The sequence below is a fragment of the Tiliqua scincoides genome, chromosome 2 (assembly GCF_035046505.1).
Source record: "Tiliqua scincoides isolate rTilSci1 chromosome 2, rTilSci1.hap2, whole genome shotgun sequence".
NCBI classification, from domain to species: domain Eukaryota; kingdom Metazoa; phylum Chordata; class Lepidosauria; order Squamata; family Scincidae; genus Tiliqua; species Tiliqua scincoides.
In genome coordinates this window covers 45,076,209-45,148,297 of record NC_089822.1, presented here as the reverse complement: position 1 = coordinate 45,148,297, position 72,089 = coordinate 45,076,209, and the positions used below count along the sequence as shown (strand labels likewise).

General features: G+C 44.6%; 1 protein-coding gene and 1 pseudogene across 1 annotated transcript; one reads left to right on the top strand and one right to left on the bottom strand.

The window, feature by feature from the left end:
- The first annotated feature begins 42,336 nt into the window (after positions 1–42,336).
- On the top strand, positions 42,337–63,627 carry NUDT12 (nudix hydrolase 12). Its single transcript, XM_066615723.1, has 6 exons — positions 42,337–42,542; positions 43,291–43,886; positions 44,868–45,035; positions 48,302–48,415; positions 57,100–57,299; positions 60,507–63,627. The coding sequence occupies exons 1-6, from the start codon at positions 42,337–42,339 to the stop codon at positions 60,615–60,617; spliced, it is 1,395 nt and encodes a 464-aa protein (XP_066471820.1). The 3' UTR covers positions 60,618–63,627.
- An 8,083-nt stretch (positions 63,628–71,710) lies between these two features.
- Positions 71,711–71,829, bottom strand: LOC136642753 (5S ribosomal RNA; annotated as a pseudogene).
- Between the last annotated feature and the right edge of the window lie 260 nt (positions 71,830–72,089).

The window sequence follows — 72,089 nt, the reverse complement described above, 5'->3', positions numbered from 1 at the left end:
CAAGAGTCTCCTCCCCATGGGGGGAGTAGAGGAGGGCTGGAACCGGGCAGATGCAGAGGCCTTTTAAGGGCACCACACCCAGCCCTCATTCTCCTTTGCACATGGGCACGGTGTGGACAGTGTCACATGGTGCTTGCACATTGGAAGATAGTAGGATCCTGCTACTGAGTGGTAAAGTGTCTGGGGCCCTGGGGTGATAGTACTTGGATGGCATGCGTTCTTGGGTAAGGCAGGTGATCCACAGCTTTGGATGGGGGCCTCAGCCCCAGCTTTGCATGCAAAGGTCCCAGGTTCGATCCTCGCTGGGAACCCCCCCTTCCTGTCCCTTTGGTGCTGGGCCGTGAGAACCAGGCCCCTCGGGGCAGCCCTCGCTTTTCTGCCCCATCCCCCACCCACCCGCCCGCCTGCCCGCTCCTGCCAACCTGTGCTGAGTTGCTGCCCCTTCATGGTCCCGGGCACCTCATTGCGAGCAGCCTCTTCCAGCCCCGCTGGGAGGGTGGTCGATCCCCTTCATGGCCTCATCTCCACCTGGCCTGCGAGATTGCCTGCGCAGGTGGGGACTGGACCGGCTGCGGGGGCATGGCCCCTGTCATCACTGGCTTCCCAGGCGGGGGTACAGGGGTCTCCCCCACTCCCCCCCATGCTGTAGGGGGAAGAAGCTCTTCTGCTTGGGGATCACTTGGCCCCCGCAGTTAAGGAGAAGATATGGAAAGGTGAGTATGTGGATCTCTTCAGCCTTTTGCACAGGGAGCCAGAGCCAGAGAGCAAGGCGAGCCAGTACACTCAGGAGCAGCAGACTGTGCGTAAGCCCAAGATCAATCTCAATTGGACCAATTAGTTGACAGGGTTCACTATTTACATGGATGTTGTTCTGCAAAAGGATTTTTCCAAGGGCCCAGCCTTAGGAAAGTATCTGGACCTGATCCACCTGGCATTTAGGGGGTACTTGGGTTCTGGTTGTTTGGGGTATGATGAACAGTTCCGCACGTGCATGGGAACTAACCCACACCTTTCCTGGGAGAGGAAGAACTCGGAGCTGTGGATTCAGCTCGTGATTCCGGGCGGTGCTACTGGGGACGAGTGGTCTGACAGTAGACATTTGATTGCCAAAAGCTCCAGCTCTCGCTTTATGGGGCCAGCACAGATGGGGGCGCCGGGCCGGCGGGTTCAATCCCCATGGGTTTGCTACGAGTATGTCTCATCTGGGCATTGTTCCAGAGCGAGTTGTATATTCCAGGACACTTGCGGCCTGTGTGGTGCAAGCCACCCAATCACCTCCTGTCCCAAGGGAGAGGGGGGCAGGAGATGGAGAGGCCAAAGCTCAGGCCAAAGGAAGGGAGAGGGTTCAAGCGACACCGCCGTTTCCAAAGGGGCCAAGTCCGATTAAACTAGCAAAGTTGGCCAGGCTTCTGGGCAGCTACACTGATTACTCTGCAGCAGCATTCCTCTGGGATGAATTTGCTCAGGGTTTTTGAATTCGCTCCCCGCACCCCAAGAACGTGCTTTAGCTCGGAACCTGAGGTCGCTCACGGGCATGGAAGACATTGTCCAAAGGAAAATTGCCAAGGAGGTGGGGTTGGGACGAGTTTTAGGCCCCTTCCCTACTCCTCCCCGGCCCAACCTCAAGGTTTACCCCACTAGGGGTAGTGCCCAAAAAGGACCCTGGGGGAGTAACGCCTCATTCAGCATTGGTCCTACCCTGCTCATGACAGCGGATAAGGCCATCTGGCTCCGATTCCTGAAAGAGTTCAACAGGATTCAGGAGGAACGCTTTCAGGAACTCGCTTTCAGGAGCTCAGCGGCTCAAGGTGGCACAGCCCGCGGTCCGGCTGCCTTCCTCTTAAGAGACAGACCTGGATGAGCCTGCGCTGCCTACGAATGGGACGTGGAAGTCAGGTGCATGCCAGCCTGGGGGCAGATGTGTTCTGGTACCGCCCAGTGGTCCCGCCTCCGCACCACGGGGGGCTTCGCTGCCTCAGATGCTGCAGGTCTCAGCCTCCCCTTCTGTTGTAACTGCTAATAAAGTGGCCCTTTCTCCCATATCTGTTGTCTCAAGTGTTCATTGGATGGTGCGCAAACAAAGGGGAAAGGCTTCTATTTCCCTCGGGCTGGGCTGGTTTTGGCCCCAAACTTGTGCTGGTTGCAGCACAGGCCTGCTGGCCTGCCTGCTTCCAGCACAAGTCAGGATTCCATCCTAAGAAATTAAAGGGATTTTCAAGAGTAATTTAGACTATACACAATTTTCACTTTACATGCAGACTTTACAACCTACCCCAGGGGCGTAGCTACAGGTCCCGGAATCTGGGCTGGTGATGTTGTGATGTCACATGACATCACAATGTCACTTCCAGGTTCTCCTGGAAGAGGAGAATGCTGTGCCTTCACAATCTGGCCACCCATCGCCTTCCTCCTCTTTTGGAGGCTCAATGAAAGCCTCCAGAGGAGGAGAGGGCAGCAGGCAAATCACACTGCCACCGCCTCTTAGTGTTTTGTGAGCTTCCCAATCAGGAAGCTCACTAAGTGTTTCACTAGTGCTGAAACCTGAAGCAGCGGTGGCAGCACAAGGAAGGGTGAGGTGAGGAAAGTGGAAGTAGTGGTGGCAGGGCAATCTGGCCTCCTCCTCCTCCTAATGTTTCAGTGGCTTCCTGATTTGGAAGAGGCAATGGCCACTCCAATGTGGGGCATACTGCCTCCCCCACTTGCTATGCCATTGCCTAACCCCCCCCCCCCATGTAGGATGCAGTTGCACTGTATTGCATTTCAATGTATACATAACTGCTGTGCAAGCTGGCCCATGCATAAGGTGGCAGTTTGATTGTGAACATATGAAGCTACCTTAGGGTGAGACCAGTGGTCCATGAAGCTCAGTATGGCTTACATATGAACTGGTAGTTACTATCCAGGGGTCTTTTCCAACCTAGGTGGAATGCCAAGGATTTTCTTCATGCAAAGCATGAACTGAGCATGACTATTGAGATGCAGGCCCTACTTGAATGAATTGGTTCTCAATACATTTTATTTGGTTATTTTGTTTCCTTCTGCATACCCATTTGGAGGTAACCTCCTTCTTTCCTTGGTTCTCTTTGGGTGCTGTCCTCTTTTCTGCTACACTGACTAGATCTAGATCTGCTTAGCTTCAGTTTCAGTGCTGATGTAACAGGCCCTCAGGACATATCCTGGGTACATGTGCAGAAATGCCACACTGCACTCAAGTGAATGGGGAGGAGACAGGGGACTGTGGTGTGCATATTGAAGCTCCAGGTCCAGAAGGAACTGCCTTACAGGAGAGTCTATACTACACTCTCTACATGCAGTGATGAATGGCGCAGGTTGAATTAAGGACTTTAAAAAAAAAACCATTTAGCTCTTAGAGTAGCTGCTCAGTTTAACCTTGAAAACTTGTTTGCATTTTTTTCATGCCTTTGTTTGCTTTCAGGAATTTACCTCCAGTTTAACTTTAATCCTTTTCTATCTCCTACTTCATCTTTGCAATCTGTAAAACGGGGCATCAATTGGTCGGTATTCTTTCCTCTCTCCAAGCCTCCTGTTTATAAACCACAGATAAAATATTTGGGCTGAAACCAAAGTTGAGTTAAAATTATCGTTATCCATTGGTGGTGTGCGGTGGTGTGTTTAAAACAGAAACCAAACACGTTCAAGGAGGACTTGTTGCATATTAAGTAGGTACTTCACACAGGATCCTCCAAAACACATTGTACTGTTTTGCCAGCCTCAAGGTGACAGTTGTTTATGTCAAGAAATGACATTCATTTCCACTTGAGTTTTTTAAAATGGATTGGAAGTGTAATATCAACAGTTTCTCTTAAAGAACCATAGAGAAAAATTGCCAGGGAGGGGTTCTGGCACAGTGGTGGAGGACATGCTTTGCATGCAGAAGGTCTCTGGCATCTCCAGGTAGGGCTGAGGAAAACTCTTTCCTAAGACCCTGAAGAAGTACAGCCAATCAGGCTGAACTAAATGGACCAATGATCATAAGGACATAAGAAGAGCCCTGCTGGATCAGGCCAAAGGCCCATCAAATCCCATCTAGCTTCCTGTATCTCACAGTGGCCCACCAGATGCCTCAGAGAGCACACAAAAAAACAAGATACTTGCATCTTGCTGCCACTCACCTGTATCTGGCATTCTATTTACCTCACACACCCCAGTGAAGACACCAGACTGCACTTGGGTTTAACTTGGGCCACTGTATTAAACAGAAGTGACCAATTTTTAACACATGAAACCTACTGAACTGGGTTCTAATCAAGGATGGATGTATGAACCAGTGTTAAACTGGTTCGCCTACCCCCTCCTTTGTCAGTTTGGGGTAGGCAAACCAGTTTAACACTGGTTCATACATCCATCCTTGGTTAGAACCCAGTCACTCACAAAATAGAACACAGAATGTTGTTGTGTACACATGTATGACTTACACATTCAACCAGGGATGGGAACTTGAGTCAAGTGAATCAAGTCTAAGTCGCAAAAACACATCTTTTTCCCTGACTTGTGTGGACTCAAGTTATGTGTCAATGACTTTGGAGCTACTGACTTGGGAACCTCAGAGAGCACACAAGACAACAAGATACTTGCATCCTGTTGCCCCTCCCTTGCACCTGGCATTCTGAGGTAGCCTGAAAGGCAGCTTAAGGCATCTTCATAACTATTTTCAGAATGGCCAGCCAATATAGACCCAAAGTTATGGCACCAGTTGCATAGCTAGAGAGGGGCAAAACAGTACATATTGCAGGCGCCACAATGCACCATGTGAGTGGCCCCTCCCACTCGCCATTGGAGCCATTCCAGGCAACTACGGCAATGCGCAGTTGACGCCATTTAGTTCAGCAACTGCCTGCATGTTGCTATCTCTGCCGAGAATGGCTCTGATGGTGAGTGGGAGAGGCTGCTTACATGGAGCGTTGTGTCGCCTGCAGTACTTACCATTTTGTCCTCCCCCCCTCCAGCTACGCTACTGTATGGCACGAGTCAAGTTTTTTCAAACATTTGTTACAGGCGTCATTATTAGCATGTACGTCTTAACCCAATAAAATTAAGAACCAGCTGCACATTTAAAACGCATGCTTTCCTAAAGCATTGACTCAGAGCAGGATGAGCAAATCACTGCCACTGAAAATTACACCATGTGTACAGCAGCCAAAGCCATCTTAATGAAAATCCCAACTTTCCTACATTGCAAGTATCGTCGTCAGTACTGTAGTTCACCATATGGCTTTCTCAGAAATACTGTCTTAGTGAGCTTATAAAACATTTTATATTGTCATTGAAAATATTAAGCTGCTTTAGTGCCTCTGTGTGCTATTCCTGTGGTAAGCTGTTTAAGCTTGGCAATAATACTCCATAGCATTTATCGTACAGAGGTGATCTTATAAATAGAAGTTATTTTGTGTTGAGGGGGAAAAAAAACTACAATTCCAAAGAACAAACTTGGACACGTTTTGAAGAGATTGTAAAGGAGTATATAATGGTGCAATCCTAGGCATGTATACTTAGATGTTACATTGAGTTCAATGGAACATTAGAACATAAGAACAGTCCCACAGGCCCATCTAGTCCATCTTCCTGTATCTCACAGTGGCCTACCAAATGACTCAGGGAGTACACAAGACAACAAGAGACCTACATCCTGGTGCCCTCCCTTGCATTTGGCATTCCTAGATAAGTGGGTGTAAAATGGTAGCCTTAAATGGGCAATGAAGATGGATCAATTCTCCCCCCCCCCAACTAGTAAGAGACCAGTCCTGAGCTGCCTGGGACGTATGGCTGAAGCAGTGCCGAAAATGGTTGCTGCTGCATTCTGCACGCCAAAGGCAGCCGCGGGCAGCACCTTGGGAGAAGGGGACTTTTGTTCCCTTCCCCCGGGTAAGCGCAGTAGCCCTGCAATGGGGCTACTCGATTCACCGCCGACCAAAAGTTTGGCGGTGAGGAAAAAGCCTTTGTGTCAGGCGCCAAACCTTAAGCAGAGGTTTAGGATCTGGTGGAGTGTCACTCCACCAGTCCCACCTCCCTCCCTCCCTCCCTGCTACCTCCCAGCACGCCTCCCCCCTCCTCTTCATGCCTCTTGCCTCCCCGTCACACCTCTCCCCAGCCCTCTCTCCACCTTCTACCCGCCTCCCCCTCCATGGAATGCCTCCTCCCCGCCTCCCCTCACGCCCCCGCTTACCTGTCTGCTGCTCAGCGGTCCGTGCAACTGCTGAGTGACGGAGGCCGGGCACTCGCCCAGCGCTAGCATGGGCGCTCACCCAGCGTTAAAGAGTTAGTGCGGAAAGCCGGCACACTGAGCTCAGGACTGGGCTCTAAGTCATTTCCTGGCATCATTATGATGTGTGTGTGTCTCAATTTTCCTCTTTATTAGCTGATCATGTAGTAGTAGTAGTAGGCACCCTTCAGTCTCGAAAGACTATGGTATCGCGCTCTGAATGGGGGTTCTGGAACAGCGTCTAGTGTGGCTGAAAAAGCCAATTTGGGAGTGAGAATCCCTTCCACACTGGGAGCAAGTGCAGTCTGTCCCTGGTCTGTCTCCCTGGCTATGGGCCTTCCTTCTTTGCCTCTTTGCCTCAGTCTGTTGGCCAAGTGTCTCATCAAACTGGGAAAGGCCATGCTGCACAGCCTGCCTCCAAGCGGGCCGCTCAGAGGCCAGGGTTTCCCACCTGTTGAGGTCCACTCCTAAGGCCTTCAGATCCCTCTTGCAGATGTCCTTGTATCACAGCTGTGGTCTACCTGTAAGGCACTTTCCTTGCACGAGTTCTCCATAGAGGAGATCCTTTGGGATCACAAAGAGAGTCTGGTCCAACAAGAAGCTGACAGAACATACTAAGATCCAGGTCTACAGAGCTTGTGTCCTGAGTGCACTTCTGTACTGCAGCAAGTCATGGACTCTTCGCTCACAACAGGAGAGGAAACTGAACGCTTTCCACATGCGCTGCCTCCGACGCATCCTCGGCATCACCTTGGCAGGACAAAGTTCCAAACAACACAGTCCTGGAACAAGCTGGAATCCCTAGCATGTATGCACTGCTGAAACAGAGACGTCTGCGTTGGCTTGGTCATGTCGTGAGAATGGATGATGATGATGATGATGCTTATGTAGTGGTGTTGGTTATATCCAAATTCTAATGATGTCAGAACCTGGAACTATGAACCAATCCTATCTGGGCCTTGCACTGACAGAACTTGTGCTCCATCACCGCAAGGCCTGGGCCGCTGGTGCAGCAACCACAGTGACAGCACACAGGCTGGGGCTGCCAGTGCAATTGACAGTTGGCCTCAGATGCATGTCAGCTACCTCCAGAGCCCCTGCAGGAGCAGAAAGGTCAACCAAGGGGGCATTCCAAAGTATTCAGTGAAGGACTGGGGCCAGAATTTGGACCGACCAGAGCATGTCACGGGCTGACTTGGTGGATATCAGCAGCAACCGTGGTACTGATACCCAATGCCTCCAGCCTGGGTTCAACACACCTCCTTGGACACTCTCAGATTTACGCCAGTCAAAGAGGTGGTGTGGTTCTGAGTAGGCCCACTGAGGACAAGAAAGTGGTGTAATAGTTAAGAAGAGATTTTTACTTACCTCTCCATTGCTGCCTGGTCCCTGGCCAGCCCATTGCATGTAGTGGAGGCTGCACCAGGATAGATTGGGCTGTTAGTTAACTAGATATTACAGAGTCCCACAATCTCTGTAATGTGTAGTTCTGGCCTGATTGACACATGCATGTTTCACAAATCTGTGCAATTTCTTAATTAGCATAGGCATCAGATTAGCATTTGGAAGCAGTTTCATACCAAGTGAGAAAGGTCTTCCCAGCCCTAGGAGGAGATGCCAGAGATTGAACCTGTGACTTTTTGTGCACAAATGAGGCACACAAACAATGAGCTACAGTTCCATCCACAACACTTATTGACTTATAGCAAAATATGTGAAATGCCTCCACTGAGAAATATTGTGTAATGTCAGCTGAAATGACAGTACTGCAAGTGATGTTTGACACATGCAAATAACCACTTAATGTTGCAGTCACTGAGCGATGAAAATGTGTGGGTGACAAACTCACCCACACTTCAAAATAAATGTGCCTAGGATCAAGATATTGAGTTGCAACTTTCAGTTTAGAATGGATATGAGTGTGGGGGTATGTGGGTGGGTAGGTGAGTCAATAGCAAACACTGGAAAAACAGGGAATGAGAAAAGTTTGTTTTGCTTTGTATCTCCCTCTCTCTAGCATTAGATTAGGGTTATTGAATAGGTCTATCGAATTGATCAGGAGAAGGATGGAGAAAATAAGTAGCCAATGGAATTAACAGGTGGCCTTCTGACAATCAGAATGTCAGACAATCTAACGTGAATGGCCTTCAGAATTGGATAAATTCATGGAAGAAAGGTCCACCAGTGACTAGTCACTGTGATTGTTAGAAATGCATCTTCCACATTCAGGGGAGACATACTTCTGATAATACAGGCCAGCACACATTTTGCTTCCTTAAACGTTACACTAATTCCTGGGTACATTTGGGGTGCTGATTCCAAAAATGGTATCCGTTTTGCCCTATCACAACTAGTTTTGGAGACATAACATAACCTCTTTAGTAAATGGTTCATGTAGCTTCCTCATGAGGAAGCCTACACCATGCCCACATGCCCTATCATGCCTACATGATAGGGCAAAACGGATGCCATTTTTGGAATCAGCATCCCAAATTCATATCAAACCACCATAAAGTTTGGGAAAAACTTTTCTGACCCTCAATTTTGTAGGCCTGTGGACACACCGTTACTAAGGCGGGGACACACACACATTCCGGAGTGTTTGTAGAGCTCCACGTTCATCAGATCAGATCCATTTTGGAGACCTTTTTTCCCCTTTGCAGTGGACCAAAGCACATTTGCCTATTCACAAGTAAACGTGCACATTGTATTGATATATTTTCCTTGTCAGTTTTGCGACCCACCAAAAATCAGACTACGACCCACTGATGGGTCCCAAACCAGTTTGGGAACCACTGAGCTAGATCATAAGCCCCTCAGGACAGAGGGTGTCTTTTCATTCTATGTGAAGCACTGTATGCATTGATGGCACTGAATATTAATTAGAAAACCTGGAGTGAGTCAGGAAGAGTGAAAGCTGGGGACTGAGTAGGACTTAGTTCAGATCTTATGTTCACTTAGTAAATTCTTTTAATTATCCATAAGAATTTCATCTGACATGTGGCCCAAGTGGCTGGAGAAAACAGAATGAAGGAAACCATGAATTAATATCTCCAGATGTATAACCCTGAGTGACCTAGTAAATCGGTGTATAAGGTGAGTTCTATGACATCATAGTGACTCTACCATTATTTGATATTCATTGCTAGCATGCCTGTCAAAGTCACACGTTGATGGTGCTTTCTGTGTACGGATAGTATGAGTGCATTGCTAAAGTTTGGCAATGGTGCACTGTGAGTGCACCTTCAGAACTGGAAGGTGGTGTCACAGTTGCAAGAGGTGGCTTGTTGGACTGGCTCTTAGTGATGCTGTTTTATCTCTTGTTCCTACTGGTAGTGTTTTGCTTTTCCCTTTCTTCTGGGGGTGCACAGGATTTCACCTTCATTATGGCAGCATAGCAGGACCAAGAACTGGCCCATCTATCACTTAGCATCCATAAGATAAACACTTTAAACAATGAAGCCTCAGGAGAGAGGAAAGAATTGTAACAGCTTTGTATAAGTGCATCCCTGAAATATTATTCTTTGTCCCTTTTACTATTAATGGCTCAACTCTGTCGGTCATTTACGACAGTGGATCTATCAATCCACTGTCATATATTGGCCCTGCAGTGGTGCAGATGTCACACTGCCACTGTGCACTATGGTGCCACTGGCAGAAATAGCTAGTGGCTCCAGGTATGTACCAGATTTGCCCGGATGCTCTGGCAGCCCAGGTAGCAGAGTTGGAGGTTCAAGGATGGTTCAGGGAAGGTTTGGGGCAGGGGAAGGTGCGGGCTGAAGGTGGATCACAGGAGCAACAGTGCACACCAGACCCTATCCCCAATTTTCCACCCAAACCCACCTCTTCCTCTCCTTGTACTTATGCCTGCAAAATAGCTGGCATGAGTACAAAGAGACCAATAGGTTATCAGGCAGCCTACCAGGAGGTAAGTAAAAAAAAAAGTTTTTTATTTACCTCTCACTAGCCACCTGATCACCCCATCACCACCATAGCATGCAGTTGCACTCTCTATTGGCAGCGCTGCATGCTGTGGCGTGGTGGGGGATAGGATTGGGTGGTTAGTTTCTGTGGGCGAGTTCAAAACTAACACAGGGAATGCTCAGATTTCACTCCAAAATAGATAAGAAGGACCCAAGAGAGAAAAGGAGCAAACAGTTCGTTAAAATCAGAGGACAATGTCATAAGTTAGAGCTGCTGAAAAACAGCCAGATAAAAGTTCATTTCTACAGTACATTTCTGTGCCTAGGAAAAGATGGTGAGCTGGCAACCCTGGAGGTCTATGCCATATATTTTTTCATAGAACAAGTATGGCAGGAGGAGAGGAATAACCGCAGCACACATTTCCTCACAGATTCCTAGGCTCTTAAGGGATAAACCATCTCTAGGATTATTCCACCATTGTCATTTTCCAGTATATTCTTTCTTTGGATCTCCAAGTCACTGATTTGAATTTCGCAGCATAGGTTAAGCAAGGAAGAATATGAGACAGAACCATAACTTATCTTATAGGGAGGTATCTTTCACAATTAATATTCCTTTTATTTATTTTAAACCAATGTAAGCATGTATGCTGAAAATGGCAATGGGAATCTTGGTGTGGAGGAACTTTCATCAAGGCAGTAGAATAATGTCTGCATCTCCTTGGTCCTGCAGACAGGACACAGGTATACATGCCCATATTGGAATGAATTAAAATTAGTACTTAATTGGGCTTATGTGTTTCGTCTCTAAGAACAAAGCAATTGCTAGATTCACAAATGAGGTCCACTAATTTGTTTTGATTCTCTTTTGGCTATGTTTCCCTCCTCCCAGCAGCCACAATACATGGGAAGCTCCCTCATGCTAAGTCAGGCCATTCACACATACATCTCAGTATTGTCTGTGCTGATTGGCAGCAGCTCCCTCAGTTGCGAACCTGGCCCCTGTGCCACCCGGGGGCACAGAATTGAAACATGCTGCCCCCTGCAACGTACCCCCAGGCCTTCTGAGGCCTCTGGAATGCCATTAACAGTACCTCTGGTTTATATTAGGTAATGTTAGAAATTCCTGGAGGCTCGGCTAAAGGATTGCTTTCAATAGTCTTCTGGAGATTGATACTAATTCCTGGAGGCTTCAGGCCAATCCTAGAGAGCTGGCAATCCTACCTTTACCATTGAACTACAGCCTCATCCCGAACAGATCAACTGGAAATTAGTGGAAATGGTGAGTAAGAACAATCCCTATACATCAAGTAGGTTTTAAGTCAAGTCTATTTTTAGTTTAAGCCCTATATATCAATTCCTTCTCAAACAAAGCAAAATGGAAAACCCGTGTGGGATTATATAAAACTCCAAGAAGTAATAGGAAAGCCCTTAACATTCAGAGAAAGAGACTCTACAGCTTCTGGCCTACATTTCCTTTATCTATTTTAGCTTATAGTGGAGATTTTTAAGACCAAAAAAAGACTCCCTCCCAGATGCCTCAGGAGTTTGTTGTAAATTGCAATGCAAATTTAATTCCCAAGGTGTCCAGGAAGCAGTCTTTTTAATCTCAAAAGTCTTCCTCCCAGATGTCTTAGAAGTTCCATTTGTATTGACCTCCCAAGGCATCTGGGAAATGAGCATGACAGGACTGGGTGAAATTCATAGCAAAATGAATATGATTATATTGAATTACTAACTAAACAAACGAGGTTTTTAATAACAAAACCAAATTGAATAATGAACAAAAACAACAATAACAACAACAAAAACGTTGCATGATCCGACTGGACAGAACAGAGCTAGTGAGGCAATGAATTATTTGATTAACTGGCATTTAGTCTTTCAATAACAAAGGAATCATTTTTGGTTGGATGTTCAGGGAGGGTAGAGGAAAAAAAATAGACATTGTCATGGCACACTAAAAGAAACCCCCATATTTCTTTACTTACTACTTCAACTTTATATTCCTGTTTTATCTTTCTTAATGGGATCAACTGCAATAAGTCACAAACTGATTGCTTTGGTCACCTGCTGTGACTCAGACTGATACCAGTTTTTTCCCAGACATTCAACTCCTTTAGGAATGTCCTTTGCTACAAAACCAAGCTTCCGAAGCCAGAAAAGTTCTTCAAATTATTTTCCAGAAGGTTGTCGGAGAAAATGCACCTATAAGAGGTATGCATATATCTTCCACTCTAGTCTGAACAACTGCCGGCTGTTTTAACTAAGTGTATAGATTGATAAGCAATGAATGGTGGTAATTGGGGAAAATAATTTATCTTTCAGGACATGTAGCATGTACTGTATTGCTGCTTCCATTTGAGACATGATTTGTCTTGAAAAGCACCTTTTTTTTCCATTTGCAGGATGCTGGTGCAGCTAGAAAGTCAGATGAAAAATTAGCTAACAAATAGTTCCCAAGACATTTGTTCAAAAACTGCTTCATCTTCAATGGACACCTAAGGAGAAACTAGTTAAAGCTTTGACAGATTCCACACACACGGCAAGCATCTTTTGCTGGCAGTGCTTTAAATTGCTGTGAGAAGGCGGATCAGTGAAGCGGAGATCAGGACAAAATTTTTAAAAATCCAGTGCTAGATCCAAGTTGGAGGAGAACATGTGGCAGAGAATTGGAACGTTTAGTAAATAACTGTCCTTTCAGAGAACGAGTCTTCTTAAGAGACGATGCTTGTACGGGTATAGCTATATTTTAAAGAGAGGTTCACCAAAAATGGCAATTTTCTTTTGCTATATTACTGATCACCCAGTAGCACAACAAAAGTTAATGGTTGCAAGATACAGGAAAGCAGAATTATGCCAGTCTAGCACAATCTATAAGCCACCAAACCGAAAGCGTATAGCCCATCAGTTGCTCGGTAGCTTGCTTGGTTTTTGTAGACCTAGGAAAGCCACAGAACCAGGAGACTTGTCAAGTCTGGTGAGCCTTGTGTGAGCCTTCAACTTTATGACCTATTTATTTATTTATTACATTTTTATACACCCTTCTTCCAAAGAGCTCAGGATGGTGTATACAGATGCTCCCCTCCTGTTTTCCTCACAACAACCCTGTGGGGTAGGTGAGGCTGAGAGAATGACTGGTCCAAGGTCACCCAGGAAGCTTCATGGCTGAGGGGGGATTTGAAACTGGATCTTCCAGGTCTGAGCCCACCTCCCAAACCACTGCACCATTTATGACCTATTTATTAGAAAGTATGTGGAGGCCCTAAGGCAGGGGTGTCAAACTTGTTTCATACCAAGGGCTGAATAGGATTCATGGTGCCTGCTGAGAGTAGAAGGTGATGACATTAGGCAGGAAGTGATGTCATTAAACAGGTCATAACCAAAAATAAGCACTTTTTCTCACTTAGGAACTCATTAGCTGCAAATGACAGAAAAGAAAACACACAAATCTTGATTACATTTCAAGACATGGGAGAGCCTAATTTTCATGTGGGCTGCCCTTTCAGCAGTGCCACCTCAGCACTGCTAAGCAGCTGAGAGCCTGAGGGCCTGATAAAAAGCTTCCGTGGGCCGCATCCGGCCTGCGGGCCTTATGTTTGACACCCCTGCCCTAAGACAAAGGGCCCACCTGCCCACTGATGTATGCTACCATTGATTCTCTGGGTTCAGGGATCGGCCTATCCGTGATGCCTTCTGATGGGAGCAGGACTTGCTCTGGCCAACCTCTGACACCACCTGCACACACTGCATAACTCAGTAAAAAGTTGGGATTGATACCTGCATTTCAAGGAAGTGAAATTCAAACTGAAACAGGAGGAAACATCTAAGAATTGTTAAGAGAAGGGGCAGCCCAATCCTCAGCTTCCCAGCACAGCCAAGTGCAGCGCCACCAAAATGACTACCGCTGCATCCAGCGGGGGCCCATGAGGCTGCTGGAGACTCTCTGAAGTGAGGGACAGGATCCAGCGGAGGAAGCTTCTGTCCATCCTGCCCCCCTCTTGGTGCCGGTCCCTTCGACTGTCTGGCACGCGCAACTTACCAGTGGTGGCTTGTTGTCATCCTCCGCCAGCACTGAGGCCCAGTGCCAACTGGCTCTGGCCCAGTGCCAGCACTCCCTAGTCTCCAGGTGCTGTAAATGTGCTTTTCAGCACACCCAGCTTTTGAAACACCCAGCATCAGCAGTAGGAGTGTACCGCCAGCAACAGAGCCCTTAGAATTGGGCTCTTTAACAAGTTTAAAAAATGGTGTGAAGTTTTATGCAGTTTTGTGTGTGTGTGTGTGTGTGTGTGTGTGTGTGTGTGTGTGTGTGTGTGTGTGTGTGTGAACACATGTGATGTGACAGAGAGATTTGAGTGCATGTAAAACGGTAGTTTATAATTGAAAAATCAATAAATGCACCCTACTACTCTCCTTCTAGATGCTCCCTGGTTTGCACACATTCTTATACCATTCATAAACCCATTACATATGTTGCTGTCCTTGATGACCCCATTCTGGCCCTAACAAAGGCTTACAAGACTGGAAGGTGGTTTGTTTCCTTGTTAATATCATGCTCATTCAGTCGATATGCAGTTTGGTTTAAGCGCATCAGATAATGCTGGTGGCATCAGCAGATTCAGTGACATGAGCGAAGGTCAAAAAAAATCCAGCCACTTTTCACCATTAATCATGATGTACTTTAAATAGTTTATCTATTTAAATGATTTATATCTCTCCTTTCCCTCTGAAGGTATTTACATATGCAAGGAAAATTAGCACACAAAGAAATAAATCTCAAGTATAAATTTCATTTATACCATATGTAGTTGTTTTCTAAAACAAAATGGAAGGTGGATGTCTTCATTAAAAATATCAACACCTCTTTTATTTTTTTACCCTGCCACCCTCTAAAACACATTTTTCGTGCCAAGTATTTTCAGAGGTTTCAAACATTTTCTCCCCCTATGCAGACAGAACCTTGGAAAACAGCTATAAGCAGGTTCTGAACTTATATTAATGATTTACCAAAATTCTTTATCATTCCCTACAACAGTGTTTCTCAGCTGGGTACCACCACTGGTACTTGAGGTGGTGTCTGTGGTACTCCCAGACATCTGCTGCCTGGCAGTGAGACAAGCAACGTGATGTAGCAAACATCAATAGGAGGCTTAGATCAGTGGGCAGAGCTCCAAAGCATGCTTTTCACACACTTTAGAAAGCCCTCCTGTCCACTCTGGGCCTCTTACTGGTGTTCGTCACATTGCATCTGGCCTCTCAACCCAGAAGTAACTGGGTTCACCACCAGTTCACCAGAAGCATCACCAGTTACATCCAGTGGTTCTTCCAATAGGTGGATTATGTGAAGCGGTATGGAGGAGGATGAATGTTGAAAAATGCTGCCCTATAATGAATGAGGCTTCATACATGATAATAACTTTTGTGCTGGGTAAACCCAACTGAACAATGCCCAAGACTAACAGCACTCATAATAATGTCCAGGGAGCATATGACATCCAAGACCTTAAAGAGTTTTAAACAAAGGAATTAGGAATTTAAAGGAATTAGCTGATCAAGCCCGGCAACATCCCTATGAAGCTGGAGAGATGTTTTGCAACTAATTCACCCACCAGCGGAATGCATTGTTTCTCTGAGGAGTCTCTGTAACAGCTGCTTGATAACACTCCACAGAACAATATAGCATTTAAGATCCAATCCTGCAGGGAGGAAAGAGCCTTAACTCACCAATTTGTTCAGCATTTCCCAGTCCTGAATGCACTTTAAAGATAAATTAGTGGGCTTGGGAGAAATTTGCACTGGGTTTCTGAAGAAGGCAGAGAATGAGAAGTAGAATGTCCAAAGTACTGCATTGTGGAGATTTTATACGACCATATAAATAAGTGAAATGAAGTTGGTAAAACTACTACATTCCATTTCCCCGTAAGTCTTTCGCAAATGCATTACAGTCCTGTACACAGTCACCCAGGGAATAATCCTTGTTGAATTCAGGAGGACAATACTGACTAATCATGAATTTTATGAGCTATCTGGATTCGTCCTCTGCACACAGACTTGGGAGTAAGTGTGACTGAACTGAGTGAGAAAAAAATATATATTTAAGGTAGGTTTGTTAACATGTTTCTGTAGTTTAGATAATAATAGATGATGGTCACAAATCACTGTATGTTTTCGACATCCCCTTTATAGTTGCCAATTCTTTTGCCAATCCCTGCTCCTTTAACTGTAATATTGAGATTTGCAAATATTAGCAGATCAGAATGAGTAGCTACAGATCAGCTGCTATTAAAAGCACAAAAGCATGTCAACAATGAGGATTTTCCTGGCCTCTTGGCCACTGAAATTCCATCCAACAGGTTTCTGGGCTAATCAATTCATTTACCTATACACAGGCAGTCAACAAAAGGATACATCCCTGACCAATCTTCCTGTGCACTAATTTGTTTGTTGTTTAGAGAACATTTATCTTTTTTTCTATTAAAATGAACAAGGTGGCTTACAGCATAAAACAATTTTAAAAAATACTGAAAAAAATCCACCACTAATTAACAGGAGGCAAAATTAGAGGCAATAGATAAGACCATAATAGATAATAGATAATATAATAGATAATAATAATAGATAATATAATAGATAAGACTCTTCAACCTCTCCAGACTGAGAGCAAAGTCCAAAGTCCAGCTGAAATGTCTGCGTGACTTCCTCTTTGCCGACGATGCAGCTGTCATTACCCACTCTGCCAAAGATCTCCAGCAGCTCATGGATCGTTTTAGCAAGGCCTGCCAAGATTTTGGACTGACAATCAGCCTGAAGAAAACACAGGTCATGGTTCAGGATGTGGACTCACCTCCCTGCATTACAATCTCTGCGCATGAACTGGAGGTTGTCCATGACTTTGTGTACCTTGGCTCAACTATCTCCGACACTCTTTCTCTCGATACCGAGCTAAACAAGTGCATTGGTAAAGCAGCTACCACGTTTTCCAGACTCACAAAGAAAGTCTGGTCCAACAAGAAGCTGACGGAACATACCAAGATCCAGGTCTACAGAACTTGCGTCTTGAGTATACTTCTGGAATGCAGCGAGTCATGGACTCTTCGCTCACAACAGGAGAGGAAACTGATCTCTTTCCACATGCGCTGCCTCCGACGCATTCTTGGCATCACCTGGCAGGACAAAGTTCCAAACAACACAGTCCTGGAACAAGCTGGAATCCCTAGTATGTATGCACTGCTGAAACAGAGACGCCTGCGTTGGCTCGGTCATGTCGTGAGAATGGATGATGGCCGGATCCCAAAGGATCTCCTCTATGGAGAATTCGTGCAAGGAAAACGCCCTACAGGTAGACCACAGCTGCGATACAAGGACATCTGCAAGAGGGATCTGAAGGCCTTAGGAGTGGACCTCAACAGGTGGGAAACCCTGGCCTCTGAGCGGCCCGCTTGGAGGCAGGCTGTGCAGCATGGCCTTTCCCAGTTTGAAGAGACACTTGGCCAACAGTCTGAGGCAAAGAGGCAAAGAAGGAAGGCCCATAGCCACGGAGACAGACCAGGGACAGACTGCACTTGCTCCCAGTGTGGAAGGGATTGTCACTCCCAAATTGGCCTTTTCAGCCACACTAGACACTGTTCCAGAACCACCATTCAGAGCGCGATACCATAGTCTTTCGAGACTGAAGGTTGCCAACATGCAGGGTTCCTGTTATCAAACTATGGCCAAGGCTGGTGCAAGAAAACAGGACTGACGACAGGGGCCTCAGATCTACAGCCAGAAAGGCCACACCTCTGATTGGCATCCTGCAGTGGGGGGACAGCCACAGACACCTCCTCAAGGTAAGGGAATGTTTATTCCCATACCTCAGGGCTGCATTGCAGCTGCAGCAATACTGGAAGCTGGACAGGACTGGGCCTTGCTGATATTCTGAAACTCTAGAGGACCCAGATAAAAACCCAGGTGAAACTTCCCTCTCCAGCTGCTTGAAAATTCAGTGGTAAGAAGTCAAATGGCACATCTCTGTTTCAGTACATTTGTTGGAGCACATTAAAGGATTCTCTCAGCTAGTCTTTAAAGGACATCCACATTGTGACAGAGTCCTAATGTGTTCTAGTGATCTAATATTCTAAGTTATGCACTCCTTTGTTTATTTCACAGCATGCACAAAGAGGCCGATTGGTATACAGTTCCCCTTGCTACTATAAATAAAAGATGGCCCAAAGTGCAAATGTTTGCCTTTGCAACCAACATAAAGCAGTCTTTTTAAAATGGTTGTCTATGTAAATACAGTAGGGTGTTTTTGGTTTTTTTTTCTCAAAAGCAAATCTAAAAGCAGAGTTTGCATACATTTTCATTAATAATTCAGGTAGATACAGCCACCATACTACTTACACTTGATGTCTCCACCTGTCTGTTTTTCCCCCTTAAAAAATGAAAAAAAATTCAACCAAGAAAACCTGTATACTAATGTTACAATGAATATAGCACTTTCCACGTGATGTTCTATCCCAGAAGTGACTGCTCATTTCTGGGGTTGGGCTTTAAAAAGTAATTGAGGATGTGTTCATTGAGTGGATACTGCCTATTAGGAAAACCTAGTTTTTTGATACCATATGAAAAACTGGATGAACTCATCTTCAATCTGACAGCAAAAGGGAACACACATCTAAGCCATGCCAAATGTCTACCAAAACAGGAATATTTGAAAGAACATAGCCAAAGTGAGTGTCATACAAAATACCTTCTGTGGGGAGTTCCATAGGGTAGGAGCCACAACAGAGAAAGCCCTCCCATGCATTATTCTCAACTGACCTCCCATGGAAGACCAAATGCACAGGAGGGCCTCTCCTGATGACCTCAGAAAATGGGCAGATTCATACAGGGAGAGATGGTCCTTCAAGTACTTTTGTCCTGTTAAAGAACCGTATATCTGACCAGGTTTTAGCACACCTAGTGGTTAGCATCTAGCCCACAGTCCTCTGCTTTCCACTTCCCTTCTTTTACTGGGCAAACTGTTGGAGGAAATTAAAAATAGTTTCCTCTTGGGGGGGGGGAAGCAGAGTAGCCCTGGAGCTGCCTCGCCCTGCATGCCTTGTGCTCAAGATGGCCTGGGCATCAGAGCCCTGGCGTGCACCATCTTAACCACCATCGGTGGTCAGAGGACAAGAGGAAGTGCTCAGAGGAGAAGGGAAGGATAAAGGGTTAGGGCCACACCCCACAAGGATCACAGAGAGAACAGGTAGAAAGGTCAGAGTCACTGGGCCATAGCTTGACCCCTTCTGGACAGCATCCTGCCCCCTCTGGACAGCAGACAGAGTTGCACCAACTTCAACACAAACTGGGGGGAAATCGGAGATTGAGTTTATACCAACATCCAAAACTTAGGAATCTGGACCAAAAGAAATCACTTTGGAAAAGTCCCTCTCCCAGTGAACAGTGAGTTCCTAAATCTTTGATTTCCCTTAAAAACCCAACCACAATCACCAGCAATATGACGGTCAGAGCAGCACAGCAATTCTGTTTCTTCCTGAATGAATGTGTGGACCAGTGAGGACAATCAGTAACAATATAAGGAGTTTATTGAAAGGAATTATAAGGCTTTGGAACTATGGGAAAGATTTGTAGGTAATAAGGACAAGGCATGAATCCAACAAACAGAGGAGGGGAGTGTGGAGGTTGGCAAGATGCAGCTGATACATTTCCTATCTCAGTTTACTCAAGCTGCTGTCACTTCTGGTCCTCTTGCTGGCACAATTGCCAAGGGGATGGGCAGAACCCACACTGAGCATCTGATGCTCCAAGACTGCCCTGCAAATGATGGGGGGTTGTTTTGGAGTTTTATAGCCAGCAGGTGAAAGTCCTGTTTTACCTGAGGAACTGGTGATTTGGGGTCACCTGAGGTTTTTGAATTTCCCACTCCTGGACATCAGCTGGGCTTCAGGGTTTGATGGGCTGACTCAGAGTCAAGATGCACTTGGGTACTGGTCAAGGAAAAGGAGAATATGCTCAAGGAAAAGAAAGAAACATGTCTGGTGGGGGAATAATGGCTACTGCCGCAGGATAACTACTACCTCTAAAGATACTGAGGCATTGCAAAGACTCTGGGATGCCTGGTGGATCTAAAACATGTGAAAAAAAATTGAAAGCAAAAAATAGGGGAAAATACATTATTTCATCACATGGGCTTTAAAGGTAATAACTAGCACCTTGAATTATGCCTTGAAACAGGCAGCCAGTGCAGGTTATAGAGCTAAAGTGTGGTCGGTTCTGACCTTTATCAATGATCTGCCACCTTCTTCTTTATCAATGATCTGCTATCCTCTTATTTCCTAGGAATGAGACACTCAGTTCTCCTACAGTTCAGTCCCATTCAGCAGTTTCCTTCCCATTCTCAATACATAATTCTGGAACAGTCGGCCATTTGTAGGTGCTAAAATCCTTCCTAGAGCCCAGCATCTGTCTAAGATAACTCATTGTGGCAAGTGAATGAGGAAAGAGCAATAGTGAAAAACACACCTGAACCAGTGAAAGGAGCCCATTAATGAAAGATGCAGAGGAAAAAGTCTTTTGGAGGAATGTCCTTGCATTTTTCCAAAATTGCTCGGCCTAGACACCTGCACACCATTTTGAGTTATTTGGTGCGATCTAAAACCCTTCAACACAAATCATTACCTTAAAATAAAAATATGTCAGGAAAGGGGGGGGGTGGCCGGCTGTCCTTTAAATACCTTATTTCTTTCTTCACCCCGCCTTGGTGAGAGGAAAGAAATCAACGCAATCACAGCAGAGAGGAATTTCCTTCCATCCTCAGTCATTTTTTATTTAATGTTGAAAGTACACATCCTGCTTTGATCATTCTACAATGTCTGTCCCTCTTTCTTCCTCTTCCCCCCCCCCCCTCCAACCATTCTTGCTTTGTGGTTGGGATAAAATGATAGCTATTATCCATGACTTTCAATGAAATCGTTTTTAAAAACTGTAGGTTGAACTCCTGGCACTTGTTCAAAACATTTCAGAGAACCTGGAACCAATAGAAATGAATGCATTATTAGAGAACATCTGTGTAAATTATTCAGGATCAATCAAACTCAAATAGTTGGAGTTTTGCTTATGGGAGGAGGAAAGAAAGGCTTTACATCCTTAAAGTCAAATGACAGGTCTTTATGAAACACAATTTGGACTTTGTTCGTGAAATGTTTGGCATTTTCCAGGTATGTTGGATGTTGTAAAGAAAACAGGGGGTGTCTCCTTTACCTGTGAGGTAAAGGTTCTCAGGACTGGTTGAAAGAAAATAAAAACTGGGATCAGCTTCTTTCAGAGTTGGCTCCAAATTTTAGGGGCTCTCAGAAAACTATAGCTCCCTCCTACCTGGTATAGCATAGCAGCTGCGAAGCAGGACTTCCCTCGTTCAAATCTTACCTTTGGCATGAACTTACTAAAATGAGTGATGCAGACGAACTTCAGATACTGTATTTAATTTTCCCTTATACTTGAAATACAGGGAGAAAAAACCTGTTGCTTCCTATTTGACACAGAGACCTCAAAATAGAAAATCCCACATTCTTGAGTCGTCATGGAAAAAATTTGAGGTAGCACTATTTTCAGTTTCCATTCTGGCTTACCCCAGTTTCACTGTTTGCTGTCTCTTGCATCACATCTCACAGTCTTAGAAGAAAGTAAAGAAGCACAGTAGGAAATGGTGGACATGACGCAGTGGGCTTGCAATGCTTAATCGCTATCAACATGAATTTCAGAAACTGTTCAAAGAAAGAAAAACACACAATGTTTTGGTCCTTCTGCTGATTTGCAACAATAACTAAATCATTAGTGAGGAATGTGTGCTGTAAAGCAAGATGATCAAACGTACCTTGTTGTATCATGACATTTAGGGATCAGAATTTTCAAAGGATTAGCATTCCTCATCTGTATCATGCTGAATCATTAACATTTGGAACCAGTAACTGAAGAGTGGTTTTCTGCTGTATTCAGTAAAATGCAGAAAGACAAGCACCACATAGCATTAGCAGTACTAAAGCTGTTACTTTGGGTGAAGGGAGCCCTGTGAACCAAACCAATTCCATTAACTAGGGGACCACTGGCATGCAGTTACCTTCTGCTCCTTACTTTTGTTCCCAGAAACTTTAAAGGGAAATCTAATTAGCTGCTTCTCTTCCTACTTCAAGATTCCTGTTAAGTTAGCCCTACAGTTTCGTTGAGCCAAAAAACAAAACAAACCAAAAAAAAACCTGGCCCTTTCTAAGTGGGGTTTTCAAGGCTACATTGTTAGGGCGTCTTTCAGTGTTATGATCTAAGACAGTGATTTTCATCCTTTTCCAACTCACAACACGCTGACGAGGTGTTAAAATTGTCAAGGCACACCATCGTTTTTTGGCAACTGACAAGCTACGCTGCTATGTCGGCAGGGGATCACATCTCCCAATGGCGCTACTAATAAATGACCCTCCCCCAAATTCCTGTGGCACGCATGCAGACCATTCACAGCAAACCAATGTGCCATGGCACAGTGGTTGAAAATTGCTTATTTCTAAGCACTTTGAGATAGGCTGTTCCTTTGTGTGGTAACCCATGGAATCAGTTTCACTTTGCTCAATGCTCCAAAGTGTCAGACTGAGGGATGGGGGCACCCTGAACCTCTTTCTGCCCTCCATACCAGCTCGACTGCAGGTGCACTGCAGTCAGCTCTCAACTCCTTGGCTTTCCCCCTCCCATCTGCCAAATAGAACACATCAAGACATCTTCAGCCTCTAGTGTCCATTTGTGGTGGTTGTCAGATTTGGTCATCAGTGCTCCATCAAAGGGTTGTTTTCTTTTTAGTCTTCTTGGTTCTTACCCGAGAAGCAAGAAGGCAATCCCAGATACTTTAATAGTATTCATGAAGAATAATAAAGCAGTGTAGGCTACTTGGGCCAAGTGACTTCTATTTGTAAATTGCCTCCAGACAAATCTTTCAATGATAACTGCCGTATATGATATCTGGGGCTGGACTTAAACCAGTCTCAGGAAGGAGCCTGCCCTGGGAAGGCCTCAACCAGGCAGGGCATGTGCTATCACCCAGTTAAGCAGATGCTGCCTATGCTGCAAGTATCTGCAGGAGCCTTCCCATCCTTGGGAGAGGAGGCATAGCACTGAGAGAGTGACTAGGAAGGTGACTAGGTGACTAGAAACCAGGAGAGACCAGTCAAGGCCAGGAATGAGAAGGGCTGGCTGAAAGCTGGAAGTGGACTGGCAGAGAGGTTCCTGACCCATGGAAGGTTGGAGAAGGCCTGGAGGGTGCTGTTGCTGTCATCCCCCTAGACTCCCAACCCACTTTGCACTGAGGTCTAGGGGAGAAAGAGTGAGACAAGCTAGGGGGTGTGGCCTGAAAGCCCTATCCAAATAAGAACTGCCCTCCTGGATCAGACCCAGGGCCCATGTAGACCAGCTTCCTGTATCTCACAGTGGCCTACCAGATGCCTCAGGGAGCACACAAGACCACAAGATACTTGCATCTAGCTGGCAGTCCCCTGCATTTGGCACTCTATTTACCCTCACACCCCAGATTGCACTTGGACCACTTTATTAAAAACAAGTGACCAATTTTTAACACATGAAACCTACTGAACACACCTGCCCTTCCTTGCCAGTCTGGGGTAGGCAAAAAAAACTGCCATCCATGGCCAATTCAGATGACCAAAAAAATAGCCCTGGCTCCCAAGATGATCAACCAGCTAATCTAACTTCTAACCACTGATGGAGTTTTCCTCCTGATATCTGTCAAATTCCCTTTTAATGGCATCTAGGCCAGATGCCAGCACCATGTCCTACAATGGATGGATGACCCTATACCAGAGAGGACCCCAGTGGCAAACAGGAACCTAAGAAACTCCCTTTGTGGGGCCACTGACAGACGACAATACAGTATTACATCCTTATTAAAATATATATTCAGCTCTGAGGAAAAACACATTACCAGCAAACCACTTTTGGCACTCCAGGCTAAATATGTTTTATGTTCTTCCCACAGGTCATTTTCAGTTATAGAAATGATTCATGAAAGTATGGTTGTGCTCTTAACTAGTCACGTAGGAAGCTATTTTCCAAATGGTGGATAACTGAGATTCCTCAAGGACTGCAGGGATCATGTCTCAAAAACAAATATATCCAAAACATATACTTCCCTTTTCATTGCCTCTGCTCTACAGGGTTACAAAATATTCACTTAGAACAGCAAGAATGAACGGGGCAACAATTTTTGTATGAAAGAAGATTTAAAAACATTAATCTTAAATGCTGCAATCCTATAGACATTTTCCTGGGAGTAAGCCTCACTGAATGCAGTGTCACTTACTTCTGGGTTGGCATGCCTAGGATTGCGCTGAAAGTTACCTTTGGCATGCTCAGTTGTAGGATCAGAAATTTCTGAAAATATCTATAAGTCCCAGGAAATTTTTGACGTTTTAGACTTTCTCTGACAAGCATCTCTCAGCTCTTTATTTAATAATTTAAGGAGGAAAGTCATTTTACTTTCCATCCCTGGGTAACGGGCGCACTCTAGTGGTCCACTGATGTATTTCCAGCTAGTTAATTCCACTACAGTGATTCCAGCTGCTGAACAATAATCATAAGCTTTTTACCTATATTTCATGCATGGAGCTAGTAAGGAACTTCAACTAAAGACTATACTATTCAATAGAAAAAATCATTAACAATAACCAGGCATTTCAACAGATGAATGAGTAGCTAGCCGTGCAAGCAAAAATGTACAGGTAGGACTGTGCCTTGATAAGGATTCTGTGTGAATGAAGACCATCGCGTTCACACAGTTATTTACTCATTTATATAAAAGATGGGTGCACTGAGTCGCCTGGGATTGTGTGTTAGCACCTTTACTGTGCAGTTTGGAGCTGACATTGGCCTAGAGCAGGGGTGCCCAAACCCCGGCCCTGGGGGCACTTGCGGCCCTCGAGGCCTCTCAATGCGGCCCTCAGGGAGCCCCCAGTCTCCAATGAGCCTCTGGCCCTTCGGAGATTTGTTGGAGCCCGCAGTGGCCCGATGCAAGTGCTCTCAGCGTGAGGGCGACTGTTTGACTTCTTGAGTGAGCTGTGGGATGAGGTCTTCCTCCACCGCTTGCTGTTTCACGTCTCTGATGCTGTAGCAGTAGCAAAGGAAAGGCCAGCCTTGCTTTGTGCAAGGCCTTTTATAGGCCTTGAGCTATTTCAAGACCTTCATTCATTTATATGAGTTCATCTTTAATATATTCATTTATGCAAACTTTTGTGAATTTATTCAAATTTTAAATGTAAATTAATTCTTTTTTTCCCCCTGGCCCCTGACACAGTGTCAGAGAGATGATGTGGCCCTCCTGCCAAAACCTTTGGACACCCCTGGCCTAGAGTAGTCATCGCAGTCAACTTCCTTGCTGCTGTTCCTGTGTGTAGGGGTGTCAGGTAGTGTCACAAGGCAACCAAAAAATGGGAAGATGCATCTGCCATTGGGGTGGAGCCTATCAGCCTATCAGTAAGAGATGCAGCCCTACTATAGCCCTAAAATGACGGGGGGGGGGCTGAAGAAATGGTAACTCTTGGCAATCTCGCAGCCCAATATGTAAGGTCCATGGCCTGCATATCTGTGATATATAAGAAGGCCAGGAGTAATGGAGCCGCTCTTTGTGCAACTTAAGAATAAAGCACAGGTCTGGCTTTCCTGTCAGTTTTCAGCTCAAAGTGCATTTTGTGTTTAAAGCAGGTATGATGGTGCAATATGCCCTACAAAGTGTTGATTTGTTTTGCTCACAAAGCAGAATAATGGGGCATAATAATTCCCTGTAATCGCTTAAACAGACTCTATTTCTGTCACCTAGATTTTTTTTCTTTTATGCAAGCCCAAGATGGAACTCGTTTGTGACACTTTTAAAAGCCAAACAGGCTTGCTTGGAATGGGAATGGGGGAAATGGGGACGTATCAGATGCAGGACATTAAATAAGGAATGCCACTTTGAAAGCAATAATCTGATAAAGGTAGTGTTTTGGGTAGTGCCTCTTGAAATTATAGCTGAGAGACAAAGGAAAAGGCAGCTAAAGGTTGCTAGTTGTCTCCAAAATTGTGACCATAACAGTAAAGGGAACTCTTTTAAGGAGCAGCTGCCCTAGCTGGGACTCCTATTGGCTGCTGCACAATCTAATATTTGGCACTTGCAACCTGTTATTTATTACAATCCCTGCTTTGTGTTTTAATTTAACTCTCATAAATGCCAGGAGTAATTAGTGCTCCTTTGTAGTAGGTCAGTCGGAAATCTTTGCCAGAATCTGGCAAGACTTAAAAGAGTCCCAGACACACAGGAAACTGGTATTATTTTTAATAATAATTGGGATAATTGTCAAAGGCAGGCAGTCCGGTTATTCATACATTCCTGTTTTTGGAGCTCAGTTAACTCGTTTTTGCCCACCTCACAGGTGTACAGTGTTGTGTATATGCAACGTCGGGCAGAAATGGCTTAAAAGAATCAGGGATGTTACGTTTGGCTATTCTACGACTGCACATGTTTCTTCCCTGCCAATTCTTAAACAGTCTGTGCATAAAGGTAAGTGCCTACCCATGCCATCACTGGTTTCTGCTATCATTCAGAGGGGAAGGTGGGCTGGGGCACCTTCCCTATGGGGGAAGGCTACAACATTTGGGCCTCTTCAGCCTAGAAGAGAGGTGCCTGATGAGGGAGATGACTGAGGCTGCAATCCTAACTACACTTTCCTGAGAGTAAGCCCCATTGAACAAAATAGGATTTCTTCTGAGTAGACCTGGTTAGGCTTGTGCCCAGAGACATTCAAAATTATGCAGGGGCTGGATAGAGCGGATAGAGAGAGACGCTCTTTTCCCTTTCACATAACACCAGAACCAGGGGACATCCACTAAATTTGAGTGTTGGGAGAGTTAGGGCAAACAAAAGAAATATTTCTTTACCCAGCGTGTAATTAGTCTGTGGAACTCCTTGCCACAGGAAATAGTGATGGCATCTTGCTTAGATGCCTTTAAGGGGGGACTGGACAAATTTCTGGAGGAAAAGTTCATCATGGGTTACAATTCAGGGTAGGTGTATGCAAGTTAGAGGTAGGCTGCCTCTGATTACCAGATGCAGGGGAGGGCACCAGGACGCAGGTTGTGTCTGTTGTCTAGTGTGTTCCTTGAAGCATTTGGTGGGCCACTGTGAGATACAGGAAGCTGGACTAGATGGGCCTTTGGCCTGATCCAGTGGGGCTCTTATTGTTCTTATGAAATCCTCTTGCTCCATGATGGTGATGAGTGGAGGTGCCACAGAGCACATGTCTATGCTTGTCTACTCAGAAGTAAGTCCCATTTTCTTCAATGGGGCTTACTCTCAGGAAAATGAGCATACTATTGTGGCCGAAAAGGAGTATGGAGGGGCAAGGAAGAGCTGCACTGGGTGACTGGCAGCCACTCTTTGCTCACTGGAATGGGGTGGGGTTCACCTCACCCCAATCCAATCCAGGGTGTAAGAGTTAGACAGTCAGCCAGCCATTCAGCCACTAGCCCAGCCTCAGTGCCACGCAATGTGGAGTCCTCCCATGAGTGAGGTATAGCAGCTAAATTCAGGCCTGCTGCCAGCAGAAGGAAGGTAGATGACAGCAAGGACAAATCTATCTTGATGGAGGGCAAGTCCATCAATGGCAACTAGCCATGATGGTGACATATACTACCTCCAGGTTCAGACCCAGTGTGCCAGCCACATCAAGTCAAATCTTCTCTCTGCAGTTAATTTCTCCCTTAACTTACATTTCTGCCTTTGAAAACTCTATTTCAACTCAGCGGAAAAGCTAGCAAGTATAGATTTAATTATGTGGAAAAGGCGCTTTAACTGCAGTGCACGTTGAGTATTCAAAAACCAAAGAAAAGCAGTCCTGTTTGAAATGTGTACAAATCAATTCATTATATTGATCTGAAGTGACTTGTGCTTTAATTTAAAACCAAGCTTACCATAGACCAAACTTGATAAAGCGTGACTTTTTGAAGCACCTTAACTGAATTTTATGGATGATCTGAGCCTTTTACTGGCATATGGGCTATCTTGACATGGTTCCATAATAGCCACAAAACACTATCCCTCCCCCCCCCCCCCAAAAAAAAAAAAAAAAATCATGGGCATGTCCCAATCAAGGATGATTTCAATGGATACTTGAACTCTCAGCACTGGTAGCTGTAGTAATGTCCAATGCATCCTTTGTGGTAGGCAGGGGGCCCCATGGAGGATTTTGTTCCAGGGTTCCCAGCACCCTGAAGTCAGTGGTTTTTGCCTGGAACTGTTTTGAAAAACAGAATTGTTGCCAGTAACCTACAACTTGCTTTCAACATGTTCAGAATTGGATTTTGCATTGAATGAATTATTATATTTTATTTTTGTGGTCACCATCCTCTTCATTAGTAATACAGAAATACCTGCCTTCTGTGCTTGGATATACAGTAGCATTGAATGTAACAATACCTTGTATAAACCACAATAGACAAAGGGCGCAATCCTAACCCCTTATGTCAGTGCTTTCCAGCACTGGCATAGCGGTGCCAATGGGACATGTGCTGCATCCTGCAGTTGGATGTCACTCACGGAGGCCTCCTCAAAGTAAGGGAATGTTGGTTCCCTTACCTCCGAGCTGCATTGCCCTTATGTCAGTGTTGGAAAGCACTGGCATAAGGGGTTAGGATTGCACCCAAAGAGTCCAACATTCTGCTAAATTTTTTTCTTTTTTAGTTTTTTATCATTTCATTGTTTTTCATTATTTGCTTTTAGCACCCTGTATATTAAGGAGAAAGGCAGGGTATAAATCTTTTAAATAAACACCTAAAATTCTATGACTCAGCATTTTGAGAATACTGCATATGTTTGTTTCATTTATATAGCACACCCTGAATACACCAGTTAGATCTCCTTTTACGACACTGGTGAGGAACACAAGTAACTTATCTTGAGACCTCAAAATAGGGTAAGGTCAAACTTCTAAAACATAACCATGTGTTTCATATCACAGATTATTGGAAGGTCATTGCCCAGAAGGTAAAGAATGAAGGGGAAGTCTTAGAGAAGCAAGATAGTTAAGGCTAGAGAGGAACAGAATGGCAACCATATGTTTGCCATGTCACCCCTTTCGATGATAACATTAACACACACAAATTTGCTCCAGAATTTACTGCTTGAAGATTTACAGATCCAAACCTGATCCTGGTCCTTACCATCAATCCTTCTTATTTGTACTGGCTATTAAGTGCCTAGATTGAAACTGGAATATTTTCATCACATTACAATTTTGTTGGGAGGGTTTCCTGAATGATATACCATTAGCATTTATTTTTAAGTATTATTTTCTATCCACAGGTTCGCAACAAATCAACAGTGTGATTCTAAGCAGGTCTACTCAAAAATAAGTCCCACTGTGTTCAATAGGGCTTACTCCCAGGAAAGTGTGTATAGCATTGCAGCCTATATACATAGTAATATATCCCATTGTAATTCACCCTTAACCCTAAAAACAGTGAGAAATCCAAATGCTAAAATATGACTAATTACAAATTCATCTGTATGTGAACCAGAACGTATCTAAGCCTGCAGTTATTCCAGGTGCAAAAGCTGTAATGAAACACTTTGGGAAAAAGTGCCAAAGATTGTTTAATGTACATAGATGGTAACTACTCCGCTATACAGTCTGATCAACTCTTCAAACAATTTTTTATACCTAAGGCCTAATTCTCAAGGTGTTGCATGACTTTTGCTCAACGTGAAATTACTACATATTTTGCTGGTTCAAGAGCGATCACATTTCGGTGGTTACATTTTGTACAGATACATAACACAATCCTGCTTGCTTTGCTAGCACTGCCACCTGGTGGTCATGATACTGATGTTGTTTCAGGCTGAGTCTCTCATCTGCAAAGTAGCCCCATCTATAAGGAACAGGATCATCATCATCATCAACATTGATTTTGTAAATGATTTCCAACACGAGCCATTTTACACATTCCCTCAGCAGCTGCTAATGTGATCGCCTTGCCCTTGTGCTGTTTTCACAGGTGATTAAACAGAACGATCGTGTTAGAATCACCAGTACTGATGACTTGGTAATTTTCCTGTGTTTGTGTGCTTTTAGAAAAACTAAAATGACGCTGAAGTTTATGAAGTGTAAAGCCACTAGCTTGCAGCCTCCAAGATCTATCCTGTGTCCTGCCATTCCAAAGACGGCCCGTGACTCCCATAATAGCACAACCTGCTGAGATTTGCCAGAATACCAATCTACTTGTGTTAGTTTGTGTTATTCCAGCTGGTGTACTATAGTGGCTAAGAACTGAAAAGGACTTTCCCTATTCAAATCTCACCAATGCCATGACCTTATTAGGTAACTTTAGGTATGCCACTCAGCCTCAGCTCTTTTTATGGAGAAAATTAGACTAAGGCTGCAATCCTAACCACCTTTCCAGCACTGACATAAGTGCAATGCAACTCCAAGGTAAGGGAACAAACATTCCCTGACCTTGAGGAGGCCTCCATGACTGCAACCCAACTACAGGATGCAGCACATGCCCCACTGGCACAGCTATGCCAGTACTGGAAAGTTGGTTAGGATTGCTCCCTTACTTATCTTTCAGGTCATAAGGACAACATTAAGGGAATATGTGTAAACAAAGAGATTTACACATTTAGAAAGCAGTACTATATAAACATTAAGTATTTTCATTAATTATACAGAGAACTGTACCTATCACCCTTTTAGCTGAACTAAAACTGGGGCATTGTGACACCCCAGCCTGAGAAGCCCTGCCTCTGACCCTTAAGGGGCAGGGAAAGGAAGAAGGTAGCAATGCAATCCCCAAGATTGCACCACTGCCAGGTCTGATCTTGGGGAATTAACCCAGCCTCCCGGGAATGCGGGAAGCCCTGTTGAACACTCTGCGGGGCTCCCCAGGCTGCTGTATCTGTAAACAAAAGTAATCGGAAACCACTTCCAGTTGGAAACCCCATCCCGCAAGACTTTGCACGTAATCTCATTGTTGGCTGTGAGCAGTAGAGGCAGGGCCTAACTTAACAAAGGCAAGCCATCCTTGTGTAGCAGACATTGCATAACACAATTTTGGATCAGTAAGGATCTGCAGAACCTTTCTTTGGATTGCAGAGGGTGGGGTGCATGGTGGAGGTTCAGGTCCCAGGAGGGGGCAGAATCAACAGTGGATCCCCAGTCTTTCTTTCTTTCTTTCTTTCTTTCTTTCTTTCTTTCTTTCTTTCTTTCTTTCTTTCTTTCTTTCTTTCTTTGTGTGAAGACTAGCATTCACATTTTGTGTAAACCTAATAGTTCAATATACTGTAATTTGTAGAAATGATGATCAGAAATTTTGTACCACCTAATAAAGTTCTTCTCAGAGACCCTATATTAATCAATAGGGATATAAATATATTAATAGCTATTATTATTAGGAATAGTAGTGAATATAAGAAAGCTTTGTGAATGGGCTGGACAAGAGGTTAAATGCAAATCTGTGTACTTCCCTATCTGTCACACAATATGAATGAACATGGAAACTGGACACAAGAAGTCCTTTTTGAATCAAATTATAGGCAGTTCTCTTTATATGCGAATTTGCTATGTGCAAGAGGCAAAATTGCCACCTACTCTCATTATCTGTTACTCTGTTCTTGCTGTCCATGAATACTGTGCTGATGCACTTGGGACTGCGGGGCTCAGCAGTTATTAGCAAGCAGGTGGGGGTGAGTTAAGCTGCAGGTGGAGGAGAAGGAGAAGGTACAGAGGCCTCTTCATGAGCAGAAGGCAGCATCGACGCTGTGCAGGGCAAACAGGAAGAGACACTTTGATTGATTGATTGATTGATTGATTGATTGATTGATTGATTGATTGATTGATTGATTGATTGATTGATTGATTGATTGATTGATTGATTGGTATTCTGCCTTTCTCCCGAAGGGCACCCAATGTAGCTTTATACAGTTTATGGCCAATGGAAGAGAGGGTTGTGGTAATTGTTTATACTCATTTTGGGTCAATTTTCATCATCAAACAAGCACTGGTATTGGCCCATGGAGAATTGAACACATTTGTGTCCACTTCCAGACTTGCCCCACCATTTTAAGGATTGCAGATGAACCTTCACAACCCTGAAGATGAGAGACTGATTATGAGAGGTCTCTGGAAGGCTACCAGAGGGCTGCTCTGGGGCTGGGGAAAGCCCAAGAAAGGTGCCAAGAGACAAGTGGAAGAGGACAGGTGAAGCAACCTCCTCCACACTGCTAAACCCTTGATGTTGGACAGCAACCTTCAACAAGTTGTGGGATAGCCAGCACTTAGAAACCATCATCGCACTTGTGCACCATTTTGCAGGGAAATAGGCCGGTGCACAGATATACGCTGGCCTTCCACACTGACACGAGTCCTGGGCCAGGTGAGTTTGCATCAGCCGAGCTTGGCCAGCACAGGGGTCTGGGGGGTGGCATGGGGAGGGTGGAGAGGAGGCAGGAGCGAGACCTTTCAGGGCGGGATAAGGGCGGGCAATGGGTGTTCCTGGGGGTGGGCGGGAGGCAGGGCCAGGATCCGGCACTTATGCCAGATCCGGGCTGCTCGGATTTGCACCACCTCTTTTGGTAAGAGGAAAAGTTTTCCCTTGCTTTGGTACAGGCCTCAGACAGCCCAAAACTTGTGCTGGATACAGTGCAGGCCTGTCAGCCAGCCTGTTCCAACACAAATTAGGATTGGGCTGCCCGTTTCCTAACTTGATGTAATGTTGAAAAGTCTTCTTGTTATTGCTCCAGTATCTTCTTTGTCTACACAAGGAAAAACTCAAGCATCAAGTCATCTGCTTAGTTTTGGAAGTGTTTTTGGGGTTCACTTCATAACCATAGGTATATGGAAGGCAGTCATATTCACAGAGCAAACATATCCCCCCTCCCCACTACTGCTACAGGTCAGACAAACCTCAAAATCCCAATTCTTCCTTAAAATCCAAGGCAAATATTAACAACAAAAAATTAACATGCATGACTGTGGATTAAAGTCACAAGTGGCAGCTCTGCCTGTCTTTAATGCGTTTGCTAGTATTGTTTTCGACAATCACAATTGGCTTCACAATTAAAACCTGGGCGAATTCACAAGAGAGGGTGACGTGCATGCAGTGACGGCAGATCAGAAATGCCAGCTATAAGCTTGATGGTGCTTATTAGTCAACTCAGATTTCATGAAGGTTTTTTAATATATTTTCCGAATATTGTGGCAATCAGCATCACATTACTGTCATAATGATACCTTAGAAGACAACTGAAATTCTCCCAGAGGTGTTAAAGATCAGACACATTAGGGATTGCTGACGCAGCACTGTCACCAGCATTTTTTGTGAAAGTAACAAGGTAGGTAGATACTCTTCACATAACATGAAGCTTTCCCTCTTTTGTTATTTCCAATTACCATTTCCCTCTGCAAAGCTTAGCTTGATTTAAAGCAGTGGTTCTCAAACTCCCCAAGATTTTGAGAACCACTCTAAGTTTTTGCAGGGCCCGGGGGGGGGATGGCAGTGACACAATTGCCGTGATTGTGCCACTGCTCGGGACAGAGGGCTTTTTTTATCACGGCCTCCGGGAGGTGCAGGGAGCCCTGTCGACCCCTCTGCAGGGCTCCCCATGCCTTGGAAAAGGCAAAAACAGTCATTACGACCCACTTCCGGTTTGCTCTTAAAGAAGTATGTTTAAAAGGAGGCCTTTGCCATTGACATGAGACTGAATGTCTTATTTGCTACTCGCTTAAGAAAATAAATAAAGTATATAAATAGCAGGGGAAATGCAGAAGCTCATAGGTTAACTGAGTATTGAACAATAGGAATTCATTTAGGCTGACGCCTATCTCAAGTGCCATTTCAGGTTGTCATGTGTACCTTTGGTAATAAATATGTTATCAACTGCGCCATTATCAAGCCCAAGCCAAGTGAGCCATGTCATATATTCTAGAAAGCAGTACAGTATAGAATATGTTTAAAATCTTTGGTAGGTACAATAGAAGCATATGTCTTCAAAGTGTATTTGAGAAGGATATGGGGGGGTGTACCGGGCTTTGCTAATGTCCATGCAGGTGAATGAGAGGTTGCATTTTTCAGATCTTTAGACGTCTCTGGGTGAATAAAGGTTATATTTCGTGATATATTTGGTACAAAGCTTGCCATTTTACACACTACAGCTAGCTGCAGGCCCAGTGGTATGGGATGTGCAGTGTTATGCTTCAAATACAGGTGTGCACTGCTTAACAACCGTTCACACATAGGATGGTGGTCAAATCACAACAGAGGCTGTAAATGAGGTAATCAGGTCTCCCACAGCCTGCAGCAGAGTGTCTGTTTACACAACAAAGGCACCAGATGGGGCTGAATATTTGCTTAATGAGCGAATCATATAACAAAGGGGATCGGAGAATGTATCCCTGTCATTAAGTGGTACACATTTAATTCATAAGAAATGGGAGAACATAGCCACAGATACATGGATTGCTAGTCATTTTGTTCATCTGTCAACAATAAAACATAAACATGTTCATTTGTTCATCTAATTCATAATTGCTAAACAGATTTGTTATCTGTCCTTCCTGGCCAGCAAAGGAGAGACAACAAATCCTTTTGTTTATTTATTCACATTCCTGCAGCTGGGAACTGCTAGCAACTTCTCAGTTACACTGTCTTAGTTTGGTTCAGGCTTCACATGCCAACCTAGGCCTAACATGTACTTATTCATGACACCCATGAATATAAAATCTGCCTAGCCAGCCAAAATCTACAGTACTAGGTTTCCTTGCTGCCCTGGAACTAAACAGTTCTCCATCGCATGTGATAGACAAATACTCCATCACATTTTATATGTAGGCGTGCATACCCACATATAGAGGTTAAAAGAGAAGATGTTTTAGACCTAATTGATAAATTAAAGATCAATAAGTCACCGGGCCCTGATGGCATCCACCTAAGAGTTATTAAGGAATTGAAGAATGAAGTTGCAGATCTCTTGACTAAGATATGCAACTTGTCCCTCAAAACGGCCATGGTGCCAAAAGATTGGAGGATAACAAATGCCTTGCCTATCTTTAAAAAGGGAAAGAGGGCGGACCCGGGAAACTATAGGCCGGTCAGCCTAACATCTATACTGGGTAAGATGGTGGAATGCCTCATCAAAGATAGGATCTCAAAACACATAGATGAACAGGCCTTGCTGAGGGAGAATCAGCATGGCTTCTGTAAGGGTAAGTCTTGCCTCACAAACCTTATAGAATTCTTTGAAAAGGTCAATAGGCATGTGGATGTGGGAGAACCCGTGGACATTATATAACTGGACTTTCAGAAGGCGTTCGACACGGTCCCTCACCAAAGGCTACTGAAAAAACTCCACAGTCAGGGAATTAGAGGACAGGTCCTCTCATGGATTGAGAACTGGTTGAAGGCCAGGAAATAGAGAGTGGGTGTCAATGGGCAATTTTCAAAATGGAGAGAAGTGAAAAGCGGGGTGCCCCAAGGATCTGTCCTGGGACCGGTGCTTTTCAGCCTCTTCATAAATGACCTGGAGACAGGGTTGAGCAGTGAGGTTGCAAAGTTTGTGGACGACACCAAACTTTTCCGAGTGGTGAAGACCAGAAGTGATTGTGAGGAGCTCCAGAAGGATCTCTCCAGACTGGCAGAATGGGCAACAAAATGGCAGATGCGCCTCAATGTCAGTAAGTGTAAAGTCATGCACATTGGGGCAAAAAATCAAAACTTTAGATATAGGCTGATGGGTTCTGAGCTGTCTGTGACAGATCAGGAGTGAGATCTTGGGGTGGTGGTGGACAAGTCGATGAAAGTGTCAACCCAATGTGCGGCGGCAGTGAAGAAGGGCAATTCTATGCTTGGGATCATTAGAAAAGGTATTGAGAACAAAACGACTAATATTATAATGCCGTTGTACTCGTACAAATCTATGGTAAGGCCACACCTGGAGTATTGTGTCCAGTTCTGGCCGCCGCATCTCAAAAAAGACATAGTGGAAATGGAAAGGGTGCAAAAGAGAGCGACTAAGATGATTACTGGGCTGGGGCACCTTCCTTATGAGGAAAGGCTACGGCATTTGGGCCTCTTCAGCCTAGAAAAGAGGCGCCTAAGGGGGGACATGATTGAGACATACAAAATTATGCAGGGGATGGACAGAGTGGATAGGGAGATGCTCTTTACACTCTCACATAATACCAGAACCAGGGGACAGCCACTGAAACTGAGTGTTGGGAGAGTTAGAACAGACAAAAGAAAATATTTCTAACGAGTCCCATCTACCTGGTGGCTGTTTAGTCGCCTAAATGTAGAATGCCTAAAAGCATTAATATGTCCATGTGTAGAATGGACAGATGTCAGGTTCTCTGTATCATGTATGAAATAGCACCTGTTGCTCTGACACAGGCAGACAATAAACTCCAATGAACACTTTTCTGGATTGCAGTGTGTATAGTTCAGATTCAGGGTAGGTTCACACGCCACTTTCTTCTCCCATATTACCCCTCCCCTCCCGTGAATTACCTGCAGTTGGAATAATCCTATTTCATCATTTCTGCTCCCCCACCCCCAAAAAACAGGTGAGCAGCTGGAATTGGTACATGTTTACTTGAAGGTAAGTCCAATTGTTTCTACTGAGGCTTACTCCCAAGTAAGTTACTACTAGACTTTATATTTCCAGAACATGGGTGGTTCAGCCCTTTTTTAATTAGTTTGTCTAAGCAGCCCTGTATGTAAATTGGAACTGTCACACTTTTCAGGGGCCGATCCAAGTTTGCAGGAAAATTCCTGTCTTCATCTTTAAGTTCTTCAAACTGTAGACCAGTGGTTCTCAAACTCTCTGGAAGAGTTTGAGAGCCACTAAGTACTTGCCTGGGTGGGGGGAGGACACGGCACGATCCCCAGGATCACACCGCCCAGGGGGGCTGCAGGGGCTTGGTTGCACTTACCCAAGCCTCCTGCAGCCTCCCCAGGCTGCGGGGAGCCCAGCGCGACCTGCAGCAGGCCTCCCCGCAGCAGTGAAAGTGGATGTGGAGCAGTCGCGCCCCGCCTCCGCTAAAGCAAAGATGGACTTGGAATGGACATTTCTTCCAGTAATCTGTCCACTTTGAAAGGCATCCAGGCCAGACATCATCACTACATCCTATGGCAAGGAGTTCCACAGACTAATTACACGATGGGAAAAGAAATATTTTCTTTTGTCTGTTCTGGCACTCAATTTTAGTGGATGTCCCCTGGTTCTGGTGTTGTGTGAGAGGGAAAAGAGCATCCCCCATCCACTCCCTGCATAATTTTGTGGCTTCTGTTTAGGGCTAGGGTTCCCAACCCATCTGCAGCACTCTCCCAGGTGGTCTGCAGCCTCTCTGGTGAAAAAGAAAAAAAATGCCCTTCCAGGAAGAAAAAAGCCTCTGCAGTGTCAGCAGCCAATCAGAGCAGCTCAGAGCCAATCAGAACATAGACTTTCTCCCGCCTGCCTCCCCCCTCCACCTCCTTGTCTGTGAGTGCCCAGACAAGTGGAAAAGTGAAGCGTAGGTGTCTTGTAAGGTGCACTCGCTTGTGCAGCCTCCTGGCTCAGCTGCATGCAGAGGAGAGGTGCCCTGCCACTGCTGCCTCCAGCCTGCTGCCTCCATTCCTTGACCCTGTGCCTTGAGGTGAGCCCTGGCAGCCTGGTTTTCAGGAGTCAAATCAGGACTGCAGCCAGCCTGGGAAGTTTCTTGGGTGGGGGGGGGCGCTGCCACCGCCACCACCAGAGGAGGAGGAGGGGCCTGAGGAGGGGAGGAATGGGAGTAATAAGGAGGAGAAGGAACAGGCTCCCAAAGGCATCTCTGGCTGGCTGGGGGGGGAGGGGTTCCCTGGGAGTGGGTTTCTCTGGATGTGATTTCCCTGGGAGTACAGACTCCAGCTGGCCAGAGAACACAGAGGAAGGGAGTTGGAGGCAGTGTGGCAGCAGGAGAGGGGAGAAACAGTATGCTCAACCCCCAGCCCTGGTACCCCCCCCCCAGTTGGCAGGATTGGGCCCCCTGGATGTGCTCTTCTAACGCCCAGGGGTGGAGCAAGGGATCCAGGCAACCAGGTTTTGGCACCCCTTTTGGAGAGGGAAACAGGCAGCACCTCTGCTGTCTTACTGCAAGCTGCCCACCTGGGGAGAAGCAATCCCAGAAGTTGCAGGACAGGCACCACCGTAGCCAAGTACAGCAGGTGCAACCCCTGACTCTTCCTCCTCAGAGAGCAGCAGCAGCTTTGTCCATGGGGAGCCCTCCCTCACCCCACACTTGGCCAGTTCCCTATCTCCTCAGATTGCAATTCTATGCATGCTTACCTTGGAGTAAGCCCCATTGACTATAATGGGACTTACTTCTGAGTAGACATGCCTAGAATGGGGCTGTTGGTCACGCTGTGGCTGTGATGGACTTCTCCAGAAATTTCTCCAATTCACTTTTAAAGGCATCTAGTCTAGACACCATCATCACATCCTGGGGCAAGGAGTTCCACAGACTAATGACAGAGTAGGCAGCTGTTGTTTTGTGGCTGCAGCCTACCTATAGGCTTGCTCACACTCTCTTAGCTCCAACCAAAGTAGTCCACAGCTAGAGTATGACAGCAATTAGAACAGGAAGTGAAGAGAGGTTTTTTCCCCCCTAAAGACCTTGCAGTGCACACCAAAAAGACTTTTCTTCCTGAGACATGCAGCAGCCATTCTGAGATGTCTCTCTGAGCTGGTGCTTCCTTCACACGTCTCTTCTCCTTCAGGACCCACCTGCCTAAATTGTGCTGAAGACTTTCCTAAGGACTCTGGACTCACAAGTGGGGGGAGCAGGGCCAGGGCTGTGTAACAAAAGGAACTGTGGAGGGATGTGAGTGCTTTTTATTGGCTCATTTAACTACCTTGCATGACTTGTCTATAATCCCCTTGTGCTTACCCTCTCCCTTTTTGAGGTGTAAAAGAGGCAAGGGGTTTGTGTAATGTGGTCTGGTGTGGGGGAAAAGAGACTGGATTGAATTGGGTGGGTGTGAAAACCTCTGAGTTGGAGGGCGGGAATTATTATGTGTTCCATGTATTCCATGTAAACCCAAGACTTTCACAGCTAGTGAAGCAAATGCAAGCACAACCATCACATTAATTATTAAATAATCTTCAAATTACAAATTTACAATTTGTATTACAAATTTAATTGTATTTTTTGTGTGCGAGGGTGGGGGAGGTTGCATGCAGTCCCCACCATCTCAAAATTTTGCCTTAGTCATCCCTGAGCTCCTAAAGTTTGGGAACCACTGGTTTAGGGGGACAAACTTTGAAGTAAGCCTTGAAGTAAGTAAGTAAAGTAAATAGGGCTGCAATCCTGCACACATTTCCCTGGGAATAAGTCCCATGATATTCCTTGGGGCTTTCTTCCAAGGAGGTCTCCTGCTGCAGGCACAAAACAAACACAGCACCTGTGAAAGAGGGAGAGAGATGCACCAGGGATGCAGCACTCCTATCAGGAACTACAATTCCCAAGATGCTCTAGTGTGGCAACCCGGAAGAAGGGTTGGCTCTAGAAGGAAACGGTCTTAGGTAAGTTGGGATGGTGATTCTGGAGGGGTAGGGGGCTTGTGGGTTTCTAAGGTGATCGTCACTGACCACTCCAGGGCTCCTTGGCCTTGTGTTTGTTGTGCATTGTGTTCCTGTTCCCTTGCCTTGCTCTTAGGTTGCGCCTTCCCTGCCTGTACCTGCACTGAGTCTCTGGACTTTGCTCCCAAGTTGGTAGTCAAAGGCAAAGTCAGATTTTAAGAGCGGAGGGGGCAGCGGATCCCAGCAGGAACAGCCAAAAGGAGTATCTGTGGTTAACTTAGAGAGCAGACAAGCCACAGCTTCTGCACTGAGGCTGGGCACTTGCTGCACCCCAACCCCCAAAAAACAGGTGTGCAGCTGGAATTGGCACACGTTTACTTGGAAGTAAGTTCCATTGCTTCCATGAGGGCTTACTCCCAAGTAAGTTACTGCTAGGCAAATTTCTTCTACTAGTAGTAAGTTACTCCTAGGCAAGTTTCTACTAGTAGTAGTAAGTTACTACTAGGCAAATTTCTACTTTCTACTACTAGGCAAATTTCTGGAGGAAACGTCCATTGCAGATTACAAGTCGTGACGGGTATGTGCAACCTTTCAGAAGCAGGCTACCTCAGAATGCCTGACGCAAGGGACGGCAGCAGCTGATCCTGCTGCCCCAGCAGGCAATAAACATAAAGACCAGGGGATTTTTTGCATATAGCTAGAGCAGAGGTTTTCAACCTTTTTCATCTCACAACACACTGGAAAGGCACTAGAATGCTCAAGGCACACCATCGGTTTTTTGATAATTGACAAGGCACATTGTGCTGCCAATGGGGGGTTCACATCCCCCAATGGCCCTATTAATAAATGATCCTCTTCCAAATTTCCACAGCACACCTGGGGACCTCCCACGGCACACCAGTGTGCCACAGCAGTGGTTGAAAAGGGCCAAGCTAGAGGGGGCATTTGAACTCTCCCGCCCCCCCCCCACACCCACACAGTTTGAGCTGCATGAAAGTGTTCAAGTGGATATAGTGTAGAAAGAAAACTGAATGCATGTTCTAACCCAGGAGTGTCAAACATAAGGCCTGTGGGACAGATATCGCCAGCAGAAACACTTTATCCAGCCCACATGATAATTGGACTCTCCAATATATTAAAAAGATGATCAAGACATGCACATTTTCTATCATTCACAGCTTATGAGTTTCTATGTGAGAATGAAGTGCTTATTTCTGGCCATCATCTGCTTAATGACATCACTTGCTGCTTAATGATGTCACTTCTGGCCCTCAGCAGGCACCCTGAATGCTATTTGGCCCTGCTGTATGAATGACAACTCTGTTCTAACCATTGAGGTGATTAAGGACCCAAACCCATGGTCCTCCAGAACCTTCGATGAGCTGTTGTGAACAAGAAATGTGTGTCCCTCCCACCAGAATATATTTTCAGCTCTTGCAGTGCTATATTACAATAAATATAATAAATTTTTAAAAACTTGAAAGTAAGTCAACATCCCACAATTTATTTTTAAATAGCAAATTAGGTTTTTTAAAAACCATAACTCAGTTTCAAAACGAAACAGTTTATGTGTTTCCTCCCCCCCCCCCCCAACCAAATGATCTTTCAAAATATACCATGCAGAGCAATCCTATACATATTTATTCAGGATTAAACCTGCATCCTATACACACTTTCCTGGGAGCAAGTCTTATTGAACACAATTAGACTTACTTCTGAGTAGACATGCATAGGTTTGAGCTGTAACTCACTTTGCATTCACTGGGGCATTCTCATAGTGAACTGTGCACAGAATTAGTGATGTGAGAATTTTTAGTCCTGTGTTGGAATCCAGGCATATTGGTGCTTAATTTTTTCTTCAGGACAGACTCATGACCCAAACTTGGGTCAGGTTCAAGCTTCATGAAGAGAGACGGACAAGCAGGAACTGCTTGCAGGGAAGGTATCTGCATAATCCAAGAGAATGAGAGTTTTATTGGAGGAACAAATCAAGACCTGTAAAATGTAGATTGAAACTGATCATATTTATATCCTAGCAAAGTGCTAGCATGATTTCATTAGTGTTTTATTTTAACAATGAGAGCCAGGATGGTGTAGTGGTTCTGGTGTTGGACTTAGCTTCAGAGGAACCAGGTTCAAATCCCAGCACAGCCATGAAGCTTCATGGGTGACCTTAGGCCACTCACTATTGCTCAACCTAACCTACCTCACAGGATTGTTGTGAGATCAAAAAGTAAGGAAGGTGCTCCTTAGAGGAAGGGTGGTGTAAAAATGTGGAAAATAAATTTTGCTCAGCAAGCTGTCAACTGCCTTTTCTTCTAGAAGAAGTTTTTGCACAGAATTGGTGCACAACAGAGGGTTAACCAAAATTTTCAACTGGAAAACAACTCTTCAAACAGCCAACAGTGCAGATTCCTCTGATACTGTCCTTTCAGTTCTTGTCAGAACTTTTCACTTATTTACTTTTCAGTTATTTAAGTCACTTTTCAGTTATTTAAGTGAGCTGATTTTTAAATAATACAGCAACATGATATTAAGGCAGATCCACTATCCTGACTGTGCTGTTTAAACATTCTATTATGTCTTGAACCACACAGAAAATGGCAGATTTTCAAGGGAATCCAAAGCAACAATTGATTTCTGAGCTTCACAATTTTGCTGCTGTTGGAGACAAGGTCAGGCTTACAACACTGCTCAGTCATTCTCCATCCCTTATCAATGAAACTGCTGAAAATGGTTGGACAGCCTTGATGTATGCAGTTCGGAATGGGCACTTTGAAATTGTGCAGGCTCTTCTGGAAAGGGGGTAAGAAAATTAATTACTCAGTTTCCTGACATATTCCATGACATGCTGAAAATTACAGCCCCGCTGGATCAGGCCATAGGCCCAACTAGTCCTGCTTCCTGTATCTCACAGTGGCCCACCAAATGCCCCAGGGAGCACACATGACAACAAGAGACCTGCATCCTGGTGCCCTCCCTTGCATCTGGCATTCTGACATAGCCCATTTCTAAAATCAGAAGGTTGCACATACACATCATGACTTGTAACCCATGATGGATTTTTCCTCCAAAAATTTGTCCAATCCCTTTTTAAAGGCATCTAGGCCAGATGCCATCACCACATCCTGTGGCAAGGAGTTCCACAGACTAACTACACTAACTACACTACACTAATTACGCCCATACCTGCTGCCTGATGTTGCTTTAGTGCATCATCTGTTGAATGCAACCTTTGTCAGCCCTCCCCAAATATATCTTGCTGGTCTTCAAACTGTTCCTATAAGCTGTGATTTATGTTCTCTAGCCCTGCCTACTTTGGGCATCATGGCTCTTAGTTATTTAAAAGATTTTTATCCTGCCTCCCCTTGTGAACAAGGCATCCAAGACAAGGCGTACAATACAAAATACCATAATACAAAATGTAAACACGCCATATGTTCTGATGTTGCACAACATGAGCTGTGTGGCATGGAGAGCATGATATAGTTTATATGAAAAATAAACATGTTAAGAAGCCAAAACATTTTTAATTTATGCTTTTTCTATTATAGGTGTGACAGGTCCGTGACAAATAGATCAAACCAGACTGCACTGGACATTGCTACGTTTTGGGGCTATAAGAGCATAGCTAATTTATTAGCAAATGTGAAGGGTGGACTGGAGCCATTACTCCAGTCCAGTGAAATCAGAGAGCACGAAAACTATTTTTGCAGAACGTTTCTGGATAGAAAGAGTGAGAAAAGGGTAGATTCTAAATGGCTAGACATGAAACAGAAAGACCCAACTACTGTATACGTCCTTTTTACAAATTTAAGCCCGTTAGCCACATCAGATGGTAGTGATAGTAGTTCCCAGTATCCTAAAGTTAAGCTTCATCGGCTTTACTACAAGGACGTAAAAGAATACCTGGAGCACCCTGAAACGGTCACCTTGATTTTTCTTGGACTGGAAATTCCAGTGAAAAGTGACTCCCTTCCAGCTCGGAATGAGAACGAGCCAAATGAAGATGAATGCAATGGGCTAGCTGCCTGGTTTGCTCTCAGTATAGATAAACCTACTGCTGAGAGATTTATTCAGGAGCATCAGAACTGCTATTTCCTTCAGCCACCAATGCCTGCATTGCTGCACTTTTCTGAAAATGAAGCTGGTAAGGTGGCAAGCATTCCTATTTAAGCCTCTGTTAATGGGGGGGGGGGCAGAGAGAGAGAACATTAGTACGTTCATGGTACAGTTTCTATATAAGTTTTATTTATTTTTTGCATTGGGTTTTATTGTGAGTTAATGCTCTCGTAACATTTATCTGCCTTACTTACCAGTGCAATCTTAGGTATGTCTGCCCAGAAGGAAGTCCCACTGAGTTCAGTGGGATTTACTCCCTGTTACAGGATGTGTGTGTAGAATTGCAGCCTGAAGGCCCAAAGCCTATCCAACTTTCCTGTGCTTATTCAGCCATGCTGAAGGATGTTTGCTGCATCCTATAGTGATGGGAGGGCAGTCACAGAGAGGCCTCCTCAAGGTACAGGAATGTTTGTTGCCTTTCTTCAGGGCTGCATTGTAGCTGCATCAGCGCCGGAAAGTTGGATAGGATTGGGCCCTGAGTCTCTATAGAAAATATCTAGGTACTAATGTAGTATGTGAATGAGTGCTTAAATTAAGTCAGTTCTTAGTCACATGTCTTAAAATAATTCTTATACAGGTTGGGCAGCCCTTATCCAGGATTCTGAATTATGGAACTTTTTTGAATGCCAACATGATTTTTTTTAAAACATTTTTGCCTAAAGAAATAAAATTGCAAACTGTATTTCATGCATAAACCTTGTCTCATACCCAAAATTATTTAAAATATTGTATAAAATTACCTTCAAGCTATATAAGGGGTACACAAACATAAATGAATTTTGTGTTTAGATTTGGGCTCCGTCCCCAAGAGCTCGCATTATGTATAAGCAAGTATTCTGAAATACAAAAAAATCTGATATCCAAAATGCTTCTGATCCTGAGCACTTTGGATAAAGGATGTCCAACCTGTGTCCATTTTCACTATGTATTCAAAAGTACGTACTGCAGGGCAAACCCTACTTAGAGAAATCAACATGTTGGATCTTTTCTCTCTACATTCGTTTTTAAGGAGTCGTAGCTCAGGCAAGATCTGCTTTAGCATGGGATAGCCGGTATCAGTTCTGCCCAACATGTGGCAGTGCGACTAAGTTGGAAGATGGAGGCTACAGGAAAGCTTGCTTGAAAGGAGACTGCCCCAGCCATCAGGGAATTCACAACACGTGCTATCCGCGAGTTGGTAAGAAAATTACAGATATGCTGTCGTATCATCACAAAGCTCCAGCTAGTCTACTTCTTTTTCCTGTATGTTCTTATTACAAAATAAAAATATCAGACCTCAACCATGACAAGACCCCTTTGATGGAATATAGGAGGTGAAAATGCAACGCAGCTATAAAATAACTTCTGGAAGTCAAACAAATGTTCTACTACACACTCCTCACCTTAGTTCCATCATGTTTTTGGGTAGTTTATTCTAACAAATGTTTGCCTGTTTTGCTTTCATGTCTTAACAGCTCTGCCTAGCTGCTTAGTATAGGGTGAGTGCCACCATTATCTATCCCAGTGGTCCTCAAACTGGTGGGTCATGGCCAGCCTGAGAACCACTGCCATTTTCCCCTTAAGGAGCAGTTAAAGGGAGAAGGCAGCGACACAATCCCCAGGATCACGCTGCTGCTGGAGTCATAGCAGCATTTTTGTAACTCACCCTAGTCCCTGATGGCATCCGGCTGTGCAGGGAGCCCCACGGAGCCCTCTGCAGGGCTCCCCACACCTGTAAACACTGGAAAAACGCTATTGCAACACACTTCCAGGTGCAATCGTGAAACCAGAAGTGGATTGTGTTTTTCCAGTGTTTAGAGGCACAGGGAGCCCTACAGAGGGCTCCGCAGGGCTCCCTGCACCCCCCGGACATCAGCAAGGTCTAGGGTGAGTTACAAAAAGCCCTTATGTCCCCCACAGCACCGTGATCCTGGGGATCACATCACTGCTTTCCACCCCGCCCCTGTAAAGATTTATCTTGGTCCTCAAACTCCTAGAGAGTTTGAGAACCTGTGATCTATCCTATAGCTTCCTCTTCTTTCCATCTTTCCACTTGTTTTTTGTTTGACTCTTTAAATTTCATAGAGAAGTTAGTTGAAGCTGGCAATGAGTGGTTCTTAAATCTTCAGAGGCCTACACAAAGGGAAGAGTTGTGAGCATGATGAAGTCTACAAGAGCGCTGAGTCAACAGTTGTGTTCCTAGTGATATTTCCTTAACAAAACTAGCAGTCAGCAGGATTTGAAACTACTGCTGGATGCCTTACAGCATATACATTTTCCACAGGTCATCAGTCTTTGAAACATATTTACCTAATGGGATTGTCATATCAGTCATTTTGACAGGAAGGAAAAAGTATAAGATGAGAAACCAACAGAAGGGGGGAAATGTATCAAGAAGAGTGGATATGGAAGTATGAAGGAACTGGGTTACTGAGTCTTCACCTGCAGTTGGTGTCTGATTCTTCCAAGATCCCAAATCACAGGGAGAAGATGTAGGCACCATGTCCCCCACCAGTTGCTGACTGCCCCTTTCCCAGCCCTGCTGTGAATCAAAATTAGAGTTCTGCTTCTGATAGACCAAAGGAAGAAGGTAGGTAAAAGGGCTGGTGGAGCAGAGGAGTGGTATCAGTTGCACCTTTTCTAAGTGCCGAAGAACTTTATGACAGGTGCCTTGTATAGGTGAAGACCTGGGAACCCTGCATAGGAAGGAGGGGGAAAGCAACAGACCCAGGTATTGGGAAAAGGGGCTGTAAGGAGGAGTGCCAGGGAAGAACAGAAGGTGCAGGGTGAGAGGGCAGAATAGACCAGAAATAAAGCCTTCATCTCTTCCAATGCAGTAATGCTGCTATATTTGCTTTGCCTTGGATTGGGGGGGTGGGGAGAGTGGAGTAGGGAGCAGTAATATAAATACGTCAACTTGATTTCAACTGCTTATCTTCTCTCCCTGGTGTCACTCACTTTGATATGGCTATGCATGTGCCAAAGAGCAACTGTCCATGCAGTAGCAGAGTTGTATAACTAATGGCACCTTTCCCTTTTTTGGTTACAGTTCTCATTAAGATGTAGATCAGAGTCATGAGGGACATTCAGATCTAATGAAGGACGGTGATGTTTCTCCCTCCTCTTTCTCTGCACTCCAAACTTCTGGTCCCAGTTTGCATCAAACCATCATTTGTCATTTGTATAAACCCAGCAAACGGAGTCTTGCACAGATCGATTGCCCCACAAACCAGGATTGCAAACCACAGTTTAAGCATAGGGGAAAGTCTCTCAGTAGGGCAGCAGTTCTCAAACTCCCAGGGAGCTTGAGAACCACTGTAAGTCTGTACGGGGGAGCGGGGAAGGCAGCGATACAATTCCAGGATTGTGTCGCTAACGTGGAGCGCAGGGGCTGGCATGCACTTTCCAGTCCCTTCAGCAGCCTCTCAGGGGTTTGGGAAGTTCTTTGCGACCCTCCGCAGAGCTCCCCAACCTTCAGAAAATGAAAGTGGAGCAATCCACTTTCAATTTCTAAAGTGCCTTAGGGACACAATCCTGGGGATTGTGTTGCTGCCTTCTCCGTGCCCCCGCCCCTTAAGGGGGCAGAGTCCAGGGCCCTCAGTTTGAGAAACACTGCAGTAGTGCTAGGCCCACCAGATAATTTTAATGATTGATCTTGACCCAAACACATCAGAGAAGTGTCTTCCCTTCAAGAAATTAAAAGGTAATCTAATTGAGACGGGAAAAGAAACAAACAAAATGCCTAGAGGAAAACTATGAAAAGGCAAAACAGAGAATGAGAGTTTCAAACAATGGTTGGTTGGCAACCTTCAGTCTCGAAAGACTATGGTATAAGCCTACAGCACCCGGTATTCCCAGGCAGTCTCCCATCCAAGTACTAACCAGGCCTGACCCTGCTTAGCTTCCAAGATCAGACAAGATCAGGCATCACAGTTGCTGCTACCATTTCAAACAATACTTGGGAAAGATGCTGGCATGACACAGCTGTGAAAGAAGCTGATTCTTACTGTGCTGCAAACTCTGCACTATGTTTGGTAATATATTCCACTCGTCCGGTAATCTGTGACGGGAAGACACTGAAGGCAAGAATTCTTGCTGATTAAGTCACTACTTTCTGTTGAGTGTATAAATAGGTCACTTATTTCGGGGGTTTTGGTTTTGTTTTTTGAGCTTTGTTTTGTTTTTTTCCATCTAAAGCATGCAGCAGCAGCAGGTAATTTATCTCCTGACTTTCACTTTTGGACCACTTAGCTACATCCCTTCAAGGCATCCATGTTACAAAAACAGGTGACTGCATATTTTTAAAGAACCCGCAATAGGGTTACTAGCTATAGGGGTTCTAGGAAATTGGATTTCAGGCTTTTAAAGGAGTTATGAATAATGAGTGAGAATGGCTGCATTGATGCTCTCTGCTGCTGCATTTTGACACAATTTAACTATGAATATCCTTTACCTGTATTCCAGATCCTGTAGTGATCATGCAAGTAATTCATCCAGATGGTAACCATTGTCTTTTGGGAAGAAAAAAAAGATTTCCTTCAGGCATGTTTAGTTGCCTTGCTGGATTTGTGGAGCCTGGTGAGGTTCTCTTTGTATATATCATGTCAACCTATTTTTTTTTCCACTTCTGTCCCACAATATTTGAATATAAAATTACCCTTTTGCCCTTAGGATTTCTAAATAGCACTTCTTAAATTTGAATATTAAGTAGTTTGTAGCAAACTGCAAGAGCTAGTGTAGTGTAGTGACTAAGAGCGCAATCCTGAGTGTTCACTGGGCCATCTTCGGAGTGTCACCGACCTGGGAGTGTCGCAAACCTAACGTAAGGCATTTTTGCACCTCCTTAGGAATTGGGGAGGCTAACGTGAGATCACGTACCATCCTCCCCACACCATATCCCTGCTGGTGGGATGAGTTCACCCTGGCCTGGAGAGACCAGAATGGGGAACTAGGGAGTGTGGGGGGGGAGGGCAGAATGGGGCAGAACAGGGGCATTTCGGGGCAGAGGGAGAGTGGGCAGACTGGACACAGAAGGGTCCGCCCTCCCTCCGGCACTTGGCCACATCCTAACCACCCTCCTGAGCAACCTGGCATTACACTGGGCTGCTCAGGTCTGCACCAGCAATTTCACTGGTGCAGATCAGAGTATTCCCCATTGTGGTGACTGGGCATTACTCTAGGTAAGGAAACATGTCCCCTTACTCTCCACTTCATCCACCTCTGACCCTGCGCTGGATACAGTGCAGGCCAGCTGGCTGGCCTGTTCCAATGCAAGTTAGGATTGGGTAGCCCAAGACTAAGCTGCGAATCAGGATTGCTTCAGTCAAATCTTACCTCTGCCATGATCTCATTAGGTGACCTTAACCAAGCCACACCCTCTCAGCCACAGCTACAGTATGGCAATAATAATACTTACTTTACGGGGTTGTTGGAATAGATAATCCAACTGACATGCTATGCACACTTAGAAAGCGCTATACAGGTGTTAAGTATAATGGTGCTGCTGGGTAAAGTACTGTATAAAGATATATTAGTTGAGTGTCTTTTAGTTACTCATTTGTGTGCATGCAGGCAGGCAAGAGCTCTTTGAGATTTTAATTTCAATATCTGTGTCACCTTTGTAAAATCTTTTTGCATTGCACGTCACTAGTGACATAGGAAGCTGCCTTCTGATGAATCAGACCAATAGTCCATCTAGTTCAGCATAAAGCACAGTGGCTGGTAGTGGCTCACCAAGTCTTCAGACAAGCATCTTGGAAACTGAGATGATATCTGTTTCACTTTTCATTTTAAACAGAGAACATTTGTAGGCCATGAGGTTTGCATTCCTGGAATTTGTCCAATATATGGGGCAGCCCAATCCTATGCGCTAGCAGTGTCCAGTGGTATAGTAGCACAGAAATGGCTACCACTATCTATGGGGCTGGGGCAGCCGCTGGATAAGGGTAAGGGAACAGTTATTCCCTTACCTCGTGTCAAGCTCCACAGTCGGCAATGGGTCTCCTGGGAGTTTTGCCCACTATTTAGTAGGTGCAGAACCAAGGAGGCTTGTTTTGATCTTTAGGGCTCAGGAGGGGACATAGGATTCATCCCCTCCCCCCTCTCAGGCCTGATCCTCCCCTTGGTCTGCCCTGCCTCCAGCCAGTCAGTTCCACCCTGCCCCCAAAAGCCTCACCCCTGGCCAGCAGGAACCGGCCAGAGCTCCTGCAGCACATCTTCCCAGCGCTGAGGCCCAGCACCAACTGGCGCTGGCCTCTGTTCTGGTGCTGTAGGCTTACCAGCAGCAACATGAACATAAGAACATAAGAACATAAGAACAGCCCCACTGGATCAGGCCATAGGCCCATCTAGTCCAGCTTCCTGTATCTCACAGCGGCCCACCAAATGCCCCAGGGAGCACACCAGATAACAAGAGACCTCATCCTGGTGCCCTCCCCTACATCTGGCATTCTGACTTAACCCATTCCTAACTTGGGGTGGAAACGTCTATGAGCAGCTATTGGCTCTGAAAGCTAAGTGGAACTTCCCTGTTCAGGGGTAGTTTACCTCTAAAGAGCAGGTTCTGGGAGACAAACAACAAGGGGGGATGCTGTGTTCATACTCTGCTCATTCGCTTCCCAAGAGCATTTGGATGGCCATTTTGGAAACAACAGGTGGGATTAGATGAACCTTTGATCTGATCCAGCATGACTGTTCTTATACAGTCAAACCATGGAATCCAGTATTGGTTCATTCCCTGACACATAAGAACATAAGAACAGCCCCACTGGATCAGGCCATAGGCCCATCTAGTCCAGCTTCCTGTATCTCACAGCGGCCCACCAAATGCCCCAGGGAGCACACCAGATAACAAGAGACCTCGTCCTGGTGCTCTCCCCTACATCTGGCATTCTGACTTAACCCATTCCTAAAATCAGGAGGTTGCGCATACACATCATGGCTTGTACCCCATAATGGATTTTTCCTCCAGAAACTCGTCCAATCCCCTTTTAAAGGCGTCTAGGCTAGACGCCAGCACCACATCCTGTGGCAAGGAGTTCCACAGACTGACCACGCGCTGAGTAAAGAAATATTTTCTTTTGTCTGTCCTAACCCGCCCAACACTCAATTTTAGTGGATGTCCCCTGGTTCTGGTATTATGTGAGAGTGTAAAGAGCATCTCCCTATCCACTCTGTCCATCCCCTGCATAATTTTGTATGTCTCAATCATGTCCCCCCTCAAGCGTCTCTTTTCTAGGCTGAAGAGGCCCAAACGCCGTAGCCTTTCCTCATAAGGAAGGTGCCCCAGCCCCGTAATCAGCTTAGTCGCTCTCTTTTGCACCTTCTCCATTTCCACTATGTCTTTTTTGAGATGCGGCGACCAGAACTGGACACAATACTCCAGGTGTGGCCTTACCATCGATTTGTACAACGGCATTATAATATTAGCCGTTTTGTTCTCAATACCCTTCCTAATGATCCCAAGCATAGAATTGGCCTTCTTCACTGCCGCCGCACATTGGGTCGACACTTTCATCGACCTGTCCACCACCACCCCAAGATCTCTCTCCTGATCTGTCACAGACAGCTCAGAACCCATCAGCCTATATCTAAAGTTTTGATTTTTTGCCCCAATGTGCATGACTTTACACTTACCGACATTGAAGCGCATCTGCCATTTTGCTGCCCATTCTGCCAGTCTGGAGAGATCCTTCTGGAGCTCCTCACAATCACTTCTGGTCTTTACCACTCGGAAAAGTTTGGTGTCGTCTGCAAACTTAGCCACTTCACTGCTCAATCCTGTCTCCAGGTCATTTATGAAGAGGTTGAAAAGCACCGGTCCCAGGACAGATCCTTGGGGCACACCGCTTTTCACCTCTCTCCATTGTGAAAATTGCCCATTGACACCCACTCTCTGCTTCCTGGCCTCCAACCAGTTCTCAATCCACGAGAGGACCTGTCCTCTAATTCCCTGACTGTGGAGTTTTTTCAGTAGCCTTTGGTGAGGGACCGTGTCAAATGCCTTCTGAAAGTCCAGATATATAATGTCCACGGGTTCTCCCGCATCCACATGCCTGTTGACCTTTTCAAAGAATTCTATAAGGTTTGTGAGGCAAGACTTACCCTTACAGAAGCCATGCTGACTCTCCCTCAGCAAGGCCTGTTCGTCTATGTGTTTTGAGATCCTATCTTTGATGAGGCATTCCACCATCTTACCCGGTATGGATGTTAGGCTGACCGGCCTATAGTTTCCCGAGTCCCCCCTCTTTCCCTTTTTAAAAATAGGCGTGACATTTGCTATCCTCCAATCTTCTGGTACCGTGGCCGTTTTGAGGGACAAGTTGCATACCTTAGTCAAGAGATCTGCAACTTCATTCTTCAATTCCTTAATAACCCTTGGGTGTATGCCATCAGGGCCCGGTGACTTATTGATCTTTAATTTATCAATGAGGTCTGAAACATCTTCTCTTTTAACCTCTATCTGACTTAACTCCTCGGTCAGGAGGGGCCGTTCGGGCAGCGGTATCTGCCCGAGGTCTTCTGCCGTGAAGACAGATGCAAAGAACTCATTTAATTTCTCTGCCATCTCTAAGTCTCCTTTTATCTCCCCTTTCCCTCCCTCACCATCCAGAGGGCCAACCGCTTCTCTGGCGGGTTTCCTGCTTCTAACATATTTGAAGAAGCTTTTATTATTCCCCTTAATGTTGCTGGCCATGCGTTCCTCATAGTCTCGCTTGGCCTCCCCTATCACCTTCTTACATTTCTTTTGCCACAGTTTATGTTCCTTTTTATTCTCTTCATTAGGGCAAGACTTCCATTTACGGAAGGAAGCTTCCTTGCCCTTCACAGCCTCTCTAACTTGGCTGGTTAGCCATGCGGGCACTCTCCTGGATTTAGTGGAACCCTTCTTTCTTTGCGGTATACACCTCTGCTGGGCCTCTATTACTGTTGTTTTAAGCAGCCTCCATGCACTCTGGAGAGACTGGACTCTTTTTACCCTCCCTTTCAACCTCCTTCTAACCAGCCTCCTCATTTGAGGGAAGTCCGCCCGTCGGAAGTCAAGGGTTTTTGTTAGAGATTTGCCTGGTATTCTTCCCCCAACGTGCACATCAAAACGGATCGCAGCATGATCACTGTTCCCCAATGGCTCAGTAACGTTTACATCTCTAACCAGGTCCTGCGTACCGCACAAAATTAAATCCAGAGTCACCTGTCCTCTGGTGGGCTCCTTGACTAGCTGATCTAAGCCACAGTCATTTAGCACGTCAAGAAATTCGGTTTCCTTATCGTGACCAGAACACAAATTGACCCAGTCAATATGAGGATAATTGAAGTCCCCCATGATTACAACCCTGTCCTTCCTTGTCACCTCCCTGATCTGTTTCCTCATTTCAAGGTCCCCATCAGATTTCTGGTCTGGAGGACGATAGCACGCCCCCAGTATTACATCGCTGCACAAGCCTGGTAATTTAACCCACAGAGATTCTACGGTGGAGTCGGACCCACCTTCAATCTCTACTTTGCTGGATTCTATCCCTTCCTTAACATAAAGGGCCACCCCACCTCCAACACGCCCCTGCCTGTCCCTCCTGTAGAGTTTATAGCCCGGGATTGCGGTATCCCACTGATTCTCCGCATTCCACCAGGTTTCCGTTATGCCCACTATGTCAATATTTTCCCTTGTCACCAGACATTCCAGTTCTCCCACCTTTGCTCGTAGACTTCGGGCATTCGCATAAAAGCATTTATACACGGAATGCCCCAGGATGGGCTGCTTATTTGCTCCTTTGTCCCCGCATCCTCTCATTGTGCCAAACCGTCTATCACATCCCATCACACTACCTTTCCCAATTTCTTCTCCTACCCTGCCTTTGTCTTGTTGTTCTCTAACATCCCCATCCTCATCCCATAGGGATGAGGAGTCCCGAACCGGATGCCCCTCGGCTCCTGTCGGCCTTCCCCCAGGGATCAGTTTAAAAGCTGCTCTGCCACCTTTTTAATGTTATGCGCCAGCAGTCTGGTTCCATTCTGGTTCAAATGGAGCCCGTCCCTCTTGTACAGGCCCCGCTTGTCCCAAAACGTTCCCCAGTGCCTAACGAATCTAAACCCCTCCTCCCTACACCACCGTCTCATCCACGCATTGAGACCCCTGATCTCCGCCTGCCTAGCTGGCCCTGCGCGTGGAACAGGTAGCACTTCAGAGAACGCTACCTTTGAGGTCCTGGCTTTCAGCTTCCTGCCTAAAAGCCTAAATTTGGCCTCCAGGACCTCCCAGCTACACTTGCCCACGTCGTTGGTGCCGACATGCACCACAGCCGCTACCTCTCCCCCAGCACTGTCTACCAGCCTGTCTAGACGAGAAGTGATGTCCGCAACCTTCGCACCAGGCAGGCAAGTCACCATGCGGTCCTCACATCCGTCGCAAACCCCCCTCTCTATGTTTCTAATAATCGAATCCCCCACTACAAGAAGCCCCCGACCCCCCTCCCGCCGAGGAGTATCCCGAGTGCGCTCGGATACGGGCCCATCCCCTGGAGAAGGGATCCCCCCTAGGGGATTGTTTCCCTCCTCTCCAGGATGACGTCCTCCAGTCCCGAGACTTCTCACCCGGGCAGCCGAGGAGCTGCACGCCTGAGGTTGGGACGAAGCCTGATCGTCCCCGGAAGTCTCCCCACGGTCCTCCTCTGGCTGCCTGCGCTTCTCCAGGTCGGCCACCAAGGCTTCAAGGGAGCGGACGCGTTCCCTGAGAGCCTGGAGCTCCTTGCACCGAGGACACACCCATGACTTATGCCCCAGAGGCATATAATCATACATGTGGCACTCGATGCAGAACACTGGATAGCCCCCACCCTGCTGCTGGCTGTCTGACTGCATAGCTTTGTTGTTGTTGTTGTTTTATTTATGGGTCCTTTTAAAAACCGTACACTGGATAGCAGCCCTCTTCTCAAGGGAAGAGGAAGGGCAGTGTATGGGGCCCTGGCTTCCTTGCCCTGCTGCTGAACTCGCCCAGATGCTAAACTCTTGTGCCTTACCTGGCACTTAGTTCCCAGAGGCACTGGGTTCCCAGAGGCCACACGCGTCTGCAGAGAGCCTCACGCGATGGCCCGCCTAGCTTTATACTCCTGGCTGGCTCCTCCCCCCTCCTTCCTTCCTGATTGAACGGGGGCTGGCCTTCCCAGGTGAGTTTACAAAAGCTCAGGAAGGCAAATGGCTGCTGATGGGCGTGACCTACTCTGCAGGCTCCTGAATGGACTGCTTGGATTAGCCTACTGGGGCTCTTAATGGGTTGGGAATTGGCCCTTCCTAGGTCCTTTCCCTCCTAGTTCTGTTCTCTTAGGCTGGACTGTTTTTGTAACCTCAAGCTAGTTTCTATTTGGGTTTGTTTAATTATTTATTGCTCTCTAGATCCTGTGTCCCAATTTACTGACCTGTTTAGGTTATGTTCTAACTTAGATTAGGTTTAACCTGGGTTAAGTATAGGTTTAATTTAAACAAGTAGAAAGACCTGCTTTCCACTTTATCCTCCTCCCTTCCTTCGATTAAGTGCTACCTTAGGTGCAGCTAACTTTCAACTTTGATTTAAATGCCTGACCCTTGGGCTCTTACTCACGAGTAGGACTCTGCTCTTACTCACGAGTAGGACTCTGCTCCTGCTCACGAGTAGCCCTATGTACCTCCCTTAGGTGCTAACTTTCAATTTTGATTTAAGGTTGCTTTAAAGGTAAGATTAAGGTTAGAAGACAGGGAGTTAGAAAGACAAAGCGTTAGAATGAGTACACTTACCTCCTCCTCCTGCTCCTCCTCCTCTCCTTCTCCAAAACTCAGAGGTCTCCTTGCCTTCTCCTCGCCCAGATGCTAAACTCTTGTGCCTTACCTGGCACTTAGTTCCCAGAGGCACTTGGTTCCCAGAGGCCACACGCATCTGCAGAGCACTTACAGCACTCACACAGTGGCGGTTGCCAGGGCAGCACACCGGCCGCTGACACCACCCTGACTTAGAATCAGGCCCTAAGTCCCTACCTTAAGTGCATTTAGGTTCTGTACTTAAGTAGAACATCCATGCTGGCCCAATGTTATCACCCTTGCATGAAAGCACAATCAAAGGATGTACTGCGACTGCATGAAAATGTCAGCGCTTTGTCAATCCATAACTCGGAAGTGTCAATCCATAAGTCAGACTTTCATAACTCGGGGAGCCAGAGTAATTCCAAAGACTTGTCTGTGGGCAAAAGTAAAACTTTTTTGCTTACTGTTCACTGGACCAAAGCAATTACAACCCCAAAGTTTGCTCCTTTGATCTTAATTTGTAGTCACTTTAATGATATGTAAATTATAAGATGTAGGCTGTAAGATTGTCTCTGGGTTTGCTTTTTAAAGAGAGTAGATGGCAGCTGTAGGGGTCTTGTTCAAATTCATCTTTAACTACCCCTCCCTGCTTTCCTACTTAATAGTGGTAAAAGGTGGCTTTGTTTTGTTATTCTGTTGTTGGAGTCACCTTTGTTAAGGACCACTTTTTCTCCTATAGTATTGACCCCCCCCTCCCTCCCCGCCGTGCTTCGCAATAGCTCTCTAGGTGCCCAGTCAACCTTTGCCACAGTGATGACATTCTTCATCCTTTACAGGATGGAATCTCCAGATTTTCACTGTTATGCAGTAATGTTGAGCTGTTGCTTTTCTCCATTGCCACAGCAAGGGGTTGCTCTTTTCAAAGTTGTTGAGCTGCACAGGTTGTCTCTAAGCAGCTTCAGTGGTTTATTTTGCTGATCTCTTTACAGCTGCACCTGCTTCAAAGCTCCAAACAAACCTGTTTGTTAGTTGGATTTTTGTAACTCAAATGTCTATACATTTGCTTATCAGAGAGTAAGCCCCATTGAATTGAGTGAAACTTACTTCTGAGTAGACATGCGTAGGCTTGTGATGTAAGTCAGGGACATTCTGTATAATGTCTGATTAACCGCAGTAAAAATCACCTGGGTATATGCATTTTGGAAATGTTTAAGATAATACTTGCAAATATAGTTTTTGACTTGTAAGAACACTTACAGGAAATTTCAGTTTACACCCACGAAAGTACTAGCTGGAATTGCTGTTGGCATCCTAATGTTTTTGTGGATGAGTTTTCATGTTGCAAATATTGCCTGTCTTTCTTGGTGTAATTCCTTGATTTCCAGTGTGTGCTCTGGTCTGTGGGTTTTTCGAATCTATGATAGTCTTTAACTCACACAGGGTGTAATCCTAGCTTACAGTGTTGTCAGTTATCTGTTTTTCCTTTCTTTGATTAGGAGAGACGATTGAAAATGCTGTTCGAAGAGAAGTAGAGGAGGAGAGTGGAGTTAAAGTGGGCCATGTTCAGTATGTCTCTTGTCAACCATGGCCGATGCCCTCCTCCCTAATGATTGGATGCATAGCGGTTGCAGTGTCTACAGAAATTAAAGTTGACAACATTGAAATAGAAGATGCCCGCTGGTTCAGTAGAGAACAGGTAAAGTTCAATTTAATTTCCTTTCCTTATTGATTGCCCTCTGACTGTATCGGTTAGGGCATGCAATATGGATGTGCTTTTTCAGGAGGCCAAATGACTCCTTGCACTCTCCTACTGTATAGTGATTACATCGAAATTGAAAATTATGTGTTGCTAAATGAATTGGTATAGACCGTTGTTCCACTATGGGGCTTGCCAGTAAGTTGCACAGATACATACATTCCAAAGACAAGCATTAAAGCTGCATGGCTTTCCCTGGGCAGAGTCATCCACAGTCAGCTTTAGTGTATCTGCCATCCTATAGCCAAGAGATGTAAAAATAACCATTAGAACAACTTCCATTTGTTTAGATACTCTATCTCTTGGATTCATATTATACTTGCAGCATAATGTAGTCTGCCTCTCTCTTCCTCCCAATCATTATTTCTCTGGCATTTGATTTGTCCCTTTTCCATTTGTTATGGGCCAATATAAATACCATATTGATTAAATTCATTGGAAGCTGCCTTATACTGAGTCCAACCACTGGTCCACTTAGCTCAGTGTTAACTGTTAGCCTGTTAACTGGGCAGCAGTTCTTCAGGACTTTAGAAAGGGGTCTTTCCCAGCCTTATCCCCCCAGAAATGCCAGGGATTGACCTTGGGACCTTGTCTTGGCCAAACATGCCCTTTCACTGAGCTATGGTCTTAAATTCTTCAACTTTCCTCTTCTCTATACTCACTGTGAAATAAAGTGTAATATGTGAACTTAAGTTGCCATCCCCCCCCCCACACACACTTTTAATCAACTCCATGAAGCAATATTAGCATTCTGACAAGTTCAGAAGGTGGTTATGGTCTTTTCTGCAGTTTGGCCAGGTCTCCATTAGAATATTATTATTATTTACAAAGGTCTGTGGTTTTCCTTTTACAGTATTCAAGAATCCAATCACCAGAAAGAGAGAAGGTCATCACTATATCAGTAGCTTCTTAGGGAGAAGATATGAACTCATAATGCAGTGGTACTATGTCACATAGTGTTGCAAATATCTAATTCATATTCCCCCAAGTAGTCACACTTTGCATAAATAGTTAAAACTATAATTGCACGAGAAATTAAATATAAAGGTTGGTTGCTAGTTGCCAAAAGGGGGGCCAGTTGAGGCTGCAAAACTCCTCAAAGTTCAGTCCCAGGCAGGCTCTTTTTTGAACTTTTTTTTTTTTTTTAAAGTCCCAGGTAGGACGTAACCCACAGTCTCCAGCAGGGGGCTCACTCCAGGAGCTTAACTGTGGGTTAAGTCCTAACTGGAATTTAAAAAAAAATAAAGTTCAAAAAAGAGCCTGCCTGGGACTGAACTTTGAGGAGTTTTGCAGCCTCAACTGGCCCCCCTTTTGGCAACTAGCAACCAACCTTTATATTTTGCAGCCATGGAGCACCTTCCCACCTTAAAAAAAAAAATTATTCCTCACTGGGATTTGAACCCCAAGCCTCTGGCTCCACAGACCTGCAGTTTATCCATTGAGCCACCAGAGCTCTTAGACTCAAAGTGTTTGGAACTAACACTTGAGTCACTGATGGCCACCAGCTGGGCTCAAGACCTTATATATTTGTTCTGAACACTTTAACTACTGTATAGGCTTTCCTATAGCTCAATGGAGAGAGTTTCCTATAGCCCAATGGAGCACCTCCCCACCTAAAAAGAATGGGGTGTTTCACTCCAGCTGTGGCAGGAGTGCTTTTGCTATCAGGAAGCTCACACGGGATTGATGTGTGTGTGCGCGCGCGCGTATAAAAAGTGGTTTATAAATAAAATAATAAATAAATAAATAAATAAATAAATAAATAAATAAATAAAGTTGTGAGTTCCTGCACCTATTTTTTTACAAAAAAAGCACTGGAATGGACCATTAATCTGATAAAGTATACAGATTTGTTGGTGTTAAGTTGCTAAGGGCCCAATCCTGTCCAACTTTCCAGCACCAGTGCAAGCACAATGCAGCCCCAGGGTAAAGTAACAAATGGATGCAGTTCATGCCACACTGGCACAGCTGCACCTGCCCTGGAAAATTGGATAGAATTGGGCCCTAAGTCTCTCTCTCTGTATGTCTGGATATTTTAACTGAAATTGTAACTTTGACATGATCACAGGGAGCCATGTTGGTCCATTAGAAAATCCACAATGCAACGTAGAGGATAACATCTTTATTAGGTTCAACCAAAAAGGTTACACAGTATCAGGTAGCAAACTTTAGAATCCTGCAGGATTCTTCATCAAGATGGTAAGCAAAAAAAGTGAGAGGGAAGTAGGAACATGATGATTGTTCCCAACACTTTGCAGCTTATAAAAACTGAGCAAAGAGGCAACTTTTAAAATAGCATCCTCTTATAGTTAGCAGGGGGAGATGTCCCTCATCTCCCCAGCATAGTATCTTTTCCAGTGGCTGTTGCTGGTCTGAATTTTTTATAGATTGTGATCCCTTCTGGGGACGGGGAACCATCTATGGATTTATTTTGCTATGTAACTGCTTTGTGAACTATTTTTTGTTGAACAGTAGTATATAAATATTCTTAATAATAATAAAAGCAAAATATAACATTTAAGAGGTTTGCATGTATACTTGCCAACCTCTGAACTGTGTGAAACAGTTTCAGTACACACACAGGGCTGCTTAGATAAGGAAGCAGAAAATGATTGAACTCGCCATGTTCTGGAAATATGAAGTTAACTCAGTCTAATATCATCTGAAGCATTCAGCTTTCTTCTAAAACAGAGATCAAGAAAAAAAGCAGAGCAATAAGGTGCACTTCATAGTCTCAAGGCAGGAGACAAATGTAACATGCTACACCAGGCTAAAAGCAAGCTGAAGCCAATGGGGAGCATTAAGTTAGTGTTGGAGGGCATTTCACTCCACAAATATAGATTCCCATTATCTGATGGTAAAAACAGCCTCTTCCTGAGTTCAGAAGACTCTCTTTTTTGGCCAGTTGGAGTATTCCCAAAATCACAAAAGTGTAGGTGATCATGTTAATCCTGATGAAGAATGTTATAAGATTTGTAGGCTTGCTCTTTGAACTGTGACAAAGTAACACCAAAAGCAGGAGATACCTTCAATGAAAGTACAAAAAGCAACACAAAGAAGTTGTGTTACAGGGCAGAGAAGAGTCCAGGGCAAAATAATTAACAACAATATAACAATTCTAACTAAAACAATTTTTGTGTTTTTCAGATTGTGGAAATTCTCAATACAAGGAACCAGAGTGCTTTTTTTATCCCACCACATCAAGCCATTGCACACCAGTTGATAAAGCACTGGATTGGAATGAATGCTAGTCTGTAAATTCAAGGAATTGTTTTGTCTATCTGGCTGCCCATAGCTAGTGATGTGCTGCTATTAAACTAGTGGAAATTAATTGCCTAGCTTTGTGTGTAATCATAATTTTGGAAGTTTAATCAGCTAGCTCCCCAGAATATATCTGTATACAGAACTGTACATGAAGTTCCATGTGTAATCACACCATAGATTTATATAGGGACAGTATAATATTAGCAATCTTATTCTCGATACTACTCCTAATTATCCATAGTATGGATTTTGCCTTTTTCATTGCAGCACACTGGTTTGACATTTTCATTAGGCTAGCCACCATGACCCCAAGAGCTAGTTTCTTGGTTTGTCACCAACACCTTAGACCCCATTATTGTGTACGTGAAATTGAGATTTGGTTTGCCTCCACATTCATCACTTTACACTCGTTTATGGCATTGCATTGCACTTGTTTATGTTGAAGGATGTTTGCCATTTAGCTGCCCATTCAGCCAGTTTGACGAGGTCCTTTTTGGAGCTCTTCACCATTTGCTTTGGTTTTTACCACTGAATAATTGGAAGTCATTTGCAAACTTGGCCACCTCACTGTTCCTAATTCCTGATCATTTATGAGCAAGCAATTCCAAGACAGATCCTTGAGAACTGATTTATCTCTCCTTTGTTTTCTGTTCTTTAAACCTAACCCATTATCAATTCATAAAAGGACCTGTCCTCTTATTTCACAACTGTGAAGTTTACATGATAGTCTTGAATGACAGACTTCGTCAAAAAATGTTTTGAAAGTTGAAGCGTATGGCGTCAACTAGATTGCCTCTGTCAACATGCCTTGTGACACCCTCAGAGAGCTCCAGAAGTTTAATGAGGCAGAACTTGCAGGAATCATGCTGATTCTCCTTCAGCAAACCTCATTCTTCTGCATGTGTACCTTTAAACTTAAGGACTTTTGGTGGTTACTGTCTGGACCCAGTAATTTGTTAATTTGAATTTGCTGAGATATGCTAGAATCTCATCCCTTGTCTTTTCTATTTAGCTCCGTTTGTCATATTGACTCCCTGAGAAAGTCTGTTGAGGCACACGTATTTGCCCTATTTCTTCTCTAGGCTGTGGCCAAGGGTTCTTTTGCTCAATTTTAACTGGTGTGCCAGGTGCATTTGTTTGTCTCAGTTATATCTGGCTTACAGCACAATCCGATCTCACTGGCCAGGAGGCTTATGCTGTATCCAGCGCAAGATTGGGGCTTGAAGTGGCTCAGCTGGAGGCACGGAGAAACACTTCCCCTTACCCCTGGGTAAGCCACCACAGCGCCAATGGGTCTCTTCGGACTTGCGGCATCTCCAGAGGTGACATAAATCCGAGGAGAGGAGAGCAGCTTGCAGCTGCTTTGCACTGCTCGAGGAATGGGGTTGGGATCCAGTATAACAGCCAGGTCCCAGCCCCACCTCCCACTCCCTGCTTGCCCCAGGGACTGCCCTCCCCCACCCCAGAATGCCTCCCTCCCCTCCTTGCCCACCCCAGACCCCTACGTCGGCCGAGTTCAGCCGATGCAACCCTCCCTCCCCAAGTCAGTGCGGAGGCTGGATGCACCCTGCGCCAGCCCAGCCGACTCTCGAGGAGGCGCCAACATGCCTTACGGCACGTTTGCAACCCTCCTGGGCAGCGCAAGGGACATGTGCAGGCCCAAGGCGCAGTTAGGCTTGTGCCCTTAATTATGCATGCCTTGGTCACCTCTTCATTGAATTACTGCAGCATTCTTTACAGCTTCTGAGGTATCTGTGATAGATCAGGAGAGAGATCTTGGGATGGTGATGGACAGCTCAATGAAAGTGTTGGCCCTGTCTATGGTGGCTATGAAAAAGACCAATTCCATACCTGCGATCGTTAAAAAGGAGATTGAGAGTAAAATGCCCAATACTGTTATGCCATTGTACAAATCTATGGTAAGGTCACAACTGGACACTGGTTTGTGTCCAGTTATGGTCGCCTCATCTCAAAAAAAGCTACAGTGTAGTGGAACTGGAAAAAATGCAGAAGAGAGCAAACAAATTGTTTAGTGGGCTGGGCACCTCCCTTATGAGGAAAGGCTACAGTGTTTGGGGATCTTTAGTCTAGAAAAAAGGTGCCTGAGGGGGAGATATGATTGAGACATTTAAAATTATGCATGGGGTAGATAGAGTGGTTAGCGGGATATTCTTTTTCCTCGCTCACAATACCAGAGCCAGGAGACATCAACTAAAATTGACTGGTGGGAGACAAAAGGAAACATTTCTATACCCAGAGTGTAATTAATCTGTGCCACTCCTTGCCACAGTATGCTGTGATAGCACCTGGTCTAGATGTCTTTCAAAGAGAGTTGGGCAGGTTTCTGGAGGAATAGTCCATCACAGTAAGAAGCTATGATGAATATACACAACAGGTTTTATGTAACCTATTTCTGAATGTCTATTTCTGAATTCAGATGTAAGCGAGTGGCAACAGAAGATGGGTATCTTATTCTCTGTAGTGCTCCCAAAGGCATTTGGTGGGCCATTCTGAGATACAGGAAGCTGGATTAGATTATCCCAAGGCTGATCTTGTGTGGGGCTACCCTTTAAGAACATTTAGAAGCTTTTGCTGATGCAGAACGCAGCCACAAAAATATTAACAGGTGTAATATTACAATCACATTACGTCTTTATTGTTCCAGCTTCATTGGTTATCATTTTCTTTCTTAGCATGAAAAAGCTAGGCTGAAAAAGCTTTGGACCAAAGTATGTGAAGGACTGCCTTATGAGGAGGTCCTCCTGCATGTACCTTTATTGTTGGCAGTGCATCTCATGGGAACATGGAAGAGGGCTTTCTTTGTGGTAACTTCCTTCCTGTGGAACACTCTCCCATAAGGGGTCCATCATGATCCCTCCCTCCTTTTTCAAAGAAGGCATGTTTGTTCCAACTGGCCTTCACCACTTATTTTTTTTTATTATTTTCTGGTTATGCTAGTGTATTTCTTTCCTGGCTTTTTTGGATGTATTTTTATAGTGCTCTCTGCTGATTTTGTTTTATGATTCTTGTTATATTTTTATTTTAATTTTAAATTTCTGTTAAGAGTTGCTTTGAATCATACAGAAATCTTTTTAAAATAATCATACAAATCTTTTAAAAATAAATGTAAATAAATATGTTTGTCCTTGCCCTCTGGAGATTTTGTATCTTGGAATAGCCATATTTATCTAATGGTCTCTGGTTCACCTGGTTTCTGTTATGTCCATGAATTGAGTCAAGCTCGGGCTTGTTCATTTTTTGGCTAGAAAATAGCCAGAAGTGACAGCACTAGCCTGCCTCTAGCATGCATCTAGCTTGGTTAAAACATTTTAAGGTTATGTTTGTATGGGATGGTTGGTGTAGGATCCCTGCTTTGTCCCAATGTGAGCAGGTTGCAAGAAAACCAGCAAATACAGCAGAGTACTTTCAGCAGATGCATTTGAGCAAGGGATATCACAAGTAGAGTAGTCAGTAAACAGTCCAAGAGTCAACACAAAGAGCAGTCAGTCCAAGTATAACAAATCCAAATCAGTTTCCAGTCAAAGGTTCAGTCCATAAGTCAGTAATAACATATACATACAGTATCCAGCCTCCTCAGTCACTGGCAGCAGTTCCTCAGTTACCTCCATCAACTCCCCTACTGCTGCACTGGAAGCTCCAGCAGACTAACCTTATGTAGTCAGCTTAGCCAATCAGTGCTGGCTTGGTCACACCCAGGGTGTGTCTGTCCCAGGTGCCTGCTGATTCTGCTGACTCAGCAATCTACACCTGCTCCCTGAACCAACTTTTAAGCTGTGGTTCTGCTTCCCTCAGAACCCAAAGCTAACATTAACACAAATGACAAAATGGTGTCCAGTCATATACCTCAAATGCACAGATGCCAACATGTTTTTACCGTTATATATGGAAACCACCACGTTTCTGCCAGTAGAATTCAAATGCATGGTGTCCATCATCTTAATAGTTTTGAGCTTGAAGGAAAAATAGCTAGCATGGCGAGTGTGCTAGAACCTGAAAAAGGATGTGACCCTTGCATGCTAGAAGGAGGGGAAAAAACAGCACTCTAGCGCTTCTAGTACTGGACACTGAAAAAGAAACATAGCCTCTGTTTCTGGGTGGACCCTTATAGCCCAAAATGACTACAGTTACAGCTGTTTGGTAATTTCTCAGAATCAGAGCTTAGGGGTAAAAGCTTTCTCTAGGCTGAAAAGGGATTAAGAAGATCTAATGCTTCTGTTTTCTGGAGCAGGGGCTTGAAATTGTCATGTGGGTGCCTGTATTTCAGAAGCAGCAGGGCAGGGAATGACTCCAAAAGATGGTGTGTAATTAGCAGAGTATCCTCTGTGGGATAAGAGCTAGTGTAGTATAGTGGTTAGTTAGATCAGGGTCAGCCTATGGAACCTGAGTTTCACATCCCCAATTAGACAAGAAGGAGACGTTGGCTGCAATCCTATCCCCACTTGCCTGGCAGGAAGTCCCATTGAACACAGTAGGACTTACTTCTGAGTAGACCTGCTTAGGATTGTGCTCATAGTCAAGTAACTATTGCTCAGCCTTAACTACCTCAAGGATTGTTATGAGGATAAAATGAGGGCTGTCCTGAGCTCCTTGGAGGTGCATAAGAATGTAACTAACAAAACTTGTACTTTCAGACTTAGGTATCCATCCGCGTGGTGCTGTTGCAAAACCTACTTTAGAGTGTTATTCTCAGGATAGCATTTGCCTGGAATTGCTCCATAAAGAGAATAACCTTCTGTTAGTTCCTCTCCAGTTGTTTCTAGTGGTCTGGCCATGAACTGTGCATGCACAGCAATAGTGAATATTATACGACTTGGAATAAGCAAATGACTGCTGCCTCTTTTCGTGCTTGCACAGGTTTATGGTATTTTCAGCCTGCCAGAGATTTGTTGCTAACAGCATTGTCAGCCATTTGCTACTCCTTTTCAAAGCAATGATGCTGGTATTCATGCTGTTTCCCATAGGGAAAGCTGAATCATGTTAGTTCCATAATAGTTCCATGAGTGACTGTATATCCATGGAATGGGTTTCTGGGCAAAATCCTATTAAAGTAAATAGCAGTGTGAACTGAGATCATGTTATTGCATTTCCTTATTGCATTCTACAAGTTGTTTGCATTTCACTTGACACTGTAGTACTGCTCGTTATGTAATTACAGCATTTTGTAAAATCACAAAGCTCCTTTACTGATGTAAGAAATTGTGTACAGAAGTTGCAAATCTGGATTTGGGGTTTCCATGAAATGTGTAAGTAAGCTTCTGGGTTTCTCTAAGTAAGAGCACATTTGGACATCTTTCTTACAAAGAGCCTTTTAGGTACACAGAGCATAAAATTACTGTATTCAAAATTAGTTGTATTTTGAAAACTTTCATTCTAGAATGGTTTGGTGTTACTAAGCAGTCATTGAGAAAGCCCTGGAGCAAAGCTCTGCAGTGGGCCCTTTACAGTCCTGACTACACCTTGGTGGTGCAACCCTATACACATTTACTTTGGACAGGCAGTCCAATCCTAAAGCTCTGCCAGGTGCATCTGCACCAAAACAGCTAGCACTGCATCCAACAGCACTGCCAAGGCCGCTGGAGGTCTCCTTGATGGAAGGGGACTTTTTCCCCTTCTCCTGAGGAAAGCCCCAAGCCCAGCAATGGGGCTTCTTCAGTATACAGCAGTTATTTTGCTGGCACAGACTTGAGAGATTCCATGTCGGGCCAGAAGGCCCAACACAAAGTTCAGGATCTGGCAAAGCAGAGCTCCACTGGTCCCATCCCCCCCCCACCAAGGTCCCTCCCCTTGCCCCTGTCCCTGAACACTTCCCCCCCCCACCCCAAGGCCCTCACCACTGCCCAGAGTGCTTATCAAGCTCCAGGTGGCATCTGACTGGCGCTGGGCTCAGTGCCAATTGGCGCTGGGCCTGCAGTGGCGCTGACTCTGCGAAGGGTGTTTCGGATGTGCCTTAAGGCATGTTTGCAACACCCGGTGCTGGAGTTCAGTGCCAGCACTTCGCCTCTTTAGGATTGAGCCCTACGTCCCATATAAATCCATAGTTGGATTTATTTCTAAGTAGACATTTGCAGGATTGCATTGCTGATCTCCTTTTTTGTTTTTGTAGCCATTTATATCTTGTCTCTCTACCCCAAAAATGGTGTCCATGTTGGCTTACAGTGAAACAATCCAGATAAAACACAATAACAAATAACAATGGAATAGAAACAATGCAACAACAGTAAAATCACAAAGGAAGAACAACATGAAAACTACAGTAAAAACAACCATCATCACAAATTAATGATATTAAAAACACCCTGGAGTTGAAAAGTTTTTGCTATCTAATGAAAGGTGAATATAGCCAGATGCAAGTCTTTTGGGAAAGTTCCAGAGCCTGAACATGATTACAGATCCTGCTCTCTCCCTGCAGACTCTCCAGGTCACAACCAAATCTGTGTCTGATTTTGGAGGGTCACTGGAGACCTTCACAACTTTAACAAGTGGGCAGGTTCATACAGGAGAATGAACCTTCAAGTACCTTGGACTCCAGCCAGTTAGGGCTTTAAAGGTCAAAACCAGCAAGAGCATCTTTAAACCGTGTGGGAACCAGTGCAACTGCTGTTCTGGGAGAGTTGCTAATAACCTGCCCCTGTAAGTTTTCAAGTACTCTTCAAAGGCAGCCCCGTGTGGAGCACATTGCAGAAGTCCAGATGGGACACCACCAAATATGTGTCACCATGGCCAGATGGTTAGCTCTTGGAAATTTCTTTTTTTCCCCTGAGCCTTACCTCTGGCTTAACTTGCTCTTGTTTTAAAAGAGTGATTACTGCAAGAGAAATTATCATTCTCATCTGCTTCGATCTGTTAAACACGTGAAGGGAAAAAAAAGTGGGTGCCGGGAGGCTGATTAAAGGTAGGCTATTCCCAAACGGAATTAAACATCCTAATCAGATTCTGAGCTTAAGGGCTGAAAATAGACGTGCAAAGAAGTGGAGCAGGCCAATAACCTTTAACAAGACTTGCCTAGGCTCTTCCTTTTGTTTCAGTGCTAATACTTGTTTTCACCTTCTCAGAAAAATTGGGAGAGTTTCTAGAGAATTGGTTAGGTGAGTTGGTTATCTCTTTCTTATATTATCCAGTGACAATATTGACCAGTGACAATTAAATGGTACTTGGTCAGGTGTTTTTTTTCCCCTTTGCCAGTCGAAAGGATACCTGCCTACACTCGTGCAGTTATTACTGACCTAAGTTGACAGTATAGAAATTGATAAGTGAAGGGGGGGGGGGGAGAGAAAGCTTGAACTATCCAACCTGTTTAGTTTTCTTTGTGGCACCTAATATATCTTCAATGAATTTGCAATATAGTGATCAGGCATTGGCTCAGGGGAGAGCTCCTTTTTGTCTACCATCTGTGTTTGCAAATGGGACTTAGGCAATCCTAAGGAAAATGAAGCTTCATTCCTAACCACTGTAAGTATCAATATAAGTGTAGTTTTTGTATATAAAGCTTAGATAAATCTGATGAAGGTATCGATTTCTGCTATTACAGTGTATTTGCTCTGGTGAATAGAAACACACTGTAATTGTTTTTCTTGGTAAGATAAAATACAGCCATATGAACAGTCCTGAAAACCACTTTGGGGACAATCGGTTACAATTTTAAATCAAGTTTAGAGGAAGATTTGCTTAATGAGAAGTATTTTTGTTTCATAAAATCATTTGAAATCTTGAAATATGTTTGAAATGCTGGTTCAGCTAGACAAACTAGTGTTTACTTTGGAACTTCGTGCCTAAATACATTTGCTTAGAAATAAATCTTCTTAATTTCAATGGAATTTACTTCTGGATAGGTACTAAGTAATTACTTCAGGTCATGGCTATACTTCTCATTGCCAAGTATATCTTGTATGTATTTACTTTCACTATATTGGAACATACTTCTATCTCCTGAGGATTTGCTTGTCTTGTCAAAACTCTACCTGCCTCTATTTTTTTTTTTTTAAAGATCATTTGCTCTAGCGGAAACCTCTTAGGTAGAATTTGGTGGTAGTCTAGCAATATACAAAACCTTCCCGAAAAAATTGTAACAGTGTCCCTATTTTCTTCCAGTTCTTTTGTTAAGCAAAATTAGAGCATGTTAATTTCAATTTTAATTCCTATGATAGTGGTGATGTGGAAATTGAACTTTCTTTGGATGGATGTTTTAGGGCCCACTCCTATCCAACATTCCAGCACCGGTGCAACCGCAATGCGTCCCTGAGGTAAGGGAACATTTGTTCCCATACCTTGAATAGGCCTCTTTGACCACCACAGGATGCAGTGCATACCTTATTGGCATGGTTGCACCAGTACTGGAAAATTGGATAGGATTGGGCCCTTAAAGTGCTGATTATTATTCAGCACTCAAGTCCAGATGTCTAAATCTGGAAGAAGAGGTGTGTGGAGTGAAATGCAGCTTTGACAGTCCTCACCACCACATTTGCTGAAAGTATGGATGGGTAGAATGGGCAAAGAAAAAGTGAGGATTGAATTCAAGGGACCCATATGTTTTATTTGGATGGGCAGAATTAAATTGATGGTCATTAATACTACTAACAGAACAACAAATATATAAAGCAGTGATCTTCCTGGGCAACAAAATGTGGCTTTTGCACCTCCCTAGAAGGTTTTGATGATAGAGAATGAATCAAGTTGAAAAGAATATCCACATAGTCAAGCACTGTAACCTCCAACCTATCTGAGTATTGGATATGAACATGAGTTTGACTCATGGCTCAACATGGAACATGATTTTCATCTTCCAGATGCAAACATTATACCCATAACAATTATCTTCTAACCAGGTAGAGTTATGAGGTTAAGGCTGCAATCCTAACCTCACTTTCCTGGGAGAAAGTCCCATTGAACACAATAACTTCTGAGTAGACTGCTTAGGACTGTGCCCTAAATTAATGAGATTTTTTTTTTAATTAAGCCACTACCTATTTAAGTTCCAGAAGTTGATGATGAGTAATAAATAACAGCTGATTTTTTTTTTTAAAACCAAGTAAGTTATATTGAGAGTAATTTTCCCCCCTGGCTACTATGCAGAATTTAGTAATTGCCTGATTGCCCAATTCAGGTATTGTTAGTGCAATAGCCAAATGCAAAATCTGGAGAAGAAAAGATCAAGTGAAAGGAAAACCTGAAAAGTGGAAGGTGTGGAAGAAGAGCAAGAAAAGAGAGTGGGCCTCTGCATTTTGAACATGTACTCATTGTGAATTCCGGAATAGCAAGGATGTTTTGAAAGTCATGGTGTGACTGGACTTGAGTACTTTTAATGCAAGAAAATGCTTTACCTATATGATGTAGAAGCACTGCATGTCACAAATGGATTAGAGTTAGACAGTATGGTCAAAATCCTAAGAATATACACCAGGGAGAAGTAGGTGTACTATAATAACTATGCTTTTGCCCTCCACAGAGTTGAAGGTATTAAAATAATTTTAACTGCATTCTTCAGTTGCTTAGATTTCCTTCCTGGAGTTGCCACCCCCCCTCCCCATATACCCACTTTGTTATTTTTCCAGGCCAATACTATGTATGGTAAAGTTGCTTTACTATATGTTTTTGTAACTATCTAGCTAAATAGGTTGTTTTCCATGTTAAACAATCAAATAATTTTGTAATCTAGCCATCTCTGTGGGACTGTCTGTGAGTACAGGATTACATCAAAGATGGTTTATTAGCAGACGCCTTGTAAATACAGTATGTTAATTATCTGCCCTTTTAAAGAAAAGGCTTGGCATTCACAATGCTAGTGGTTCAAGTAAAAAACAACAACTAGCAAGTCATTTCTGCCCAGGGTTACATTTACTCAACAGGGACCAAATATGTACACCTGTGTGCCAGGCAAAAATGGGTTAATTGGGTTGGAGGGGTTAGTAATCTCTCATGTCTGTTAGCTAAGTAGTTATAAATACCCTAGATGCTTATTTTGAATCCAGTCAAGGTGGTGTGACTTGCTTCAGGATAAATCTGTAACATGATCACTATTTCAGTATAGCATGGATCTACTCTGGTAAACAACAGTGCACCATTGCCACCCTCAGTCAAAGGAAGTGGAGCACTTGGCATTTTCCAGGTTTAGGAGCTGGATAAGAACTTGAGCTTACCATCCTCATTCATTCATGTAATCCTTAGTGAAGTCAATGGGACCATTCATATGTCTAAGGATGGTTGGATCAATGTCATTCCCATTAGAATCAACATGTCTTGAAAAGAAACCTACAAAGGTGACGTTTGTAGAAACACTCGAACATATGGGGTGCAACAAAAGGCTGTGTGCTTACAAGCCGACATCACACCACAAGTATACCATTGGAAATGGGGACACACGGTCTAATTGCCAACCATACCACAGAGAAGTTTGCCCATCATATTTTTGCACAAACATTGCAACTCTCATGAATGTACTTTTAAGCAAACATATCCAATTGCTAATGCCTTTAAGGCATTCCTCCAACACTGAGAATCCTGATTAACAGCAAGAATAGCCTTTAGAATTGGTTTTCTATGTTCTTCTTATGTCAATTGGGATAGCTGAAATTGCAGCATTTCATTGTTGTAGAAGGCCTTGGATAGAGAATACAGCAGTACAACTATTCTGTAAAGTGGATAGGAGAGGGCCAGAGTACAGGCCTCTCTGTCAGATCTAACCTGGTGAAAGTCCTTCTAAAAGAACTACTTCCAGGTAGTCTAGAAGCATAGAAACATAGATCTTCCCTTAGCCTGTGTTAGCATCATGAGGAACTTATGAAAGTAGACTCAGTAGACTCTCTTGTTATTGCAACCAGCTTGTTTCTGATTTGAAACACTGAGATGGGAGTGCGAACGAATGGCCATTAGAAAGTGGTTTGGTTTGAGCAAGGCTTATAACTCCTGCGAAGACATCTGGGTCTTTGCCCTTCTGAAGGGAGGTGATGACATTGTCAACAAGCTATGGTCTTCTCTTCTGGGTTGACCTTCGTTAGCTAAAATGCCCAGGAATGTAATCACATGCATTCTCCATTGGTTGGCAATCTTCAGTCTCGAAAGACTATGGTATAAGCCTACAGCACCCAGTATTCCCAGGCGGTTTCCCATCCAAGTACTAACCAGGCCTGACCCTGCTTAGCTTCTGAGATCAGACAAGATCAAGCATGTGCAAGGTAACATTGCTTCTGGGAAAAATATCACTTTGTCTTTATTCAGATGAACTGATGTCTCAAGAGGGCAAAAAAAAAAAAAATTACATGTACATCCAGCCTCCCACATTACTGGCAGCAGTTCAGTAGTCTCCTACTGCTGCACTGGAAGCTCAACAGACCAAACATTAAGTAGTTGGAGTGGCCAATCAGTGTAGGCTAAGCCACACCCAGGGTGAGGCAGTCACAGGTGTTTGCTGATCCTGCTGACTCCAGCAATCTGCACCTGTTCCTGAACCAC

What these genes read in the sequence shown, in the direction of transcription:
- NUDT12 (XM_066615723.1), top strand. Translation starts at nt 42,337, where the DNA reads ATGGCAGATTTTCAAGGGAATCCAAAGCAACAATTGATTTCTGAGCTT. An exon ending in CTTTTCTGAAAATGAAGCTG is followed by an intron (nt 43,887 to 44,867) that starts GTAAGGTGGCAA and finishes TTCGTTTTTAAG; the next exon opens with GAGTCGTAGCTCAGGCAAGA. An exon ending in GCTGGTTCAGTAGAGAACAG is followed by an intron (nt 57,300 to 60,506) that starts GTAAAGTTCAAT and finishes TGTGTTTTTCAG; the next exon opens with ATTGTGGAAATTCTCAATAC.